The sequence below is a fragment of the Myodes glareolus genome, chromosome 7, assembly GCF_982192425.1.
Source record: "Myodes glareolus chromosome 7, mMyoGla1.1, whole genome shotgun sequence".
NCBI lineage: Eukaryota > Metazoa > Chordata > Mammalia > Rodentia > Cricetidae > Myodes > Myodes glareolus.
This window is the reverse complement of record NC_142032.1, coordinates 61,397,502-61,467,699: the sequence shown is the minus strand read 5'-3', so window position 1 is coordinate 61,467,699 and position 70,198 is coordinate 61,397,502. Positions and strand designations below refer to the sequence as shown.

The 70,198-nt window shown below is 48.7% G+C and overlaps 2 protein-coding genes and 1 long non-coding RNA gene across 6 annotated transcripts; 1 reads left to right on the top strand and 2 right to left on the bottom strand.

Annotated features, from left to right (window-relative positions):
* Nucleotides 1-14,139: 14,139 nt before the first annotated feature.
* On the bottom strand, nt 14,140-28,645 carry Igf2 (insulin like growth factor 2). Of its 4 annotated transcripts, none has more exons than XM_085693384.2 (4): nt 28,528-28,645; nt 17,478-17,640; nt 16,048-16,196; nt 14,140-15,789 (listed from the first exon to the last, which is right to left on the bottom strand). In XM_085693384.2, the coding sequence occupies exons 2-4, from the start codon at nt 17,632-17,634 to the stop codon at nt 15,553-15,555; spliced, it is 543 nt and encodes a 180-aa protein (XP_085549510.1). In that variant the 5' UTR covers nt 17,635-17,640; nt 28,528-28,645; the 3' UTR covers nt 14,140-15,552. The 4 variants fall into 4 exon arrangements, with proteins under 4 accessions (XP_085549510.1, XP_087764394.1, XP_048314360.1 ...); XM_087908268.1 differs by lacking the exon at nt 28,528-28,645 and adding an exon at nt 20,235-20,940; XM_048458403.3 differs by lacking the exon at nt 28,528-28,645 and adding an exon at nt 19,275-19,406 and having other exon boundaries at nt 14,140-15,803.
* Nucleotides 27,334-31,445, top strand: LOC148121431 (uncharacterized). Its single transcript, XR_015738404.1, has 3 exons — nt 27,334-27,393; nt 27,943-28,197; nt 28,949-31,445. It is a non-coding gene; the product is annotated as an uncharacterized LOC148121431 (long non-coding RNA).
* Nucleotides 31,446-41,159: 9,714 nt separating this feature from the next.
* Ins (insulin) lies at nt 41,160-42,248 on the bottom strand. Its single transcript, XM_048458372.2, has 3 exons — nt 42,159-42,248; nt 41,837-42,037; nt 41,160-41,374 (listed from the first exon to the last, which is right to left on the bottom strand). Exons 2-3 carry the CDS (start codon nt 42,021-42,023, stop codon nt 41,229-41,231), a joined length of 333 nt encoding a protein of 110 aa, XP_048314329.1. The 5' UTR covers nt 42,024-42,037; nt 42,159-42,248; the 3' UTR covers nt 41,160-41,228.
* Nucleotides 42,249-70,198: the final 27,950 nt, after the last annotated feature.

The following is a 70,198-nucleotide window of genomic DNA, read 5'->3' as shown; positions in this document are numbered from 1 at the left end:
AGAGGTGTTTATTGGCCACATCCTCAAGCTTGAGCTCTCCCATTGGAGCTGCAGTCTCCCCAGTTGGGGGATGAGGCTAGTGAATACCTCTGGGGATGTCAGAAGCATTTCCCAGTGGATATGGAGCACTTTCGGCCCACGAGGACTTGGGGGAATGTGACATACGAGTTAGAGGGGAGGAACTTGGCAATGAAAGCTGGTCACCTCTGTGTCCACAGTGAGGAAATTGCTGAAAATGGAGCATGAGAATATACCCACACCACGAAAGTCCTTGGGCCTTCCCTGAGATGCCAGAGAACCCTGAGGCAGCTTTGAGATGGCACATGAATCTATGCCAACCCTAGAATTTACCCAGGAGCCGTCCCATAGAGTAATTGTCTAAGGGGATGAAGTAGAATGCATTCCCAGCCATGGAAGTCATTTGAATGATCTGCCCCACTCCACCTCAACCTTCAGAGCCTGTGTCTGATGGGGTTCGAGAAAGGGGTTGTGCCTGAGAGCCAAAGTTGAGTACAGACTAGATGAGAGGTCCTCAAATATCTCTGGCCTTGGACTTCAGCGGCAAGAGAAGCTGAGTACCACCCAGGTGTAGGAGGGTTCAGACCCAGAGGCATCATTGTTCTCCACAGCCCATAATTATTCTATCAGCTCATTAAAGTCCTTATTAGCTGTCACCACCCACCTCCAGATGGCGAGTTTGCAGGGACAGGTCTCATGTAGCATTCCTGTCCTTCCTTGACTCTTCCGTGGTGATGTTCAGCCCAGTACCTAGCCTGGGCCACTCCAGAACTAGGAAGTGATTGACTGACTTTCTTTACATGGTTCAGTCAACAAATAGGGAGAATAAGCTATACTTTGAGGATGGAGTAACAGATAAATGAGCAGCAAGTATCATCAAGTGGCCCTTGGTCCCTGAAAACTTGTGGGTGAAGATGGGAAGGCTAGAGAGTCAATGGGTCCTTTGCCTGAGGTGAAGGGCAAGAGAGAAGGAGTGATGTGAACAAATTCACTCTAGTTAGGACAAAACCAGCAGATCAAGGGAAGCATTAATTCCACCCAAATACAGCTGTGTGAACAAGTGGGTTTAGCTGGGGGGTTGCTTACATGGGTGAGGGGTGGCCAAATAGCTGCATCACCAAAACCTCACCCCCTTGATTTGGATGGAATACTTCCCAAGATCACGTCAGTGGGATTACATACTGCTAAGAAGTGGGGAACAGGGGTGGGAGAGTGGCTGGAACCTCAGGAGAGTGTCTGATGACAGGCCTTCCCCCTCCTATGAATGAATGTTCACAGGCCCAATCTCATAAGGATCTCATGAGTACCAATGATAGCAGTGGTAGAGTCATGCCCAAATGACAATATTCTACCACAGGATCCTGGCTCAGGCAACTGTATGACTAGGGTGGGTAGTTCTGAGAATGCTACCCTGGCAGATGAAATGAGCAAGTTTGGGAACCTGAACTCAAAGCCAGGACCATGAAACAAGAGACCCACACCCCAAGATGTAAATCTGAGAAAGTCAGAAAAAAGGGAAAGGGTAGAACTAGGTACATGGCCTTTAATGAAAGGGGGACCAAAAATTGAATCAAGGTGAACAGGTGTCCTAGTTTCATTCGCTGATAAAAACACTTTACCAAAAGCAGCTTAGAGAAGGAAAGGGTATATTTGGTTTACACTTCCAGTCATAGTCTATCATCGAAGGAAATCAGGGTTAGGAACTCAGGGCAGGTGCCATGGAGGAATGCCACTTGCTGACTTGTTCACAGGATTGTGCTTAGTTAGCATTCTTATATAGTACAGGATCACCTGTCTGGGGCATGGTGCCACCCACAGTGGCTGGGCCATCCTACGTCAATGAACAATCAAGACAATATCCCACAGACACACCCACAGTCCCCCAAAGACACACCCACAGGTCAGTCTGATCTGGGCAATCGCTCTATTGGCACTCCCTTCTCAGGTGAGTCTGGGCTGGGTCAGGTTGGCAGCTACAGCTAAGAAGGAAGCCAGGCAAACTGGACAGAAGAGGCAAGGCATGAGCTAATGGAAGCAGGTTCAAGGCGCTGATCACTGTGCTCCTGCTGTTTTCTGACCGCCGTGTTTCCTGAGGAGCTGTCTTCCATCCTCTGACTCGGCCTCCTGTTCGGCACCATGCCATTTTCTTTGCTTGAGATTTTCTTTTGTGTTTTCACTTTTATCGACTTGACTTTGGTGAGTTCAGACACAATTTTCTTTCAGCTGATCCTATTTTTTATGAACTATTTGAAATGGTAAGTGTAGGCTTTTAGCTAGTGTGGAGGTTCCTGGTGATAGCCCTCTGACTGTAGTTATACAGTCACACAGTCCCATCGTCCTATGGCACACACCACCTCCTGCTCTCTCCTTATTTGGAGCTCCAGTTAGTCAACCAAGGATTAAAACTTCTCACACCATCCATTTGTCCTTCAGTCTTCATATTACTATTTTCAAATTTTAAATATTTATTTTATGTGTATTTGGGCTTTTTTTTGCTTGCATGTATGTATATGCACCACATGCGTACCTGATGCCCAAGGAGGTCAGAAGAAGGCATTGGGTCCCTAAAGCTGCCGGTTGTGAGCCTCCATGTGGGTGCTAGAAACCAAACCCACGTCCTCTGCAAGAGCAACCAGTGCTCTTGACTTCTGGGCCATCTCTCCAGTCTTCATCTTAGTGTTTGTTGCCTCTTCTGTCATACTCACATTGGATGTATTGTCTTGCTCTGTCTCTTCACATTCATGGCTTTTCCTGTCTCCCCCTGCCTGTGCCTAACCCCTTCCAATAATTTTTTTTTACATTACAGAAACTGTACTTTCCATATATATTCCAAAACATATATTTAGACACTTTAAATAATTTTTGCCTGCTGAGACACCCTACCTTCTTATTCACGGTTATCCAGCTTCCTTTACAGACCACTAGAGACATTGTAATGTCTGTCTAACCATCCTAAGGTCAGGGCTTCCCTCACAGTTGCCTTTTCCCCTGAGAAGAAGACACAGGTTTGTCCCTTATGTGTGTCATGTGATTTGAAATGGTGCTCTGCATTTTAACATTACCCATAGAGATTTTTGCACTGCTCTGGAGGATACTGAGGTGTCTGTAGTAACAGGTGATTGACATGACCAGCACCACCTGTAATTGTCTCGTCTCAGCTCTCGGCCCTCCTCAACCTGGTCCCAGCAGAACGTGAGTGGAGTTGATGCCTTGTCTTAGATGTGAAATAGTCTCCATAGGTCCACGTGTTTGAATGCTTGGTCTCCAGCTGTGCTGCTGTTTGGGGAAGGTGGGGTGGGGTATGAGTCTTCGGGAGGCAATGCCTAGATAGGGGAAATGTGTCACTTTGGGACAAGACTTTCTGTTTATAGTTCATCTTTGTTCCCAAACTCCTGTCTGCTTCCTGACCCATCCAGATGTGAGCAAGCTTCCACCAACGCCGCCATGAATTGCTCTCGCTACCATGGCTGCTCCACCATGATTGACTACATTCCCTTAAACTGTTAGCCAAAATAAACCTTTTTTTTCCTCTGAGTTGCTTCTTGTTGGGTATTGGTGACAGCAAAGACAAAAGTAACTAGTACACTTCCTTCTGACCACTTTTGAAGATCCCTTTCTCATTCTTTAATAACTTCCCATCACTGTAGGAATGTTCTCCAATCAGAAAGCCTGCTGACTTGCTGCTGTTCGGATTTTGATAACCACATTGTGCCCTCACTCTCCTTTCAGGATCTTTCTGCTTTTGTTCATTATCTGGAGACCCCAGGTCGTTTCTGTTTGCTGCAGCTCAGGGCTTAGAGTTTCCCTCTGCGGCAGTGCTGTTTGGTTAGGATTTTGATAGTGCAGGAGGTAGGACTCAGATAATTTCAGGACGAGTGGGAGTTTAGCAGCCACAAGTGCAGCTGAGCTGGCAACCATTACATTTGGCTGTAAGAAACTGGAGGTGTGCTGGAGAGATGACGCGGAGGTTACAAACACTGGCTGCTTTTCCAGAGGACCCTGGTTTGATACCTGTAGCCCCATGACAGCTTTCTTCTGTGGCTACCTTGTCCGCTACTGGCTGCCATGCCTGCACTCCGTGATGGACTCTTACCCTCTGGAGCTATAATAAACTTCCCTCCATAAGCTGCTTTTGTTCATGGTGTTTATCACAGCAACAGAAAGGGACTAAGACATGGGTGGTGGGTGATGTATTATAACTGGGAATACTGGGAATGCACTTTGGATTTTATCAAATATGTTTCTGAGCTATCTCAGTATTAAACAGTTGGTCTTCCTTTGGCCTATCAAGTGGGTTTTTCAGGGACGAGTTACCCTTGCCTTCCTGGAAGCTGATGTTACTTGCTCATATCGTATTATTACTTTAAGCACAGTGCCAGATTCAATTTGCTAATTCCTTGATGGGCAATTTTTCTTTCTTTCTTCACCTGTCACTTTAAACTGTGGATTTTCCTTTTTATTTATTTATTTATTTTTGTGCTACCAAGATTGGGTTTGGTATCAGGGTTTTCTGCTGGTCATCTTCTGTGCTTTGTGTGGCATAGTGATGTTGTTAGAGTTTAAAGACCTGCCCATGAAGCTACCATTTTTTTTATAACTTCCAGGTAGAAGCCTGGTTGTTGATGTGTTCAGATTTTCTAGATCCTCCAGAAAAATTTAGATATTTACCTTACATTTTATTTAGTAAATATTTCTAAACTCCTATGCTTGGGCAGACTATAGAAAGAGGACATGGTACAACCAGAATGAGCATCTACACACACTATGGGAGCAGGTACTCCATAAACTGCATCTTCTTTACTCTCCTCACTCACTCTTCATTGAGAACTCAGGTGGATGCTTGGGGCTGTACAGTTGACACACCCATCTACCTTCCCATTCATCTTCCCTTCCATCTATCCTTCTATATAGTCATATATTCATATAGTTGCAACCATCACAGCCCCACAAACCTTCATGCATCTACCCATTCACCTTTCCAAACCTGTCAACTTATTCACACATTCATGAATCTATCCATTCAACCGTTCACACATCTATCCAACCTTCAACCTATCCTCTATGCATCCGTCTAACCACCTACGCTTCATGCATCTATCTATCCACTCACCCATCCATCGATCCACTTGACTGATGCACTTTCATGCATCTATCCCTCCCACTCTTCCATCTGCCAGTCATCTACATATTCATGCATATACCCATCCATCCATCCTTGTGTCTATTCATCAGTGCATCCATGAGTCAGTCCATCTACATATTTGTCCGTCAAACAATCACTCCATCCTGGTTCTAGGGGCTCCTCCGAGGTCTAATAGGAACGTTGGCTTACAGGGAAAGGAAAGGAAAGAAAGAAGGTAAGAAGGAAGAAAGGGAGGGAGGGAGGGAGGGAAGAAGGGAGGGTATCTCATCTAGGAAGCAGTAAGTTCTCCGTCCCAGATGTCACAGAGGATCCCTGTGTTGAGCTGGATCTGAGGTTGTAGAACCACTGAGGGGATAGTGTAGCCATGGCAGCAGCTGCCTGTAGCTGTAGGAGTTCTGCTCTACATTTCTTCACCTGTACCGGGCTATGAACCCAGGGAATAGGGAGGCTCCCCCAGCCTTAGCCCACTCCCACTTTCTGGGCTCTGGCATACCTTCTGTCATCCCGGTGTGGGTCAGAAAGAAGCTTCTGGAGCTGGTCCAAGGACCTGTCTGGGGGTGTCATAGACACAGGAAGATGGGGAAGGTGGGCATCTTTTTCTCTCTCCTCCTCCTTGCCTTTCAAGACCAACTCGGTAGAGAACCAATTTGCCTTATCAGAAAGTCCGGCAAGCGGCTGGCTAACCAAATAACTAGAATTCCTGCTCCAAGGCACATCTGGTCCTGATCGAGGGGAGGCCAGGGATGACAGGCAGGGGAGGGGGAAGTAGAGGTACTGGCCAGACCTTCCCAAAGCAATGCTCCAGGCCAGTCAGGAAGCCTGCCAGCCTGGCCAAGGGCAGCCCCCAATGGCCTTCAGGGCAGTACTCTCTGCTTGCCCTCAACCCCACCAGCAGATGAGCCCAGACCTGCCCTCGATGGAACTGGGAGGGCTGGGAAGAACACCCCACCCTAGTTTGTCCATACTGTGCTCCTCCCAGCTGGAGCACCGCCCTGTTCCCAACCCCATCCTGCCCCTCTGGTTGCCACCATCACAGCCCCACAAACCTTCCCTAGCTACAGTGCACCTCATACTCTACAGCATCTTTCCTGAACTTGCATCTGGGTGCCTTGGCCTCTTCCTAAAATCTCTCTGTTGCCACCAGAGCTCCTGACAGGGTGAGCTGAGGTTTGGAGTCAGGACTCAATGCTGGGCTGCTTTGAGTTCCTGGTTGTTCCTGCTAAAAAGAGACTCTTCCAGCCCTCCATGTCTAGGACTTCCTGTTCTGCCCTCTTTGGATGCAAGGGAGGAAGATTTCTCATGGGGATGAGAGGTCCTTTTCAGGTCCAGATGCCATCCTTCTGACCCCTCTGGGGTGTAAGTGGCACTTATCTCAGGGTTCCCTTGACTCAGAAAAAGACCCTTCTATGATGCAGACTGATGCGAACAGGAGAATGAAAATGAGTAAAGACCAGGATTGCCCGGGAAAAGTGAGTTGGTATAGGAACTGGGGCCTGTGGTAAGGCTCAAACTAAAGACAGGCTTGCTTAACTTTCCTGACCCCCTAAAGAGCAAGAGCAAGCAAGGACCCTGTCCTTCCTTCTGTACGGCCAGGGCCCTGACCACTGGACTTCCACAGTGCCCAAGCCATCAGTTCCAACCAGTTCCCCAGGGGTAGCTCATACTTTCACAACAGCAGCCACAAAACACCTGGCTGTTCATCTGTTGACCCACTGATCCAGGTCACAAAGACAGAGGACATCCCTGCTCTGTGGGTTTCAGGGCATCATGGGCCTTGAGGGATGAGGAGATGCAGGAAGGAGGCCAGTAGACAGGTGGGGCCCATTGGTCTAAGAGCCAGTCCTGTGAAATGGAGGTAGGTGCTTGGTACTTCAGGGCAGACCTGGGGAACATCCAGACAGTATTTTTGCTCTGTCCGGGATGGATCCAATCTGACCAAATCCTAATACAGCTAGTCTCCAGATCCATCCTTCTGTTGCCCCAGGGGAGACAGAGCCTCCTCCGGTTCCTTCAGTTTTCCCACTATTTCACCAGGCCTGCAATCCCTTCCTGGGGGCTCCCAGTACCCAGGATGAGGGCACAGCCAAAGCAGAGGCCAGTGGGGGTGCATAGCAGCCAGTGTAAACAGATCAGTTCGGGCTGCCTGGGGGGAGGGTGGGGGCAGGGAGGGAGTTGTCTTGGGCTTTGTTATGTTCTGAAAAAAAAAAAGGCAAAAAATTTGGGTCACAAACCACAAACTGTTTTGCTTTCGGCATAACTGGCATAAACAGGCATTTTCTTCTTGGTTTCTGGCCGGCAGAGGCCTGGGTTGGCTGGGGCTGGGAGCGGGAGAGGCTGCAGGCTGCGCTAATGAGGCCTGAGGCCTCATCCCAACGGCCAGAAGGGGGCTGGGCAGGGGCAGAGCTCAGCAAAGCAGGTAGAGAGGCCAGAGTTGGGGGTCCTGTCAGCATGGGACCACCCCCAACCCCAGCCTGCTTCTACCTAGCGAAGAGCTACTGCCGGGAGCCAGGCCTCAGGACCTGAGGACCCTGGGAGCCAGGGCACCAGGACAGGTGGAAACAAGTGCTTAAAGAGGAATCTGATGACCTGGTCCACAGCACTGGTCCAAGAGTAAGAGGCCACCAAAGAGGAGGACTCACCCCTGAAGAAGATGGAAATGGAGAAGCTTGGCTGCCCTGGGGTCCCCAGATGCACCACCTTTCTTGCCGGCTCTGCAATAAGGCTCCAGAGAACTCCAGACAAGCTCTGGGAGGATCTGACAGTAGGCATCTTATGCTGTGGTCACTGCATTTCTGCGAGACGGGCAGGGGCCTGACTGCTATCTAAAGAAGACCAAATATTTGGGGGGTTCAGAACAGAACTACCCAGGATAGCAGAAGGCATGCCAAAGTCACCAGGATAATGACAGATACCGAAGGGTCTGGGAGAGAGGGCAGTGTAAGAGGACTGGGTGTGGGGACACTGGGTGAGAGGACCCAGGGGATGAAGGCAGGGTGTGTCACAACTGAGATATGGGGGAGAGGTCATGTGCTGAGGTCAAAGCCTGTGTCCATGTGAGCCACAGAGGATTCTAGGTAGAGAGTGGAAAGCTCTGGATCCATCATTCCGGTTTCATGAGGAATATGTCTAGAAGGGGTTGAGAATCTGTCTTGTGGTTTGTGAGCACAGAGAAGATGAGTAGCAGAGTCTTTAGGTTGTAGTCCTGGGGAACAAATGAGCCCAGGAGTTACCATTTGAAAGCCTGTTCTCTTCATTCCTGGAGCCTGCCTTTGCGAGGGGCACATGTATATGGAGTACCATTGTGTACAGGGTCCTCAGGGGGTGCTCAGGGTAGGCCTTGTGGAGGATGGCCTGGTCAAGAAAGGTTACCTGGGTCAGGTCTCTCAGAGGAATTGATCCAGGCAGGGCAGCCCTTGCAAAGGCTCAGAGGTCCCCAGATGTCAGGCTCTAGTGGCTGACTGGGTGTGTCAGGGTGGCTTCATGTCACCCAGAGTTGGTTGACTTATGTAGAACCTGCTGGCATGTTTTAAGCAGAAGTGGGATGGTGTCTGGTCTTGTTACCACTACCTTGATGCTGCAAGCAGGTGAGTGGAGCAGGTGAGGAAATGGACAGGGCTCAGACCACCAAATAGAAGTTCCTATTGAAACTGCTTGATGTGGGGCCTTCTGTATCCAGAACTGGGCTGTAACAGAGTGAGGGCACTCCAGTGCAATTCCTTTCCTAAACAACCCCAAACTGGGAGCTTCTACAATAGGAACACGTTCTTTTAGAGATCAGGAGCCTAGCATCAACTATCAAGGTGGGCCAAGGTCACACTTCTTCCCAGTAATCCAGATGGTGGTTCTTCCTGCCTCTTCCAACCTCCAGGGCCCTCAGGCATACCCCAGCTTGTGACTACATCACTCCAGCCCCTGCCTCTGTCTTTGTATAATCTTATTCCTTCTGTTACATTTTCTGTCTTTGTGTCTTCTGAGGACATCTGTCATCTGAGTTAGGTCTATCGTAAACTAAAAACAATACCATGGCAAAATTCTTATATGTTTTTCAAAGATTCTTCCTTTCTCTAAATAAGGTCACATCTATAGATCTCTAGGTCAGGAGGTAAATATGTATTTCTGGAGGACACTATTTACACCATTGAAGAGATATCCATACGTATTTGTCGAGTGAACAGCAATGGCCAATATGGCCCATGTGATTGATCTTGTTCCAGCTCTGGCCTCACCTCTTATAGTTGTACCTCCTCCTGCTGCAACCCTACCACATTCAAAGTGATGTTTGATACTCCAGGTCCAGTCATGTGCATCCCTACCTTTATATGTTCTTCTCTACACTTGCCACATTCTCTGTGTCATCTTCTTGGTGAGACCTATTCAGCACTTCTACCACACTCATCCAGCTCCTGCCAAGGCACCCTGAACATTGTAGCTTCCCACACACATGTGTGGATGGGGTAAGTGGTAGATGGATGGATGGTTAGTGGGTAATGGATAGATAGATGGTTGGTTGGTGGGTGATCAGGTAAATAAACAGGTGTCTTAATGAGTTGGCAAATGAATAGATGGATGAGTCATGGTGGGTGGGAGGTAGGTAGAGGGATAGATTGGTGGATGAGTGGATGGGTGAATGAATAAATGGCTGTATGTGCATGGATGAATTGGTAGATAGATGAGTGAACAAATGGGTGAGTAGGTGGATGAATGGATAGACGAGTGGATTAGTGTATGGGTGGGTAGAATGGTGAGTGGATGGGTAGATATATGGATTGATGGATGAGAGATTATGCGGATGAATAGGTGAGTATGTTATTGTGGGATGTGTGAATGGGTAGATGGGTGAGTGGATAGATGATGGTTAAGTAGATGGATGGGTAAATTGACAGGTAGACGGGTGGGTGGATGGGTGGTCATGTGAATGAGTAAACGGGTAGACGGGTAGGTGGGTGTGGGAGCGAATGGGCAGACAGATGGCTGGACGAATGAGTGGATGGGTGAATGAATGGCATAATGAATATATGCATGGATGCTGTGGATGGATGGGTAGGTATATAATGAATGTATGGATGCTATGGATGGGTGAATGAATGAATGGTAGATGAGTGTGTGCATCAGTGGATAGGAGATAGATGAGTGAATAGATGAATGGGTGCATGGGTGAAGGGTGGGTAAATGGGAAAGGATAGGTGGGTGGATGTATGGATATAGGTAGATTAGTGGGTGGGTAGGTAGGGAGATGGATGGTGGATGACTAGGTGGGCTTGGGGGATAAGTGGACAAATGGGTGGGTGGATATGTATCAGTGTGTGAATCATTAGGTGGAAGGATGAGTCGGTGGATGGATAAATGGATGGGTATGTAAAGGGATGGAGGGATGAATGGTTAAATGTATGAGTTAAATGTTTAAATGGTAAACATCCAGATAGGTGGATGTTTGGGTAGACATATGGATATATGGATGAAATAGATGAGTGGGAGGGTAGACTGATGGATGATTGGTTGGAGGATGGATAAGCAAGAGGATGAATGGGAGTTAGAAAGTTGGGCAGACAGACAGACAGACAGACAGACAGGTAACTGGATATATGGAGGGAAGAGTTTCTTTGGCAAACAGAATTGGCCAAGCAGGAAAAGGATAGAAAAGAGAGCCCGAGACTGTCCTGAGACACCTGAGGGAGCTTTGAGGGAGTTTCTGAGAGGTAAGAACTAATCCAAAAGGTCTGGGCAAAGTGGCTGATTATACCCAGGACTTCAGGGAGGTCAAAGGATGCCATGCAGGCACTAGGGAAGGCAGCTGTCCCCTACTGTGAGAGTGGAGGACAATTTCAGTGGAGTATGAAGCCACCCTGGGAGCTCCAGGGGTGAAGAAAGGGACAAGGGGAGATGGCAGGAGGTGCCAAGAACTCCAGGTTTAGGTGAACTTGGCTAGCAAGTCAGGAAGGGACCAGCCTGGGAAAAGGGGTGAGAGTCTGGAGCCTGGACACCCCAATTCCTGCTCCACAGGGGCCTAGGTCACTGTGGAGTTGACAGAGAGTGGACAGGCCCACAGTAGGCTTTCAGGAGTTACTGGGTGGGAACACACTGCACCGTCCTCAGGGGAGTGGCCAGCTCTGGGCTGATGGCTTTCAGAAGACTCACTGACTGGGAAGGTGGTCTGCCCATAGTGTTGAGTTCATATCAGGCCCCATTCTGGCCTTAACTGTTAAGCCAGGGTGGTCTCATGAGCCCAATCCCCTTTATTTCCACCTTACTGCTGTCCAGTTTTCCTCTTTAAGGATAAGCTTGCTTCTTCCAAGCAATCCCCCATGACCACTGCACACCCTGAGTTTGGAAGTAGCCCTTGGATAGGTATGCTGCCTGGAGACCTCCAGAGGTCACACCCCACAGCATGGCCAGCAGAGACCCTCGAGTGAACACAAAATAAAAAACGTGTCTCACACCTGTCATTTCAGCACTTGAGGGGCTGAGGCAGGAGGATTGGGATTTCATTGAATTCTAGACCAGCATGGACATCCATACACAGTTCCAGGCTTGTCTGGGGTAGAGTGTGAGACCCTATTTCAAAAACTAGCCACATACAATAAAAAGAAATGTTGGTGCAAAGGAATGGTTGGGAAAAGGGCAGGGTCTCAGGCACAGGGCCTCATCTGCGGCCCTTGCTTGGGCTCCTCCCACATGGGTGAAGGGCAGATGCCTACCTGCCCTGGGAGAAGTTGGGGAGAGGGTAGGGAAGAATGACGAAGTGGAAAGAAGATATCCAAGCCAGGCTCCAAGCATCTAGGGGCAGGCCTCACTTTTCTCCCAGGGTCAGGGACCCTGAAGGCCATTGTCACTGGACAGGTTGATCTACTAACTACTGGGGACAGGCTCCAGCATAGCCTTCAGAGAGGGGACAGCAGCAGTGACTACATGTGCAGGGAACATGCACTACATGTGCATCCCAGGTGTTTGTCACCCTGAGTTGGACATGGGCTGTCCAACACTAACTAGACATTTCCAGAAGACCCTCCTCCCCACCCCCCAAAGCTAAAGGCAATGTTCCCCTGGTTGGGTATTCATGGCACATGATTCATTGAAAAAACATCATGGGATCCCTCTATCCACAAAGCACCCCATTTTTTGAGAAGTCCTCAAGTTGTCCCCAACCCTCTGGGATCCTCAGAGAGTGCCTCATTGAGCCCATTTCTTGTGGTAGGCCCTGAGGGATGCATCCTCCAGAGACTTTCCTCCTCACCCGCTGCCTCCCAGGCAGGCACCCTTCTTTCCTCCCGTCCCACCCAACTTTCCCTCCTTCTCACCCCCAAATACAATAATAAAGAACTCAGAAAATAGTATTTTAAATGCTTTATTAGGTTTGCAAGCGTTAACAGGTTAAAAACAAAACCCAAGCCTTTGGGTTTTGCCAGAAATAGCATGTTAAAGGGACTGAGTTGAGGCAAACACCTGGGGCCACTGATAGCTGACACAGACAGTGGCACAGGTGACATATGGCGTTCGACGCGTGGGGGTCTTCAGGTGATGACAAAGGGAGGGACCCAAGAGGGGATCCCGCTGAAGACAGCATGGAAGAGACAAGATGGAGGGCCACACTAGGCACGGGAGGTCAGGGAGGGGCCTGCATCAGGGTGATCTCTGATTGGGGAGAACTGCAAATTTGGGGACACAGAGGGTAGTTGGCAAATGCCCCTGAGAGCACCCATCCCGGCGAGGCAAATTAACACTGGGTGGGTGGGTGTCCAGTCGAATGGGCAGGTAATTTCGGGTGCCTCGAGATCTTTTGGGTATCAGGCCAATTCACATTCTCCAATTATAATAATTTACTCTTTTAAGTTTCTGTCCAATGTTCCGAATGGCCCATTCTTCAGGCACTTGCCAAGGAACCCTCTGTGCCACGGTCGGGCTGACACACACCGCCCCCAGGGTGATGCCAGTCCTGTCACCTGGGCCCAGAAGCCTCGGGCCTCTAGACTGCTAGTGGACTGTTGGGCAGGGGGACTGCACTGGAGGCAGAAGTGGGGGTGAGGTAAACCTCCAGCCGCCCTGGTCCCTGCCACAGTCTTAGGCACCATAGAGTGGCTGCTATGGCTTGCCAGACCCTCGGGCCTCGGGGTCCAGGTGACCCCATGTGAACAGCTCTCCTGGCTCTGCAGGCTTTAAGCCTCCTAGCTTCCCCAGCTCCAGGCCTCACCCCACCCTGGCCCCAGGAGGTCTGTAGAGCTCCAGACCTCCTGGGGACAAGGTGGGGTGCTGAGGAATGGGCAAGATGACACTGAGGGACGGGGGGATGACTCCCCAAGTGCTCAGAAAGCAGCCACTTGCTCCCGCCTGATGGAACCTATCTACTCTCACATCTACATCCCCTTCCCCCCCAGCTGGCAGTAACCAGATGGGGGCCCCATCTTTGTGGCCTCCGAGCACCTTCCTAACACTTGAGGGGACACTGTCCCACGCCCCCTCCACTACTCAGAACTCCCAAGGACCAGCCAGCCACTGTCCTCAGAAGTCAGGCCAGACAGCGGCCTTCTCAATTCCTTTTGTTTCTCTGTGGGTGCGTGGCCAGCACCCCACAGAGACTCCACTCCCAACTCAGGCCAAGCGACAGAGATAGATAAAAAACAAAAATCAATTAAAGGCGATAAATGGCGGAGAGCAGGACATGGTGGTAGTTGATGATGACGGCTCAGCGCATTCATTACTTCATCACTGCTCCCCTGTTACTTAGGGAGTGGGTACAATTTGATTATGAGCGCATAAAAAGCTAAGGAGGGACCAAAAAAAAAAAAAAAAAAAGGAAAGATGCCCCAAGAAACAAAAAGAGGGGAATAGATCAATTGGCGTAAAATTTGGGCTCCCAATTCTTCTGTAATTCTGCAAGTTGACCTGTGCCTCCTCCTGATTCTTCCATCCAAAACCTCTCTGGGACCACTTCCTACCCACAGCTCCCCCCACCCAGCCCCCACTGCCCCCCACCCACCCCTCCAACCGCCAGACTTCCCACACTCCCCACCATCAGTGTGAGTCTCCTGGGGAGCCCCTAAAAAGTGGGGGCTCCCCAGGAGACTGACAGAGATGGCCCATAGGTGTGTTCAGGGCAGGGGATGTCCCCTAGATCTTTCCTCCTGGAACACACCCAGGGTTCAGGCTACTCGGGTAGCATGTCTTACTTGGCAGTGCCATCTCCTTATCAGGCCAAACTTATTCTACACTGGAGGAGGCCAACACAGGATGTGGATAGGCATTGGCCCACACGAGGAGGGGGGCTGGGGAGCACTGGGCTCATGCTGTGGGGGTCCCTGGGGACAGGCATCCAGATGGAAGTGAGCCTCCCCGGGAAAGATAGAACTTACAGCCTGGTTATACACAGGGCCCACAAGCAGCAGCAGAAACTAGATGGACTGGGAGGGGAGCTCAAACAATGCAAACTGCTCAGGGAATTGGGAATGAATCTTGGTTTGGGCAATGTGGTCTGAATAGGAGCTATTCAGCCATTTCAATGTTCTCACCTAATTGTGAGGGAGTGTGTGTAACTATGTAAGTGAGTGTGCTTATGTGCGTGCAAATATGGCGCATACGTGTGTTTGTGTGTGCGTGCGTGTCTGCAGGGATAAGTAGAAACATACATTTTAGGTAGGTACAGAAAAATAAGATTTTGGTATTCGGGGACTCATGCCAATTAAGTTTTGTTTTCAGTTTTCATGCTCTGTTCCTCTTCTTGTGTTCCTTCTTTTCACCCAGCCCTATGGTGATGTGGTGACATTTATGATGGAATGGCCAGTGAAGAACGTTTGGGTGGCTGTTGTTGTTCTCAGTCAGCTTGCGCTAAGGCACTCTATCTGCACAGTGACAAGGAGATAGCACGGAAGTAGTGACATGCCACCTGGAAAACTTTGGGTCCCCTTCCTTTCTTCTTGGGTTCTGAGATCCAAGTCTAAGCCAATTTGACTAAAGATCCAAATGGGAAGAAGAGGAAGGGGGGGGCGCCAAATTATCTTATTTTGCCAATTGTTTCTAAGCCAATTAATTTTTAGTATGTTTTTAGCCAATTGATTTTTTTAGTTATTAAATTTTTAGGTTAACAGTTCTGGTGTTTCTGAAAAGCCAATTTGTTTTTAAAGGGACTGTATGTTTTAAAGTTTTTCTTTTAGAACAATTTTGGGGGGGGTTACTTGGGTTGTTTAGAGCCAATCAATTTAGTTTCGAAGAGTTGCCCGGTGGTATGGGGCCAAGGGAGCAGCCTGATGTGGGGAGGCGGGGCATGGGGGGTAGGTGGGGAGAAGCCTAGGGGAGGAAGTGGTGCAGAGAGATCTTAGTGTGAGACGTGATGGAACTGTCCCTGCTCAAGAGGAGGTCACAGAATGATGGTGCTACATTGCAGAATTACCCAACAATTTGGTTCACTGATGATTGCTGGACATCTCCGAAGAGGCTCCCCCGTGGGCGGGATCTTTGGGTGGTAAGGCGATCAGGGGACGGTGACGGTTGGCCTCTCTGAACGCTTGGAGTTCTCTGGCGAGCATGCGACCCCGGCGGGCACGCAGGAGGGCAGGCAGGCCTCTGCGCAGGCGTTGGGCGGACTTTCTCCAGGTGTCGTATTGGAAAAACTTGCCCACGGGGTATCTGGGGAAGTCGTCCTGAAGAGGAGGCGCTGGTCAGCGGGCATCAGGGTATTACGTTAGCCTGAGTACCCAGTCAGGTTATCTGTCCCCATCCCCACTAGAGTCACACCAGCTGGTGGCAACTCCCCACAAATATCTATGTTCATGGGCAGAGGCCAACAATGATATGTGAGTGGACTCCATGATACCCCAAATCGGGAAGCTTTGTCCCACCCCCACCACTCCCCCAACCCCACCCCACCACCTAAAAATCTGCCCTCTCCCAAGCCTCACCGGAAGAATGGTCTGAAGAGTTGACACATCCCTCTCGGACTTGGCGGGGGTGGCACAGTATGTCTCCAGGAGGTTCAGGTCGCAGCGGCGGAAGCAGCACTCTTCCACGATGCCACGGCTGCGACGGTTGGCACGGCTTGAAGGCCTGCCTGGAAGTTCCACAGGACAGAGCTTTAATCAGCACCAGCTGGGGTCAGTACCCATTGGGACAGCCTCCCCAGCCCCACAGGGAAGGCTGCAGAAGAACGGAACTACCCCAGCCCTCCCACTAGGTCCTGCCCTGACACTAGGTCGCTCTGCGCTCTGCAGGGGATGAGGTAGAAGTGTGAGTCAGGTGGGCCAAGATGCCCAGAAAGGAGAAGTGAAGGTGCACGCTGCAGGACCAGCCCCTGGCCTCTGGTGCCTCTGTGCAACTAACATGGCACAGCCTCTCTGTCCCACAAACTCCATGGAGACCAGAGGCCACACTGGAGTGGTTTGGAAAACAGGGAGGAGGAGAGGGTGAGCCCCACAAGGGAGCTACGGTGGACACAGGTGTGGTCCCTGAACTTGGGGCCCTGGCCTGGTGCCACCTTGAGCCTGAGGGGCCCACCCCCAACCCCCAGCACTGAGCTGAGACAGGGAAGATAGGGTAGGAGAGAACAAGACGGGAGGGGAGGAGTGAGGCACCCAAAACCAACTCCCTTCTCTTCTCCCGTCTTCCCCCTCTCCCCCACGCACTCAGGTCCGAGGCTGGGCTGGGGGTAGAGCCATTGAAGGCTTCACCTTGGACCCTCTATTCTGGAAGCCCCTCTGTGCAGGAGTGGCTCCTGGAGCAAGGGCTGGCCCTGCAGTGCCAGAGGGCGCAGAGAAGCTTCAGAGTGCCCAAGGGCAGGAGTGGTTTCCAGAGGTTTGAAGCGGGAGCACACTCAGAGCAGTTCACAGGCAGGTAGGTAGAGGTGCAGAAGAGGAGGCCGCGAGTCCAGGACCAGGTGAGGAAGACAGAATGGCCCATGCCAGCAAGGAGAGTCATCCATTCTGGTGCCCCTGCCCTCCCAGGCATGCCCCACCTGGGTGTTCCCCATCACTGTCTTCTGTAAGCAGGGAGCACAAGCCTCAGTCCCCGCCCCCAGGCTGAGAAATCAAGAGAAGTATGAGGAATAATGAAAGCAGATAAGCATCCCGTGTTGTAGCTCTGGGAACCCCCGAACTTGGATGGTCAAGCTCTCCCCTTGGACTCCCAGCAATCACATTTTGCTTTATTTTTATTAACTTTTAAAGCGATCAGACTTTTGAGTGTGAGACCATAGCCCTGCCCAAGGGGGAGAGGAAGCAAAAGCCCAAGGCCAAACCAGTGTACCTTAACTGTCACCCTACTCAGGGAGGCCTGACCTTCCCCACCCCCCCCCCCCCGCTCCCGCCCCGCTCCCCATTTCTCTGGAGTTACTTACTGAAGTAAAAGCCGCGGTCCGAACAGACAAACTGAAGCGTGTCAACAAGCTCCCCACCGCACAGGGTCTCGCTGGGGCGGTAAGCAGCAATGCAGCACAAGGCGAAGGCCAAAGAGATGAGAAGCACCAACATCGACTTCCCCACTGGGATCCCCATTGGTAACTGAAAAAAAGAGATGCAGGCTTTGAGTTAGAGGTCCCAAGCCACACCCCTGGTCCCAAGATGCTCCCCTGCACCGAAGATACCTATCGCCTCTTAACTGAAAACGCAATTGAAATTTGAAAGGCAGCTTTCTCACTATTTATTTGACCTGCGAAAACAGGAGCACTTGAATTGCTGAGGTCAAAAACCATTTGAGTGTGGAGAAACTCAGTGGAGCTCAGGAAGGCACCCCGTGGTGGCTTTGAACTGTAAGAAACCCTCTAGGACCACCCACCCATAGGCACAACTGCAGCTTGACCACACCCACAGCAGCAGGGGCCAGCGCTGGACACTGGACTTGGTTTCCATGTTATGACATCATGGGGGTGGGGCCAGCCCAAGAGCACATCACCATTGCCACTCCTACTCTGGCCTCCAAGCACTGGCCAAGATGGCAGATAGCTCTACCCCACCCACCGTGGAGCATGTGCATCCAAAGGGACCAGTCGCCAACCTCCCTGCCCCCCAGCTGGCCACCCCTCCCTAAGCAGCAGAGCCAGCTCCACCCATCCAACCCCCACTCTCAGGCCATGCTGAACAGGGCCCAGGTCAAGAATCCAATGGTTAGCGCAATAGGACTGCTGGCACTCCTGTGAGCCTTGCTCTCCAGGGTCACCCAGTCCTCCAAGTCCAGACTTCCCTGGGCACCTCAGAGCGCAAGAGAATGCCTAAAGTCCCGTTCCAGGTCTCATCCCTTACTATCCAGGGTCAGGGACCCTAGAGAATTCCTCTATGGCCCATAGAATCTTCTTTCTGATTGGATCTAAATTCTACCCAGGGTACTAGAGACAGCAGTTCTGGTCCCTGGGAGGTTGAACTCCACAGTCTGGAGTGACACACCCCCTCCACAGGTCACAGATTGCGTGGCCACAGGCTGGGACAATGGCTATTTAGTTTCTTTAGGGATAAGAGGCCACAGTGGCCCACAGTAAGCCACCCTTGACCCTGCAGAAAGTAGAGCCCTCCAGACCGTAGCCCCAGCCTCTGCTCCACAGTCCCCGAGGATTTCCTGCTGCAAAGAAAACACGTGAGAGACTAATACGGAATAGTCAAGAAACAAACTTGTTTGAGCTCCCCAGGGTAACTAAAAGTTACCTTTGCCCATCTCCTCTACAAGACCCGGCCCACCGCCCAATACCCTTTATGCTACCACGGCCGCCACCGCTGCGGCTTGCAATCAGCTGACCATAGCTGTAGCCGTTAGTGCTGGGTGGGTGGGTGGATGGGGGTAGACGGAGCTGACCTCGAAGTCCCTTCCCAAAGCCAGATCACGCTGGCTCCAGGTCCAGCTCAGGTGGCCAACAGAAGCAAGCAGGAGACTGACCAAGAGGTAAGGGATAGGTGAGGGCCCAGGGAAGGCCCAAATTTGCTTCAAGGGGCAGGCAGAGGAGAAGGGAAAGGAGAGAAGGGATCAGGTGAGGAAGCTTGGGGCTAGGGGGAGCACAGGACAGAGGCCGAGGGAGGACGAAGGCTTGTGAGAGGCAGCAGGCCCGGCTGCAAGGGCAGAGGCCCCAGGCTAACCGGTGCCCTGACCACCCCACGGGGCAGGCCGGAGCAGGATGGCAGCAGGGTCCTGGCTCCACGGCCCTGGTTACCTGAAGTTGGATAAGGAGGCCGCTGGGGCTGGAAGAGGAGGAAGACAGGAAAAGGCTGGAAGGCTCTCACAGGAGAAGCTAATGTCCAGTTTGCGAGCTGGTCAGTGCCTCGGCTTTTATGTCTGAGTCGGCTCCTCCCAGTCCCGGCTCCACCCTACCCAACCCCCCTCCCTACTGACCACTCCCCCCTCCGCCCCCTTTGCACCCGCCCCCTCCCTCCTTCCAGCCAGTCCCTTCTCTCCTGCACCCCCAGCAGCTAGCCTTGGACCATTCCTTAGCAAAGCACCACCAGTGGGAGGGGGGCCTCATCGTGCACCCCCAGCCCTCTCTGCACAGACTAATGGGGGCGGGGAGGGGGCGCCTTCTACGTCCTCCTATGGAAAGTTCCACCCAGTAAAAGGCAGGGGCAGTTATTCTTTAGACTGTAACATTTCTGCCCTTCTGAGCCCGAAACTGGCCCCTCTCCCCAAGTTGGGAATGTTGGGGACAGAGTTGGGGTGTGCATGTGGGGGGGGGGGGAGAGCGAACTGCGACGTCTGGCCTGATTCCTTTGCCAATTTGGGGGGCGCTCTTGCCCCGCCCACCCACTTTTCCCCTCTCAGTCTCATTGGCACCAAGTCAACATACCAGGGTGGGCTTCAGAGACACTGCCCCCCCATCACTCAGCACCCTGGGGGGACAGTGCCTGCACAACACGAGTCATACATTTTAAAGCAGCTTACTTCCCCTCCCCAACACGCACCAAAGGACCAGAGTCTCCAGTGAGTTCAACTTACACACCCCCCTCCCCACCAGTTCCCATACCCATGCCCCCTCCCCCACCCTACAGCGCAAGGGGGGAGCGCGAGTTTGCAGAGGGAGTGGGCCCCCAGCCCCCACCCCCTACTACACCAGTCCCGCCAAACCCAGGCCGGGCCCTACGCACCCGCACCCGCCTGGGCCGCCCCCCAGAGCCCTTACCTGGAAGCCGGCGACGCTGCCGCCCACCTCCCTGCTGCGGGTTTGCAAACCGAACAGCGGGCGAAGGCCCTTCTGCCGGGCACTCCTCTGCCAGCGCCGCTCTGACCGAGTCGCGGGGGCCGAATGTGCGACGGGACAGAACGGAGGGATGGCTTTTTTGGTGGGGGGGGACGACGTCTCTTCTGCTTCTTTAGGGAGGACGGGCTGTCTTAGGGCTGGGGCGGGCCAGATATTGTACTTTCGGGGGGGAAAAGGTATCGGGAAATGAGGTCAGCTGTTGTATCAAGGATAGTGGGGGGCAGAGATAGTGTGAGAGATAGAGTGAACGTAAAACGGGGGGGACCACAGAGAGGGAGAGAGGAAGAGAGGACAGCGAGAGGCGGGTAGGTTCACAGCGGGAGAGGACAGCTTGGAGAGAAACAGAAAGCGTATAATTAATCCACTTGGGTAGGCGAAGGCAGAGGGAGGACGTGAGGGGGGAGGGAGTCTGAGGCAAGGAGGAGCGGGGAGGGGGTAGGAGGGGAGCCTAGGAAAGGTGGCGGGTAAGTGCGTGCGCAGGGGGCGCACCGCGAGCAGAGGAAAGGACGCAACTTCGAAGGGTCGAGGACGGTGCTGAGGGGGGAGGAATGGAGGCGTCACCCCGGCCACGGGCACCCAGCTCGGTTAGGGCCGACGGAGCCCTCGGCCGTCGTAAGCCCGGGCCTCTGGGGGGGGACAGGCGTGGCGGCGCCGCGGCCACTCGGGACTGCAGCGAATAGAGGGGAGCGGCCGGGCCGCGCGCCGGGGAGGGCTGGGAGGGGGAGCGCGGGGGATGACAACGCCGGCGACCTGCAAGCCGGACTGCCTGCGGTGGGGACCGCCTCCTCTGGCGAAGCAGGAATGGGGTGTTGAGGTAGATAGAGGAGGAGGCGGCGGGGAGATCCGCAGGCCCGACGGAGCGCGGCCCCGCCGACGGCGCCCTGCGCGGGAGTTAGCAGCGAGGCGGCGGACGGCGTCGACGCGGGGCCGCCAGCCCGGATGGAGGCGCTGGCGGGCCGAGCGCGGGCGGGCGTGGGCCAAGAGGCGGGGGCGGCCGGAAGGGGGGCCGGGGGCCGGCCTGGCCTCACGCAGCTCCGCCGGAGAGCAGGCGAACTCCGGGCGCCAACGCCCGGCTCTTATAGCCGCGCCACCCCGCGCTGGGCGCCCGCTCGGGCCCCGCTGGCCGTTCGCCCGCGCCAATGGGCGCCTGCAGGGCCCTCGCCCCGCCCCGGGACCGCCCCCGCAACTCGAGCCACGGGGGGGGGACGGGGGGGCGAGGGCCGGGGGCCCTGGGCACGGGGGTGTGCCGTGGGGGTGCGTGGTCCCGAAGTTGGGGTGGGGGGCTGGGAGCCCCAGCAGGCCCACGAAATACCGGGTACACGTTCAAAAAAAAAAATCGAGGCCCTATGTCATGTTTCCGGGGTGCCCTGTGCTTGTGCGACAGGAGCGCATGGTGTGAACCAACGTGCGTGGCACCCAAGGCCTCAGTTGTAGTGAGGGAACCTGTGCTCAGTTAGGGGGTTACAAAGTAGGCGCAAACTGGAGGGCAAAGTTCAGGCGCAGGTAGCTGGATGCTGGGTCGAGGGTCCTCACAGGGACCTACCTGCCAGACAGTGGACGGTTCCCAAGCTCGGTTAGGGCGGAGCGCTCAGCCACCACCTGCCTGAGCAAGCCGGGCGGGCTGCAAGGCACCTTGAGTAGCAGCCAAATCCCGAGCGCCCCCCGGTGCTTTGCACAGGGTACCTGAGCAGCCTGGGGGGCCATCAGGTGCGCCACTAAGGGAAGGCTGATTTGGGTATGCCAGAGTTGGGCCCTGCTTGGGGCCCAGCTCAATGTCGACATTCTTACGTTGATAAAGAAACAGGACGGGAAACAGCTCAAAACCATACCTGTAAGCTAGAACTCACTGGAGTGCGACTAAGCAGCGCGCCTTTGGGACCCACCCAGAATATCCGGAAAACAGTTCCCCCGTCCTCTGTGTGTTGAACTTTCGTAGACACGGGTTCGGCCCCAGGGGCCACCACGATAATTTGGGGGTCTGAGGAAACCATTTCCTGGAGGATTCGGACGATGTAAAAAGGCACTGTGATTTTAACAAAGTCAAAACCACTCATAAACCGGTGCACCCTGCTTCCCACCACCCTGCGCCGCGCACCTCTAGGAGTGGAAGGGGCCACCACCAGCGGAAACCCGCGCGCCCGGGGCTAACCTCCGGGCCGGGCCATCAATCACTTAGTCCGCGCTCTGCGCACGCCATCCTAAGCCTTCGACCCGCAGGGCTGGAGGCTCCAAGCCGCTGGAGAGCTCATCGTCTCTCCCTGACTTGCTTCGCCCAACTTTCTGCCCTTCCCGCTTCCTGGCCGCCAGGCGCTTTCCTTACAATCTAGTTGTTTGCAGAGTGCATGCAAAGTGGCGCGTGTTTGGGGGAAAGCAGCCGCCGAGGAAGAAGCCATCAGCCTGCTCCCGCGTTACTCGGCAGCAGGCCTGGGGACTAGCTGCGAAGTAGCCGGGTGCCCGCAGCCTCAGAGCTGGGGCACGGGGAGCGCGCCATGGGGAGCTCACCGCAAGGCCGAAGGTCGCGTCGGGAGGCACAGGAGGATCCGAGGAGAAGGGCCGGAGAGGCTCTGTGGAACGCAGTGGACGCTGCTGAAGGTGAGCGAGACCCCGAAGGCAATCCCCAGTGTCCCGGGGCAACGCCCAGTCCGTTGGAAGACCCGGGGACAATGCCCAAATTTGGGGGAAACTGGGGGCAATGCCCAGTCGTTTTCCTGGACGAGGGAGCAGCACTGCCCACGTCCTGGCCGTCGGCAGTGTCCTGAGCGTGTTTTGGGCACACAGACTTTTCCAAAATCTGAGCCGCCGCCCGGACACCGTAAGAAAATGAAGAGGCCAAAACCAATGTTATGCGCAGGACAGGGGAAGCTGCCGAGAGTGGCCAGCCGAAACAATGCTCAAATTTCAGGGATCCCAAGTCAGACCCTTGTTTGATTTGCAGCCCTGTGAATGAGTGTCCCCGAAGTAGGGGAACTCGGGGGAGACTCCACAAATGGGGAAAGTGGCTAAATGACAAATTTGAGATTCCAGAAAAATTAGAATCCAAGTTGGGAAATTATTCCATGCAAAAATAGGGAACATTGTAATTCAGGCCTAACTTGGGGAACCCAACATCCTGGTTAGCAAGCTTGGGAAACCCACATAATCCTAGACTAGTTTGTAGAAGTTAGGGGGTTTATTGTTGCTGCTGAGTTTAAGAAAATTCCCCACATGAAATTTGGGGAAACTTCATTTTAATTGCTTAAAATGGGGAGTAGGGATTTTAGGGATCTAGGTCAATTCTTTTTGCGGGGCGGGAGTGGAGGCTAAGGTTTACCCTTAAGGTCAGTAGATCTTGTAGCACCCGGGAAAAATCACCTCTATAATTTCCGTGGCCTCAAAGAAGTCCTTCAGAGAATGGGGAAATGCTGTTTAAATGTGGGCGAGTTGGGAGTGCAAGCAGTCCATTTGAGGACGACAGAAAATCAATGTCTTTTGATATTTTAATTTCTTAGAAAGATTTCAATTGGTCTCTTTGTTGAACAAGGGGGAAGTTTGTATGTTTTCTTGGACAATGTTTGCGTTTGGAGAAATGTACTCCGAGTTTTAGGGATCAATAAAAATTACCCAATGGATGTTGAAATCTGAATTGTGGGGAGCAGAATTAGTAGCTAGGAAAGTTGTAAGATACAGACCTTTAAAACCTAGGATTTGGGGGATCTGGAACGTTTTTCACCGTGCTTTTGGGGGACCATAAAACATTGTCCCAAATTTAGGGAGACTTTGGCAGGAGTCATAAATTCAACAAGGTTCATTAAAGTTTAATAAAAAAAAACCCAACTCTTTGGAAGAAAAAATATCTCATTTTGTTTTGGAGTACCTGAATTTGGCCCCAGGGGGAAAAAAAATCTGAATCTAAAGTTTCTCACTATCCTGGAACACTTTAGGGCCAACTCCTACATTTTAAGGAATAGAGATTATGAGTTCCTAAATCACAGGACCTGAGAATCAGTATCCCAGATTTGTAACTTACAGAGACTGTGCAGGGTGACTGAAAAAAAAAAAGTTGAAATGTAAGAGGCTGTGTGGGTGCATGGCTGGCACTGCAGAGGGAGACAGCAGAACCTTTCCGTGACCCAAAGCTAACTAAAGGTGTTTGGGGGCCTGGAAAACATTGCCTAATGTTTGAGGCTCAGCGTGGGCCAACATGGGGAGTGAGGAAAAGGGTCCAGGATGGTGCTGGACTTTGCAACTGGTGTTTGAATTTAAAAAGAAAAAAAAATTTAAATTGTTAAGCTGAAAGGACCCAGGAACTCTTAATACTTGGTGCAGAGAAAATGCTCAGAGTGTTTAAGATTGGGAACATTCCACATTCTAGTATAAAGAAAAAGGCTTTGGCCAAGGGTTAATTTTGTACCTTGTGTGACCCAGAGAGACATGTATGACTTGGGAGAGCATGGAAAGCTCTTGCCACATGTGAGCACACGCCTTAGATCATTGCTTAGCCTACTTTAGGGGCTTGAAGAGCGGCTGTATTTTAAAGAACTTTAACTGTGGCCAGAAAGCTTCCAAGAGCCCTAGAAAACCCCAACCTTGACCCGTGTGTGTGTGTGTGTGTGTGTGTGTGTGTGTGTGTGTGTGTAGGGGGTGGGAGGCTAGGGTTCTTGTTGAGTAAGTTTTAGGGGTAATTGCTAAAAACACTTCCTCGATTTTCTGGAATCCGGGAAATGAGAGTGTAGACTGCTTGAGTTGCCTACATTTAGGGAAGGCTAGAGCTTTGAGGGTCCAGGAAAACTGTTAAGGAGGTCTGGGTGGGTTTCAACTTGTAAAATTGAAAAAATGGGCTTGGGGGAACAAACTACAGAATCTAGTGTATTATGTTCCATGTTAATAAAACTGGAGGGCGGGTGGCAGAGAAAGAGACTTAGCGGGATCAGTGCTGCAGATATAAAATGATAGGGACACGGGAAAATACCACCCCCCACCGCCCCGTGGGTACAGCGCCTAAATGCTGTGAAACTGTCCACTCTCCTGAGTAAGAAAAATTTGTCAGAAGGACTAAGGACCCGGACTTACATTTAAATTTTAGGGAACTGATATAGGAGCTTGCATATGAAACTTAAGAGACAGGAGCAAAGTTGGGGGCCCAGGCCACATAATCTAATTTTGGGGAGCCAGCGGAGGCGGAATTCCCGCCTTTTGAAATGTTTGGAAATCAAGTGTCAAAAAAAAAAAAAAAAAAAAAAAAAAAAGGTTTCACTTGTGAGAAGAACAAACTGAATGATTTTGGAGGGGCCCCGGAAAGCAATGCTTAAATTTTGAGGATCCCAAGGAAACAACGCCTGAGGTGCAGAGAAGCCGGCAAGTTGCTCTGGCTGCTCTTACACCACAGAGAATTAGAGCTGCGTTTGAGAAACTGAACTCCCAGGCGACGAAGGACGGGGCGCCAGGATCCGCGGTGCCAGGGAACTCACACGGAGCAGGGGCGCCCTCACAGGGGAACCCGGGCGCGGGAAAGGGGCGCAAGCAGAGCAGACTAGGAGCACCCGCGCCGCGGAGCGCGCGCCCGAGCCAGCTGCATTTTTCGTTCTTTTGCCTTATAGTTACCCAGAGGGCTTGGGTGGCGGAGGCAAAGCCGGACGGGCGTGGGCGAGGGAGGGGAACGTCGAGCAAGCAGCCGCGCGCTGCTCCCCGAGACTTCCCTGGACTCCCGGCGCCCCGTTCGACTCCCCGCCGCCCCTGCGCCCCACGCGCTCAGGCGCCGCGAGCCTAGGCGAAGCCGCGGCCAGGCGGCCGCCGGGGGCAGGCTCGTCCCTGGCTCGGTTTGGGGACCCGGAGCACCCCCAGTGGCCACCTCTGCCCGTCCCGTGTCCCGAACGCGCCGATCAGGCCTTGCCCGCTCCCTAACAATTAACAACGGAGGAATCAGTTTTGTTTGGGCAGTATGGAAAGAGGGTAAAACATGGGGGAGCAGAGAAGAAAGTGGGGGGGCGGGGTGAAAGGGGCGCAGAATGACACAGTGATAGCAGTGGCCGGGTGCCAGGGCCCTCATTTCGTTTTCTCAGAAAATTTCGGCGACTAGCCTCTCAGTTCTGGCCGGGGAAAGTCCAGCTTCTTAAAGGCAAATATTAAACCCACACACAGGCTCACCGTGCTGTTGTTGGGAACAAGGTCACCCCCTCAAAGTTGGGCAATGCTGGAGGTGAAGGGCCACGATTCTAGCGGGACCTGGGGGTTGGGGTGGGGTGTTAGATTGGGGAGGTCCTGGGGAGTAGCAGAGTAGGGGGGAAAGCCTGGGACCATATCTGTAAGCATTACTTGTCTCTATAGTCACCCGTAGAGAGACCCATAGTATGGAGAGAGGATTCTCAAAGCCTGACACTGGGGAGGCAGGAGTTAATGTCCTTGGACAGGTGCGGGGACCCAGGCTGGGTGAGGCATTGCCTTCATATTAGCTTGGCAAGATTGAGAGAGCCCCCCACACCCATTTTCCACCCGGAGCATGAGGCACGTGGGGAATGTTCCCCTTTCAAATTCCAGTCCGCATCAATCACCCCCGTGTCCTATTCCAAGAACATCTGGTCTGTCCCCCCCATCCCATGCTGCCCCCCTCCTACCAGCCTCTATCCCTGGCTTTTCTGGCCTGCCTGTCTGTGTGCCTATAGACTTGAGGAAGCTTCCAGCTAGAAAGACTGGGGTATGATGATGCTCTCCATTCTGGAGGAGTCTTGTAAATTTGGGGGGAGTGAGGAACATTAAAAAAAAAAGAGGTGTCTGTGAACACCCAGTCCTCTTGAAGTTAGAACAGGATACAAGCCCTCTCCTGAGGGCTTTCTTTAGGAAGAAACAGCAGACTGGCTCCCAAGGGCCAGCTGGGGGCTCTCTACCTTTCCCCCACGAAGTGTCACAGGTTGGGGATGACCAAGATACTGGGAGCAGAGCCCCATTTCTGGAGCCCTGCTTTATTGCTCCTAAGGGTCATCTGAGAAGGCGGCAACCACACCAGTGGCCTGTTTCATGGCCTAATCTCCGCTTTCTGCCCTGCAGAGGTGCCTTGGAGAAAGCCACGGGAACACCCCCCCGGAGACGCACTCCTGGATTTTGCCAGGTAGGAAGACTCTACACCTTGAGATGCCCACTGAAGAGCCACCAGGGCATGCAGGCGGGGTAGGGAGGGGGCCAGGACATGCATGGTCTCTTTCTTCTATGTGGCTGTCCACAGAGCCTTCACCTGGCCTTATTTAGTCAAAGTGTGGCTCAAGGGACAGGGAAGAGGCTTGTAGAACGCACAACCCCACCCTTAGCCAGGATCAAGGACAGGATTCTTCCTCCAAGGCCCTTTCCTCTCCCCTATTCCCCCATTCCCCCTACCTCTTTGAGGTAGGAAGGAACTTACAACAGCCTTAGGATATTATGGATAGGGGGCTGTGGTTTCCTCTAGGCAGGACTTGAACCACTAGACATCAACCCTAAGGGCACCTCAATCCCCTCTCTGCCCCACCACCATGACAGTCCAAGTGTTTCTGGGCTTAAAATTCTGAAGAAACTAAATACCCTTTAAGATTCAGATTTGCCCCTTAAGCCTGGCGGCACCCTTAGCCAGGGGCTCTGTCTATCCCCCTTCAGGCCTTCCTTATTTTCTCTGTCTTTTCCCCAGCTCTGCTGTTGCCCAAACTTGGAAACAAGTCCAGCATTTTGCACACCCATCTTCTCTCTGAGGGTCCCTAGTATGCTCTCCCTCATGCCCTGCTGGAGGGAACAACTGCTGTAGAGACCACCACACAGAGACTCCACACCAGGAAGACATAGGCTGTGCTCTGTGTTATCCTGCAAGCCTGGGAAGCCACCCCTGGAACCACCAACATGAGGATTGCACTACCATGCTGGCTGATCAACACACCCAAAACCAAAAGTAAGTAAGAGTTACTGTGAGGGCTTTGGAAAGGGGGCAGCAGAGAAGGTCAGTGTGCTGTGGTGGGGATGGACAGAGGCCAGGTCATGTTAATTACTTTAGTGTCTGAACCATCCTTTAAAAGAAGATTTATGGCTTCCTTTCGGCTGGGCACGACAGCCTGGAGATGGGATAGGAGTTCACCTGCTGGGCCCTACCTTGCCTTGCCGACTCTGGGAGTCCTATGCCCTTGAGGCTAAAGCACAAGGACACAGAGGCACACGTTGCCCCCTCCCCCAACCCCCGACACTCAGCCAGATACAGAGCCTTTGCCTTCCTGATCCCCAGTACCTGAGCCGTGAACTGCAGGGTCACCAAGCCGCAGAGCTTACTCCAGCAGAGTCCACAGTGCTTCTGGCCCCAGGCCCTTTCTAGCTACCTCCCATCCCTATTCACGCACAGGAAGCCCAGGGCCTCCAGAACACAATGGAATCAGGACACGAGATCTCCCAAGGCCCTTCACAGGTTTCAGAATGTCTCTTTGGTCATTACTTCATTTTCTGTTCACAGTTCAGTCAGGAGGCCTGAGACTGTCACACACTTTGACAAATGGGGATAGACACAGAAAGGTCAAGCCACTGGTGCAGAGGCACCGCAGCAGCAACTGCGCGGGCCGGGGAAGTGGGGGGGGGGGCAGGGCCCCCTACGCCAAGCTTTCCACAGTCTTCCAATTCTTTCTAACTAATGGTGTATTTTCTTTTTCTTTCCCCAGATTCTTTCCTGATCTGGAACCTTTGCCTTTCCCTCTTGGGCTGTCTGACCCTCAGCCCTTGCCCCCTTTGCCCCTACACTTCTGGGAGCACAGCTTCAAGCACCTGCAGGCTATCAGACTGTTGGATGCCTGCTCTGCCTACACCTCGAGTTCCCAAGGAGAGGCGCCTGGAGCTCACCTGAATTCCAGATACCAGCTGTGTGACTGAATAGACTTCCTAGCCTCTGCTGGCCCCTTGACTGCAAGGGACTTGGCTGAGCCCTGTATCTGCAGAAGTTTGGATATGACTCTTGTGCTAGAGATACCTCTGTCCTGCCGGATGCCCTATGGACACTCACCTCTGGGGAAGGACTGGGGCTGATGGGCGGCACCATTCAGTTCTGGGAGCGTGGGGATCTCCTGGACCAAAGGCCACAGCAGCTGGCCTCGGGGCTGGGATCACGATCGCGGGCTGCTCTGGCCGGTGGCTGCTCGGGCTCCGGCTCGGCCTCAGGCTTCTGCTCAGGCCTTGGCTCAGGATTCGGCTCAGGCCGAGGTGCAGGCCGAGGTGCAGGCCTTGGCGCAGTCAGGGCAAGAGCTCTAACCTTAGCAGTTGCAGCACCCCGGAATCGCCTGGGGTCCTCCTCGTGCACAATGAGCTGGAGCTCGGTGGTGACTACTCGGCCCCTAGGAGAAGCAAAAGTCCCTGAGATTATATCAAGAACAAGTCTTCTCCAGCTGAGGCTGGCCCCCTTCCCCTCTTGCGGCTGGATGGAGAAGCCAGTGGGTCAACTTGTCAGGGTTGCCTCCCCCCCCCCTTCAGCTGCCTGCCTTTCCCCTTTCTAAGCAGAAGGGAGAAAGCAGTTGGTGAGAAGTCACTTTGCCAAGTTTGACAACTGCTCAGGGAGAGGCAGGAGACCCTCCTTTGGGAAGGACAAGCTGGCCCCTTTCTAATTAGGGGTGGGCTTCTGCCTTGGCATGGGTAAGGGTGCTGCATACAAAAGGCTTTCTTTGAAGGGCTGCAGCTAAAACTATGAAATCCCTCCCACTCCTATCCTCACATTCCCACCTTGAATGGGAATAAAAATCAAGAGGGCACATGGCTCCGCTTTAGGAAGGGCAGCCTCTGGAAGGGATGGTAAGGTAAGGGTCTTCTCCAGGAAACAGCCCCGCTCCCCATGAATGCTATAATGGGTGGATTAAGGCATCTAGGATCCCAGTTGCAGGGAAGAAACACTTTATGCACAAACAAATTGCAGCCAGGAGTACTGTTACTGCCCCACATTTATATTTGCAGACAGGGAACGCTAGAGGGAGAGTGCATAAAAGGACTGGCATATCAACAGAGAAGCAGCTTTTGTTTTTTAAACCCTGCTAGGGAATAGCAAGGGATAGTATCCTCATGGTTTTTCTACTTAATCTCTTGGTGGCAGCAGATATAGGATATAGAGAGGGAAGCTTTGCTTTTTAAATTATATATATATATATCATATATGTGCATATTATGCATGTATATAATGCATACACCCCACACTGCCCCAGAATTTCTGTCCGTCTGCACAGTTGGGGTGGGGGGGACGTGGAGAAGAGTGTGCATCAAGGGGAAATTTTTCATAGAGAAAAACTCCTTCCACATTTGTGAAAACAGCTGTGTACTCCTGCTGGGAAGAGCAAGAGACCTGCCTCTCCCCTTTTGCATGGTAGATTAGTGAAGGAATGGTTGCTTTCCTTGTAGCTTTGTGAAGTCCTCTAAGTCCCCGGCCCGATTATCTTTCCTGTCCCTTCAGAAGCCGAAGTTACTCTTAGATCCGTCCAGTCCAGCGGTTGTTTTTTCCACTTCAGAGATCAAGATCTTAATTGCCCCAAGTCCCCAGTCCACTTGCCCTTAAGAGAATATTTAAACTATAGTTTCACCCATACATAGAAGGAATGAAAAGCCAGTTACCTGTACTCTAGTCGCCTCGTAGTCCCCGAAGTTCCCGGACGGTGGATAAAGAGGACCGGGGACTCACTGGTGCCAAAGATTCTCTTCCGAAATTGCTTGGGCGATGATCTGCTGGCTGGGCCAGTATCAGCAGCCTCCGCCAAAGCAGGGGGTGCTCCGGTTGTGGTGTCCAGACACTCCACCCGGGTCGACGTTGAGGAGGAGGTGGAAGGGGACGAGGCTGAGGCTGAAGAGACAGTTAAAGGAACTTTTAGAGTGTGCATGATAACAGAGTCTCTAAAAGTGGGTCCTGCTCTCCACCACGGAGCAAGGCACCTGCTCAAATGATAACTGACACTATATCTATGCCCCTCACCTCCTCGTCCCCTCCACGCCCAGCCCCCGGCCCCTCCAAATTTGGGAAATGGTGTGCTTGCACAGTGCAGCAAAGACTTCTGGGGCAGCTGACTATGGCACTTTCCCACACTAGGGCATAGGGGCATTTAGGGGTGGGGCTTTGGCCTATGCCTGTCAAATGGAAAGACGCCTATGTGGGCGTGAACATAAGCTAGAAAGCACTTCCTGTTAGCTAGAGGGTGGAGACTATATGCAGGGGGTGGGGAATGGGTGGGACTCCACTAGAGTGACACTTGGCAGTCACTTGACACCCTGGAATGTCTGTGGGCGTGGCACAGGTAAAAAGGGGGCGTGGCCTATTTAAATTAGAAGCAGGGTTCAAAATAAATATTAAAATTACTTTTAAAATGCTTCCGGTGCATCTGTGTGCTACAGCGCCATCTTGTCGTTTCATGTTTCATGGCTACTCAACTTAGAATTCTTCTCTGTCATCAGTCATCTGACCTGGCCCCCTGCCCTCTATGAGTAGTGCCAAGCACTAAACATACTGATACAGATGGCATGTATAGTGACATTTGTTCACCCCTTTTGGGATGTTGATTGACTGGGTTCTCACTCCTTTTTAGCCTAGCTGCAACTCCGTTTAAGGCACAGACTGAGAACTGACAGCAGCTGGTATGGGACTCAGATACAAGCATTGCCTAAAGTTTCATTTGTACTCTGAAATGTTTGTCCCCCGGTTTTGAGGGAGAGCAGAAAGAACAAAGACTCAAAAAAAAGAATGAAAGAAAGAAAAAAACGTGTACTCCACTGAAACCCACTAGTCTCTACCCTTTGCACTTTTGCAGTCCAGCTAATCTGTTTATCTTACTCATCTTATCAGCCCAAGCTAAGATTTAATGATTTCCTTTCCCTTTGTTATCCAAGTCCTACCTGAACTTCTTTACTTAGTGGCAGAGATAGGCATGTTTGGGGAGAATGAGACTTTCCGTAGGGGAAGATAATCAAACTTTAGGGGAATTCATATCTGATGGGGGTGACTCAACGTGCTACAGACATTCTTTTTCATGGGAGAAGGGCAGATGGGATTTCTCACTATGCTTGTGGATGACCCCCAAGTCATATCTGTGGTCCCTAGCAGAGGGCACCTCACACTTCACAAAGGTGAGGCAGTCTTTTCCTCACGAAGATTCTAGCTCTGCTTTGGGGCTGGTGACCAGAAGTATGTGGCAAGTGCTGCCCTCTGTTGTCTGCTGCAGTGTTTCTGGATGCTATGAGGGCCTTCTGAGAACATTTGGCTGGGATTTACCAAGCCAGAGGTTGGCATGGGGAAGGCGAAGGCTTACTCCGAACCCCTGAAGCAATTCCTTGGAAGTTCCATAAGAGGAGGTACTCTTTGAGCAAGTAGAAGCCCAAGGGGCTGGAGGGAAAATTGGCTACATCCCATAGGTCACAGTCAGAGAAACAGTCTTACTTCTTCCAAATGAATCCAAGTTCTGTCCCCTGAATTCCTACCTCTGACTATTATATCCAGGGCTATTTTTATTCTGTTAGGGTCTTAGAACACAGAGTATTTAAGGAAGAAGAGAATGCAGATGAAGAATGCCCATGGAGCAAACAAACCATGGTGCCACCGAGGCAGAAATAAATGGGGCACTGGACATCAGTGAGTTACAGTTTGAGGGGCATGATCTTTCAGAATTATATTTTATAGGTGTTCCATGATTGAGGGACACAGTTTATGGGACACAGGAGGAAGGGACCATAAAAGAAGAACTAATATTGGGGTGCAATCATGAAGATATGGCCCAGAAACAATCTACTCACTTGATATTTCGGGAGAGGAGAGTAACTTAATTCAAGGGGTCTGTCTGAGCTCTCATTTATGGAAAATAGAGCTGAGGTACCCCTAGAAATCCTGAGCAGCTACTTGGCCTTGCTGGGTTGCTAAAGTGGCCTCATGCTGACATCTAGTGGCCATATCTGCAATTACAATTCACAGTCTAAAGTTCTTACTGCAGGAATTTGGGGGTACTCAGGGAGGCGAATTGGTGATAGGTGAAGCTATGACTCTTTCACCCTACAGAGAGACCTTCTGTAGCATCAAGGTACAAGTGAGTTCTTTAGCCTTGTACTTGGATTTTTTTTTTTTGGGGGGATCTCTACTCTATCAGGCATTTTTTTTCCTTTGCTTATCTTCCTGTCCTAGGACTTAGGAGCATCCCAAATTACATAAACTCCAAACAACTTGGATCATCCACTTAGTTCTATGAAAACTGTCATATTTATATTAGAAATAAAATTATTATGGACTCTTTCTGGGTATAATCCCCGGATCCCAGATAAGAGGTGGGGTCCCTGGGAAGAACTAGGGTGGGCTAAATTTTGTTCTTAATTTCTCTTGGCAGCCCCACCACCTTGTATCTGTAAAGGAAATTTGCAAACCTGGCTTAAGCTCGACATCTGGTGGCCATTTGAGAAATTACACTGAAGTTTCAGAAAACACCTCTCTTCCCACAATCATAATTACAGGGTGCTTTATGAAGCCTTGGGAATGGAGAGAAGAGGGCAGGTGTCGGGGCCGGGGGGGAGGGCATTCAGGGGTAGAGTATCTTGCAAGAAGGAGGCCATGATTCAATCCATAACACAGAAAAAAAATCTCCTCTTATTTTACCTACACATAACTGTCCTTAACCCTGCACATTGACTTCCTCCCCTTGGCGGACAGGCAGGAAGAGGACCACCTTCTCAAAAGGTACAAGGTCATAGCTGAGAACCCAGAAAACTTTGTGCTCGGGGATGAGGGGCACATTCTATATACCCATTGAGTATCACACAGGAATAGACTGGGCCCAAGGGACTGGTGACTGCCAAGGTTCAAATACCTACTCTACTCATTACTTTGAGCAATCTACCTTGAGCTTCCGTTTTCCCTCCTGACCTCACAGGTTGTTTCTGGAACCATGTGGAACTGTATCTGAAACAATCCAGAACCCATGCAGTGGGAAACCTGTTCATAACAGGTCTTCTACCTGTTCAGATAAAACTTTACTCGAGATGGGACTCTGGGATTTGAAGTAGAACACTGGCTAGAGCTGCCTTAAGAACTGAGTTGGGACTTCAAAGAACTGCAAAACCCTTCTTGTCCCAACATACACAGTGGACCTTAGGACCAGACCATCCCTTGTCTGCGGCATGGCCCTGCTGGTCAGGACCAGAGCATCCCTCGTCTGCAGCATGGCCCTGCTGGTCAGGACCAGAGCATCCCTCATCTACAGCATGGCCCTGCTGGTCAGGACCAGAGCATCCCTCATCTACAGCATGGCCCTGCTGGTCAGGACCAGAGAATCCCTCGACTACAGCATGGCCCTGCTAGTCAGGACCAGAGAATCCCTCGTCTACAGCATGGCCCTGCTGGTCAGGACCAGAGAATCCCTCGTCTACAGCATGGCCCTGCTAGTCAGGACCAGAGAATCCCTCGTCTACAGCATGGCCCTGCTGGTCAGGACCAGAGAATCCCTCATCTACAGCATGGCCCTGCTGATCAGAATCAGAGCATCCCTCGTCTACAGCATGGCCCTGCTGGTCAGGACCAGAGAATCCCTCGTCTACAGCATGGCCCTGCTGGTCAGGACCAGAGCATCCCTCGTCTGCGGCATGGTCCTGCTAGTCAGGACCAGAGCATCCCTCGTCTACAGCATGGCCCTGCTGGTCAGGATCAGAGCATCCCTCGTCTGCGGCATGGTCCTGCTAGTCAGGACCAGAGCATCCCTTGTCTGCAGCATGGCCCTGCTGATCAGGACCAGAGCATCCCTCGTCTACAGCATGGCCCTGCTGATCAGGACCAGAGCATCCCTCGTCTACAGCATGGCCCTGCTGATCAGGACCAGAGCATCCCTCGTCTACAGCATGGCCCTGCTGATCAGGACCAGAGCATCCCTCGTCTACAGCATGGCACTGCTTGTCAGGACCAGAGAATCCCTCGTTTACAGCATGGCCCTGCTGGTCAGGACCAGAGCATCCCTCATCTACAGCATGGCCCTGCTGGTCAGGACCAGAGCATCCCTTGTCTGCGGCATGGTCCTGCTGGTCAGGACCAGAGCATCCCTCGTCTACAGCATGGCCCTGCTGGTCAAGACCAGAGCATCCCTCGTCTACAGCATGGCCCTACTGGTCAGGACCAGAGCATCCCTCGTCTACAGCATGGCCCTACTGGTCAGGACCAGACCATCCCTCGTCTGCGGCATGGTCCTGCTGGTCAGGACCAGAGCATCCCTCGTCTACAGCATGGCCCTGCTGGTCAGGACCAGAGAATCCCTTGTCTACAGCATGGCCCTGCTGGTCAGGACCAGAGCATCCCTTATCTGCACCGTGACCTTACTGGTCAGGACCAGAGGACTCCTTCGTCTGCAGCATGGCACTGATGGTCAGGACCATAGCATCCCTTATCTGCACCGTGGCACTGTTGGCCTTTCCCAAGATCTTGCTCTTGGCTAAACCCTTTCTCCCTGATCTACTCTAAGATCCAACTTCCATCCCTCCTCCATCTAGGAGACAGGATCCTGTATAAGCTCCTAGTCATGTAACCATGGCTATGTGTGGAGCATATGCAGGAAGTACACCAGCTTCTTTTTCTCCACAAAACCCACATGGGAGCCAGGGTCATCTCCAGGAGATGAAAGCCAGAGACTCCCCGATCTGAGACATAATCTTCCATCTCTCTGATCCACTAACTCTCACGATTCAGCCCACTGGCCCAAGAAGGCTGAGGGTGAAAGGGGAGACAAGAATTTCTTCTTACACTTACAACACACACATTTTGTATAATTTGTAGCTATAACCACCCCTTGTTTATGTCATGGCCAGCCCATATGCTAGGTCTTAGGGAAGAGCATAAGTCCAATAACAACTTTTAGCTGTGCCACGCCAGGGGTTATGGGGAGGCCACAGTGGACCTGTCTCAAGGCTACGCAGCTGGAGCTGGGATATGGGGATCTACCCCTTGCTGACTCTTCTTCCAAATTCAGCCACCCTTCCCATCTCCTTTTCTATATCTGGGTCCAGGTGGAGACATTTCACCTACCAGGTCCCTAACTCTGCCAACTCAAGTTGTTCTTGGTCCTCAGAAGTCAGACCTGGAGAAGTAAATCAGCAGAGCACAGCTTTGAGCACCTCAGTGTCCCCCTGGCCCCTAGGCCCGTTCTCACTACTTCTGAGCTCCCAGATGTTGCTCACCCATGCTGAGGACCTGTGTCCCAGAGAAGCTACGAAGAATCTTCCAGGTCCCCAGCAGCCCAGGTCACACAGTGGGTCTTAGGGAAGGACAGGAGACCAGAGACCCAGCTGGAGTAGGACTCAGTTCTAAAGCCACAGTGGCCTTTGAAGAGCGGAGGGGGAGTGCCAGGGCCTCAGCATGGACAGCCACAAGCTGGCAGGGCTGAGAGCTCCCACTCTGTTGTCCACAAACACAGATGGGCTGGGAGAGTCAGAGGGAGGTCCTGGTGGAATGTGGGTCATTGTCAGCTGTAGGATTCTAAAGGCTCCTCAGGACTGCGGGGAATGAGTCCTAATGGAAACGCGAGGGGCTATGGACGTTCAGGTTTGGCAACTTTAAGACCCACTTCTGCCACTGGCAAAGTATAAGGTATGTCTGGGAAATAGTCCACAGATGGGAGTCACACATGGCCTTTGGGACTTGACTGGCCAGCCAACCCCAGTCAGTAACCTTGACCCTGAATCCGGATCTAGTCACTTTGAACACGCGGATGAAGCACTGGGTGGGTGTTACAACACTGTGACAGCTCTCAGGCTGAGGAGCCCTGGCTTAGGTCCTCCTTGGAGACAGAGGCTTGTTGGTAACCCCATTTCTCAGTCCAGGCCCAGATTCAAGGGTCAGCCTCAGGGGTCTGCAGCTCAGCGGCAGGGTTCTGGCTACCCACACCAGAAGGGTGGCAGGTGAATTATACCAAGGTGTGTGCATGTGTGTGTGTGTGGGGGGGAGATGGTGGGCTACCTGGGGGCCAGGCAGTGAGCCAATGACTCCAAGTGGACTGGCTCAACGCCACTAGGTGACTTGGCGCCAGCACAGCACGACTAGACAACACAGGGCCGCCTCCACAGCTTCACTTTCGAAGGAATCTGCCTCGCTGCTCTGTGGCCAGGCCAGAAACAATAGTGGGGGCGGGGGGAGAGAAACGACACTGTATCCAGGCTCTTCTTCAGCTCTCAGACCCCTGGCCACGCCACCCCCAGCATTCTTTTCAAAATTGACCTTCCCTTCCTCTCAGCACTGGGCGGAAGGTAGACATGGGAAAGGGGTGACCCTATCCCAGATGGGCTCTGCATGAGGCATCCTGCACCCTGGGGTCCCCGTACACCCAACTTCATGTGCAAAACAGGGTTTGGCCTTTCAGCCCGTGTGCCTAAGAAAACTCCAAGCAGAGCAAGGGGCAGACCACTGGCTCTTCTGGCACCCTATATCAGTGCCTACTAGGGCTTTGGAGACCTATCACCAAGGTCCTAGCCAGAAACAGAGTCTGCACCCCTGGCCTGTTTGCTTAGCCGTTGTATGAGAAGTTTACCCCTACACTCTCCTCTCGGCAGCTGTAATTCTAGGCAGGCAGTAGACAATTCTAATTTAAGACAGTCTAGGAATACTGCAGACACCTACCTGGGCATTTGTTCATCTGCTCCATGGGCATCTAGGAAGCCTAGACCCCAAAGGCCACACCCAGCATGATCAGACACCTTCTCTGCTTCTCAAGCCTCTTACCCTCCAGAGTTCAGAGCAGCCAGTCCCTTGGGAAACCCCTTTGTCCCTGTGAGTGCAGGGAGCAAAGGGAGAAACTCCAGTCACTAGAAGGGCTTAAGGTAGGGCCTTTGGACTTGGAGCGCCTCAAAAGCAAGGCTCTGGTGCCCTCTGTTGGACACTTCTATGACTAGCCATTTCTGGCTATATTGTCCAGAATTCACAAACGTCTACCTCAAAACACTGAGGGACACCCTATTTGAGTCTGTGGGAAGACTCCTCAGGGGTCTCCTCCACTCACAACTAGGCCAGAGATCCACAAGCCAGTGTTTGGGGATGCCTAGTGGCAACTTTTCTGGGCAGGCTGACTTAAGAGCAACCTGGTTCTGTGGTGTTTCCCAGCCCTTGGTTCAGATCCTTGCTGGGCATAACGACCTCAGAGGGAAAAAGTGGACCTCAGCAGCCCCCAACCCACATTTCATGTCACTCAGGGTCTCTTTTAGGCCTGGAGAACACGATCACAGTAAACATCTATTGATAACATAAGAAGGCAAAGACCGTCCCTGGAGCTGGGCTGAGCTGCCAGTTCATCTGTGCCAGGAAGCAAGGCGATCTTGTGGAGCTAACCCGAAGGCAGCATTGGCAGATCATTTTAGGTGCCTGGAGACCTGTACTGTGAGTGCACAGCAGAAGAGTGGCTGCCCTGGCTCCAGGCCTCAGTCACCCTGTGTGTAACATTGGTTTGAGTCTCTCCATCCCACATATATGGAGCCGAACCACCTCATTAGACCAGGCAAGAGTACAACATGGGTATAATGGCTGTCCTTGCTAATACCCTGAAAGATCCTGGACCCCCAGATGGTAGGCAGAGGTGATGAGGGGCCCCAGCAAGGTTGGGGTTGTTAGGGATCAGGTCCCCATACAGCTCCAGTTCCAACACCAAAGTGACAGGCAGAACTTGATGAAAATGTTTATCGTTGTGGGCCCCGTGGACAAGGCAAGTCCTGGTTCCAAGGGCAGGCAGCAGCCTCTGTGCTGCAGGGCTGTTGTGTGCCTGGAAGGGGCTGAGTGAGGCAAGGTCAGCAGGAGCATCTGAGGCAGGTCTATAACTGACCTACATGGGGCAACCCAGGGGCTTATGGGAACCTCTGAAGTCCTCCGCTGGCATCTCTGGGGTTGGCACTCAGTGTGGTGCTGATCAAAGACCGAGTCTGACTCAATCTCTGCTCCCTGGGCACTGGGCCACTTTGGGTGACTGCTTCTTGTCTCCTGGAGGGATTGAGAGGCAACACACACCTGTCTCTAGTATTCTGCCTCCTCTCCTCTTCAAGGCCAAGAAGGAGAGCCCCAAACCAAAGTTTCAGGAGGCCCCAGGAAACCAGGAAGGTGGGGATGTGCCTCTGCCTGGGCAGGTTAAGGGTTCTGGGGGCAACCTGCCTCTCCCTTGAGGCCTGATCAAAGGCCCCAGGAATGAAGCCAAAGACAGAATTTCTGATATCTGGACCATACTTCTGAACTCCCAGAACCCATAGCAAGAGTCTACTGCATATTCGGCAAAGTTGGGCTTGCCCCACAGGCCCAAGGACCCTAAGATTCTTGTTCCCGTCGTCCCTGACTCATATGCTCTAGAGAGTTTGTAACCTGAATGGTGGTGTGCCACATCTGCCCATCCATCCATGGCCCAGGCAGCCATGGCCAATGGCTTTCTGGATGCTCAACAGATTCCCCCTCCAAACCAGTCTACTTCCTAGTTTCTGCTTCTGCTCTTGCTCTGCAGACTCACATACCTCCACTCCAGCAGGGTGCTCATCTCAGACTGTGCTAACTGACCACTGGGGCCTTCTCCTAGAAGAATCACAGCCACCTCCCTCTCTCCTCTTCCATGCTCAGTGTCCAGCCATCCACCCTCCCGTTCAGTTCTGGCCTCTTTTTCAGGGGCAGGGCTTGCAAGGGCCTATGACATTTCTCTAGGTAGGGGTGTGGTATTGTCACAGAGAGGAGGTGACTGGGTAGGTGTCTTCAGGGCTGCTCTAAGTGGCTTTCCAGCCACCAAGTTTGAGCAAGAAGCTTCCATGTCTAGCTCAGAGCCCTGTCACCCTGGCCCTGGGTTTAGCTCTCAGGGAGACACAGATTGGTTTGGCTAGGGTAGCTGGTAGGTCAGCCAGCCCTTGGGGTGACCAGGGTCACTAAGCTCTCATCTGCCTGACAGTTGCCACCCAAACTGTGTTCAGTGGGTTTTGAGAGAGAGAGAGAGAGAGAGAGAGAGAGAGAGAGAGAGAGAGAGAGAGAGGAGAGATGCTCTGTGTTGAGATTTCCCCAAAGACCTAGATGTTATGTGGCCTTTCCTTAGGATCACGGATTTTCCTAGAGGCCTAGAGGGATTGCTAAGCAGTCAGGTTCAAGGAATCTGGTGAGAGACCCTACTTAGTTGGAAGGAGAGGCTCAGAAGTGATAGGAGATCTCAGGCCTAGGCCTTGTATCATCTGGCTCCCTCATGGCCCACATTGCCTAGGACTCACCTCTGGGTCACTCCTGAGCCCTGGGGTTCTGAGGCTCCTGCCCAGTGCTGAGGGAATCCTTCTGTATGTCATTTCATCCATGTGGAATACCTCTCCTGTCCAGAGCACTAAGGGTGGCTTGGAGTGTCTGAGACGGGTTGGGGATGTTCTCAAAGAACCAAGTACCCCATAACCTTAGGTTCCCAAGCCCAGTTTCTGGTCCTTCGGGGACTCCATCTAAAATAGCCCTGAAAACAGAACTCAGGAAAGCTAGGTAGAAGCTTTTGTTAGAATATTCTGGTCCTCTTTCTTTTAAAAGTTTTCTGGGGCCCTTGAAGTTCCAGGGCTACGAGGCAATGAAGCACAGTTCTGAGCTGCTATCCGCGCTGTCTAAAGATGCCTAGATTTTCTCTATTCAGCCAGGACAATGCAGAATAAGGGCTATAGGTTACCTGAAAGTGTTGACCACTTTGGGGAGGGAATTGTCTATGTTCCAGTGGACACCTGTGGTTGCCCAGGGAGCCAAGAGGGAACTGGGAGTGCAGAGAGTCCAGAAGAGAGAGTCTTGGGGAGATCCTTTAGGAGCCATCATGGCCAGGCAGGTGAGGCTGGGGTCACTCCAGACATCCCCGCTCACATCCTATACACACATACACAGACATACAAACACACACACACACACACACACACACACACACACACAACTTGTAATGCTCCTTCAGAGATTTTATTCATTGCAGGAAAGTGAGGACAAGGGCTGGGTGGCGGCGGGGCCTAGTTGCAGTAGTTCTCCAGCTGGTAGAGCGAGCAGATGCTGGTGCAGCACTGATCCACAATGCCGCGTTTCTGCTGGGCGACCTCCAGCGCCAAGGTCTGGAGGTCATCTGCTCCGGGGCCTCCACCCAGCTCCAGTTGTGCCACTGCCAGGGAGGCAGTGTCAGAGCAGGCCGGAGCATCAGCAGCACAAAAGCAAAGACACACAGGACAGTCCAGTTAGGAGCAGAAGAACAGCACCCTGCCTACCCCAGGCTTTCTCTCACCTTGCCCCCTGCTAAGTCAGTGTAGGTGTCAGGGACTGCATGTATGTGGGACAAGTCACTGAGCATGGACGCAAGGAGCTCCACACACCCTGCCACCATCCCCCAATCAGTGCAGTGCTGTATGGGGGCCCAAAATAGGCGCCTATCCTGGGGCCTACTCAAATGTCTCCAGAACCTAAGAGCCTGAAGGCAGGATTCTCATTCTTTCCTGGCAGCTGTCATATTTATCTATGTCCAACTGCCAAGGAAGTGTGCACCCACCTTCCCCCCAGTTACCCTGAGACCCTGTGAGGTCTTGAGGGTGAAGAAAACCAGGGGACAGAATTTTGGGGCAGAGCTTACCTTGTGGGTCCTCTACTCCACGTCGTGACTTGGGTGTGTAGAAGAAGCCACGCTCCCCACATACCAAGTAGAGCGCCTCCACAAGGTGGGAACCACAAAGGTGCTGGTTGACAAAAGCCTGGGCAGGGTTGGGTTCCCAGAGGACCAGCAGGGCCAGCAGGGGCAGAAGGCGCATCCACAGGGCCATGATGGGACAATGACCTGGAAGATAGGCAGGGTTGAGACTAACAAATGGCGCATCGAAGAGAGGAGCCCAGCACATCTTCCCTTAAGTACCGGGAGTCTTGGGCGTGGAGTCAGGCCAAACAAGGTGAGTACATACCTGCTTGCTGATGGCCTCTGATTGTAGCTGGTCAAGTAGGACTGGGGGCTACTGGGTCCCCACTAGTTTTATAGTTGAAAGCCCCTCCCCTCTGCCCCCTGGACTCTGGTGTTCAGCCCATTAAGGTCTCCCTGGGGTGGCTCGGCAGATGGCCAGAGGGGCTGAAGCTGCAGTTTCTGAACACTTTCCCCATGCTGGGTCTGCAGAAAGTTCTCTTTGGGCGTCAACACCTCTACTTAGCCCTAGGGTAATTAGAGTCTTAACAAGGGACAGGGTGGCCTAATGATCTAGTTCACAGCAGGGGGTATTGCCGCAGCTAGATTTAGGCCTTGACTGAGCAATTTCCACATCATTTCCAACAGCTCCATCTGTTGGGGGCCTGGTATCTCTTTCCCTAGGGGTTCACAGTCCCCATTGGTAGCCAAGTCCTTAGCTCAGCTGAGAACCCCTGCTCACCCACAGAGGGAGGAAGAAAGCAGAATTCAGGCAGCAAGATGCTTGTTGGTCCCTTCCCCTTTGTCTCTCCTTTCACAAGCCCATAGATCACTCAGGGGTTAGCTGGATTGGTGCCCTATGGTACACCCTCCTATCCTAATACCCCAAGACAAGCACCTGAAGGCCAGCAGGTCCCCACCAGTGAACATGCTTCAGAACTCAGAGTCTTTATCTTGATCTCTTAGTGCAGGCTCTACCCCAACTACAAAACCCTTCTCAGATTCCACTTGGAGTGGTTGGGGGTTCCTTGACCCCTCCAGTCCCTGATTTGGGACTGTCCTGTTTCCCGGCCAACCAGCAAAAAACCTTGGTGTAGCTGCATGAACTAGACCTCTACCTTACGCAGGGCTTTATAGCCACTAGACTAGAACTGGGGGCCCCTTACTCCCTGCTCCCTGCCCCCCAAGAAGTGCTGTAGCCATTAATACTCTGGGTATCTGGGACACTCCAGTGCACCCACTGGAGCAGGGGATATGTGGGTACCCCAAGAGGAGTGCAGGCAAGGACAGGGCTGGGGCAGTGGGGGAGGGGTGTCCTCAGGACCATAGAGAGGCTAGAGAGCCTTGTTGAGGGTCTCACTGGGGCTCCAACTTCCCAAGGAGTATTTTTTTTCCCAAGGAGTATTTTCTTTTGACAAGCTAGGCTTGTCGTAAACTCAAAACCTTCTTGTCTCATCCTCCCAAGTTCTGATACTCAGATATGTATCACTTCTTCTGGCTCTCCTTGGAACTTTAAAAAGGCTTGGTTTTTCTGTGGCATTTAAACGCTTTCTGGGGGTTCGGTGACATACAAGGATAACCCTGAGCATGCTTGCAGGGCTTTAAGCCTTCCACAGGCCCATCATAGGTGCTCAAACCTCTCCAGGGTTTCCATGGGGATCACATCTGACTTGAGTCTCAAAGGAGCTCATGAACATGCCAACACTGCAATGGGCTTACCCCACCCCAAGGTTGCAGCAGGGTTCACAGCCTAGTTCAGGGCTTCCCTGTGACGTAACGCCTTCCTTAGAGCCTCACATGGTTCAGCATCCACTCCCTGTGAAGGTGTCAGCGTGGCTCTGGGCCTTCCCTAGAGTATCAACAGAACAAATGCCTTCCCCAAGTCTCTGTGAGATTATCGAGCTTTCTTAAGGACAATGACACACAGAGACAGCTCCAGTTTCTCAGTGGTGCTGAGACCTTCTCTAGACATTTTTGAAGCTCACAGCCTTCCTCAGAGTCTTAATAAGCACCATGGTCCTACATTATCGTGGCTATTTCAAATCCTCACAGCCTTCCCCAGGGTACTAAAGGGACTTAGGTTTTCTCCAGGTGTTAGCGAAGCCTGGTCTGCTTGGGGACTCAATGGTGCTCATATTGTCTCCCTGGCTCTCATTCAAACTCAGGATATTCCTGAAGGCGTAAGGCCTTCTTCCCTAAGGTCTCATTGGGCTTCATTGACTTCCCAACATCTGAAAAGGATCTAATTCATTGGCTTCCTGTATTAGTTCCTTTCATATCCCTGTGAATGAATCCCCCAAAGAAGCAACTTTGGGAAGGAGGGGTTATTTCAGCTCAGGGTTTGAGGGGACATGGCCCATCATGGAACAGAAGGCATGGTGGCTGGAGTTGGTCTGATTGTGGCAGCAGGAGCTTGCAGAGGCACTGGTCACGAGGCGAGGTTAGACTGGATGCCAGCCTGGCCTGTGACCCTAAGGCTCACTCTTATGACCCTGTGTCTATCAGCTAGGCCCCGTGTTTCACAATCTTCATGAACAGTCCCACATGCTGGAGACCAAATGTTCAAACACGTGAGTGAGTGTGTGTGTGTGTGTGTGTGTGTGTGTGTAGAAGCTTCACACTCAAGCCATCACAAAAGGAACTCAGTGGGTCCCAAGACCTACTCCATGGCTGCAGTGGGACCCACAGCTTCTCCTAAGGTCTCAGAGGAATAGAGAACCCGCCAGGAATCTCAGTGGGGTGCATTGCTTCCTGGAGGGTCTCAACAGGTTCCAGGTTCTAAATGGTCTTATTCTCTACCCCGGGGTCCCAGATTCTTAATGAAGATTCTGCCTCCTACACTCAGTAGGGTTCATGGCTCTCTCCAAATTCCCGCTAACATGTTGTGAGTCATACTTTCCCAGGGCCCAGAAGGAACTAAAGCCTTGGAACCTCAGTGGGACTAAAGACTTCCCTAGGAGCTCGCGAAAGGCAGTCTTCCTTGGGATCACAAGGGATTGAAGGCCTTGCTTAAGATTTAACATTGTTCCATGCTCTTCTACAGGTCTCAATGGGGTTCACAGACTTTTCAAGAATGTCTGAGGTCTGAGGCCCTTCTACAGTGTCCTAAAGGTGCTTTCCTTTCTCCTCAGGGTCTCAGTAGCCTAGCAACATTTTCTAAGGCCTCAGTGGAACATGAGAATTTTCCCGAGTCTCAGCAGTACTCAAACATCACTCAGGTGTCTCAGTAGGGGAGAAGGCTTTCTCCAGAGTATCTGTGGGCTAGAAGCCTTTACCAGGGTCTCACTAGATTTCATGGCCCAAGGTCCCATGGCCTCAGGAAAACTCAGACTTCTGAAGTCTCAGCTCTTCTTTTACCTCTATGTTTTAACTAATTAATCAGCTTGTTTGTTTACTTCCAAATGTGGACGCCAAATGGCAATCCACAGGGCACGAGTCCCTCTTTCCACAAAATGAGTCCTGGGATAAGCGTAGGCCCTCAGGCTTAGTAGCAGACACCTTTACAAGCCGAGCCATCTTGTTAAGCTCAGATATCAGTACTTGTTAAGGGCCTAAAGCCTTTCCAAGGGTATCACTTAGGCCTAAAACCTATGGATAGACTTACCAGGGCTTAAGTTTTGTCCAGTGGCTCAATGGGAGCCCAAGAGCTTCTTCGTGTCTCAGAAAAACCTAAGGCCTTTCACAGAGACTCATCGGAACCAGGCTTTACCAGGGTCTCAATGGGGCCTAAGATTTTTCTCTACGCTCTTTTCTTAGGGCCTTACTGTAGCCAAAAACTTACCCCAGGGTCTCACTGTGCCTAAATATCATCACCAGGGTCTAAATGGGGTCTAATAACTTAGCAGGGTCTCACTAAATCCAAAGGCTCCCCTAGGGTCTCTGTGGCATAAGGTTTTCCCAGTGTCTCTCTGGGGCACAGTCCTTACCCAAGTTCTCCCAGGAGCTTACAGTCCTACAAGGGCCATAATGGGGACAGAGAACTTCTCCAGGGTGTAAGACCCCAGACTCTAAACTATCATTGAGGACTTAAGTCTTACATCAGGTGACCTTAGATGTTCTCAGGACTTTCCAGGTTGTCACTAGGTTCTAAGGCCATGTTCTCATTGGGTCTTAAGGCCTTGCCCAGGTTCTCACTGGTACTAAAACATTATCCAGGGTGTCGCCGGACCTAATTTTTCTCCCTCGTTCTCACAGGGTCTTTAAAGTATTTCACAGACTTTCACTATGTAGTAGTTTGAATAAAAATGGCCGCCATAGGCTCACACACTTGAATGCTTGGTCACCATGAAGTGCCACTTTATTGAAAGGATTAGGAGGTGTGGTCGTGTTAGTGTAGGAGTAGCCTTGCTGGAGGATGTGTCACTGAGGGTGGGCTTTGAGATCTTCAAAAGTCCAAGCCAGACTCAGTGGCTTTCTCTTCCTTCTGTCCACAGGTCTGAATATAGAACTGTCAGTTATCCTATCTGCCTGTGTGCATCATGTTTCCTGTCACAAGGATAATGGACTAAGTCTCTGAACCTGTAAGCAAGTTCCAGTTAAAACTTTTATAAGAGTTGCCATGGTCATGGCCATGGAGTCTCTTCACAGCACTAGGACACTAAGACACACCGGGGCTGAAGACCTCCCCATGTTCTCACCGTGGCATGAAATCTTCTGCAGCTTCTCACTGGGACTTAAGGCCTTTTATAGGTTATCACTGGAATCTAAGGCTTTCCTCAAATTCTCATTGAGAAACAAAGCCTTCCCTATGTTCCCACTTGGGCATAAAACCTTCTATGGGTTCTGGCTGAAGTTTAAGGCATTCCTCAGTGTCTCAATGGGACCTTAAGATTTTCCCTATAGTCTCATAGTATCTTAAAGCTTCAAGTTCTTACCAGGGTCTAAGGCCTTCTCCAAGTTATCATTAGGGCCTAAGGCCTTCCCAGGTTCTCATTCCAGGGCTGAAGGCATTACCCAGGATCTCACTGGACCCCACAATTTTCCCCCAGTTTTCAGAGGGTCTCTAAGGCCTTTGACAGATTTTCACTGGGTCTGAAGACTTTCCCTATGTTCTCATTGTGGGTTTTAATCTTCTGTTTAATTTTCACTGGGGTTTAATTTTTCTAGAGGTTCTAATGGGATCAAAGCCCTTCTCCAAAGTCTCACTGAGTCTTTGGCCTTCTCCAGGTTCTCAGTGGAGACTAAAACCTACTATAGGTTCTAACGGGAGCCTTCTGTCTTCTGAAGGTTGTCACTGTGGTCTAAAGCCTTCCCCATGTTCTTATTGAGATCTAACATGTTATGCAAATTCCCACTGGATCTTAAAGCCTTGCTCAGGTTCTCACTGGAGCTTAAGGCAATACCCAAGGTCTTACTGATACATAAAAAAATTCCCAAGTTCTCACAAGTTTTATAAGGCCATCAACAGATTTTCCCTTGGTTCTCATTGGGGCCTAAAACCTCTTGCAAGTTATCACTGTGGTTTAAAGTTGAAACTGATGTCTAAGGCCTTCCCCATGTTATCACTGGGTCTGAAAACCTTGCCCAGGTTCTTTTGGTGCCCGAGACACTACCTGGGGCCTCAAAAGTGCTTACATTTTTTTTCCATGTTATCACAGGGTCTAGAAGACTTTGACATATTTTCCCTCAATCTGAAGACTTTCCCTTTTTCTCATTGTGGCCTAACCTTCTACAGGTTCTCACTGATGCTTAAGGCATTCTCTAGTTTCTCAGTGTGAGCTTTTCCATAGTCTCACTGAGGCCGATAGACTTCCCCAGATTCTCAATGGTGCCTAAACCTTCTACAGGTTCTTACTGAGGCCCAAGGCCTTCCCAGGTTTTAACTGGTATCTATGTCCTTCCTTACATTCTCATTGTACTTTTTAAAAAAGATTTATTTATTTATTATAAACTCTGCCTGCATGTATTCCTGCAGGCCAGAAGAGGGCGCCAAATCTCATTACAGATGGTTGTGAGCATATGTGGTTGCTAGAGATTGAACTCAGGACCTTTAGAAGAACAGACAAAGCTCTTAACCACTGAGCCATCTCTCCAGCCTGCTCAGGTTTCACTGGAGAAAAAGGCACTATGAAGTGTCTCACAGGAACCTAAAGGTTTCCCCATGTTTTCACGAGATTTATAAGCTTTCAACATGTGTTCGCTATGTCTGACGGCCTTTCCCATGTGCTCACCATGGCCTGAAACCTTCTATATTCCCTCACTGGAGCTTAAGGCATCCTTCAGGTACTCAATGGGGCCTAAAATCTTTCTCATGTTCTCACTGGATCTTAAACCTTTCTCACAGGGGCCTAAAACTTTTCTCTAGTTATCAGTGATATCCTAAGGCCTTCCTAGGTTGCCATTTGGGTATAGGGCCTTCCTGTTTCTCACTGGTGTCTTTCACAGGTTCTCACTGAGCCCAAGGCCTTCTCAGGTTATCACTAGAACCTAAGGCCATCCCAATATTTTCAGAATGTCTTAAACCTTGCCCACATTCTCACTGAAGAAAAAGGCATTACCAAGTGTCCCACTGGTGCCCAACATTTTTTGCTACATCTTCCAGAGTCTTTAAAAAGACCCTTCAGCTAGCTTTCACTGCATCTAAAGACCTTCTCATTCTCACTTTGGCATAAAACCTTTCCCAGGTTCTCATACGTATCTGAGGCCTTTCCCAAAGTCTCACTGAGGCCTTAGGTCTTCTCCAGGTATTCACTGATGCCTAAAACTTTCTCCTGGTACTCACTGGGGTCTAAGTCCTTTCCATGTTCCCAGTGTGTCTCAGCTATGCCCAGGTTTTCACAGGAGCCTACGGTATTACCCAGGATCTCACTGGGGCCTAAAATTTTCTCAATTTCACACTATTTTATAAAAGCTTCAATATGCCTTCACTATGTCTGAAGGCCTTCTCCAGAGTCTCACTGGTACTTAAGGCCTTCCTTAGGTCCTCACTAGTATCCAAGGTCCTTAACAAAATCTTATTGAGGCCTTAGGTTTTCCCTAGGTATTCACTGCAACCTGGGGGACCTTCTAAAGATTCTCTCTGGGGCCTAAAGACTTGTTAGGATTTAACTGATATATAAGGCCTTCTTCCTACACTCACTGAGTCAAAAATCTTTCCCCAGGTTCTCACAGGATCATAAGACATTCCTCAGGGCCTCAATAGTCCCTAAGCTCTTTCCTTTGTTCTCACTGGTTCCTAAAGCTTTTTCAGTTTCTCACTGGGGCCTAATATCTTTCCTAGGTTGTCAGTGGGCCTTAAGGTCTTCTCCAGGTTCTGAATGGGTCTTAAAGCCTTGCCCAGCTTCTCACAGAAGCCTAAAGTATTACCCAGAGTCTCACTGAGGCCTAAAATTTTTCTCAAGTTCACTCTGGTTCTATAAGACCTTCAACATGTTTTTACTCATGTTCTCACTATGTCCAAAAATCTACAGGTTTTAACTTGGTCTAAAGGCCTTTCCCAGGTTCTCACTATGATCACATAGGCCTTCCCTAAAGTCTCATTGAGACCTAACACTTTCTCCAGGTTCTTACTGGGGTTTAAAGAATTCAACAGGTTCTTATGGTGGCTCAGGGTCTTTCTAGGTTGTCACTGGGGTCCGTGTTCTTCCCCGTGTTGTCAATGAGTCTTCAAACCTTTCCCACGTTCTCACTGAAGCCTCAGGCTTTCCCCAGTGTTTCACTACTACCTAAAAACTTTTCCAAGTTCTCACAGAGTCTGTAAGGCCTTTATGTTTTCTCTGGGTCTAAAGATTTTTCACAAGTTCTCACTGAAGCTTAAACCTTTGCTCTGGTTCTCACTGGTACTAAGACATTACCCAGGGTCTCACTGGTGCCTAATATTTTCCAAAGTTCTCACAGGGTCTCTAAGGTTTTTGACAGTCTCTCACTGTGGTTTACCACCTTTTATAGCTTTCTGCTGGGGCTAACGACATTCTCCAGGTTCTCACTGGGTTCTAAGGCCTCCTCTAGGCTTCTTTGAGGTCTTAGGACTTTCTCAGGATCTCACTAAATCTTAACCTTCTACAGGTTCTCACTGAGAATTAAGTTCTCCAGTTTTTCACTATGAAATAAGGCTTTCCCTAAATTTTCATTAAGACCTTCCTTAAATTCTCACTGAGGCCTACCTAGGTTCTCACTATGGCCTAAAACCTATAGATTCTCACTGGAGTTTAAGGTATTCATTAGGTTATAAATGTGGCCTAAGGTCTTGCTCACATTCTTAGTGGTTCTTAAGTCTGCTCCAGTTACTCAGCATAACTTAAGGCCTTTGTGAGATTATCACTGGGTACTAAGGCCTTCACAGGTTGTTACTAAGGCCTAAAGTCTTCCCAGATGCTCACATTTTTGAAGTCGTTTTGCAGGTGCTTACTGTGGCCTAAGGCCTTTCCAGGTTGTCATGGGGGACTAAGACCTTCCCAGATTCTCCGAAGAACCTAAAACCTTCTATAGTACTCACTGAGGTCCAAGGCATTCCCTAGGTTGTCAATGGTGTTAAATCCCTGCCCAGGTTCTCACTGGAGCCTAAGGCATTTCCCAGGATTTCAGGATAGCCAACGTTTTTCTAAGATCATACAGGCTCTATAAGATATGTGAAAACTTCCCTCTGGGTCTGAAGGCCTTCGCATGATCTCACTGTAGCCTAGAATTTCCACCACATTCTCGTTTTGGCTTAAGGCTGCTCTACATTCTCAGTGATCGCTAAGCATTTCTTCTCAGTGTCATTGAGGCCTCACACATTTCCCATCTCTCTTACTGGGGCCTAAAGCCTTCTATATATACTCACTGGGGACTAAGGGCTTCTCACTTTGAAACTGGGGATTAAGGCCTTATCTATGTTCTTAGTGGGTTTTAAAGCCTTGCCCAGTTTCTCAGTGAAGGCTAAAGCATTATCCAAGGACTCGCTTGGGAAATAAAAATTTTCTCAGGTTCTCACAGGGTGTATGAGGACTGTGACAGTTTTTCACTGGACCTGAAGGCCTTCTGTGTGTTCTCATTGTTGTCTAAAACATTCTAGTGATAACCTGTGAAGTTACTTAGATCCAAGTGAGAATCTCAAGAAAGCCATTGGCCTCCTTGAGGGTTTCAGTAAGACCTTACAGCACAAAGAGGAACTGGAAAAAGCCCTGAGCCCCAGAGAGAATCAATAGAAGGTTTCAGGTTCCGGTGTGCACCTAAGGGAAGGCAGACAGAATGGCTTCAGTGAGACTTTTGTTTATTTGTTTTTTGAGACAGGGTTTCTCAGTAGCTATGGAGTCAGTCCTGGAACTCACTCTGTAGACCAGGCTGGCCTCAAACTCACAGAGATTCACCTTCCTCTGCCTCCCAAGTGCTGGGATTAAAGGCGTGTGCCACCACTGCTCAGCTGTCTGTGAGACTTCTGGGGAGGCCTTTAGCCCCATTATTCTAAGGATTGTTGGAGGACACAGGGAGAATAGGTTTAAAGTCTGCAAACACAGGTAAACCTGGTGAAGGCCTTTTGATCCTGTCATAATGTGGGAAAAACATTAGGCCCAAGGGCAGCTTTGCTCTCAGTATCCAGGGACTACCCGGGCAAGGCTTTAAGACCCAGAAACAACCTGAGAAGGCATTAGGCCCTGGTGATAAATGCCAAGATTCTGGTGCAATTATTGTTACATGCGCACCTGTGTCTACCAGATCATCAATGACAATGTCATTTATTCATATTTTTAGTTTTGGTCTTTGTTCGTTTAAAGAAGTTTGCCAAAATACTTGCTTTATGTTTTTTTCTTCCCTGAATTTTTTTTCTCTCTTCTATAGCTGTCCTATCATCCAGAGCAGTATGGCTTCTTGAAATAGGCATTAGGTTCTTTAATTGCTCTGAGAAAGAGTTTCCGCCTCTATGATGACAGGAAGTGACTGAACTAGATTTGGCATAGGGGCCTCAGAGAGGTCCCTCAAGGAGTTTCCCCGCTGGCAAAACATTACCTTAATGTCCTTTGTTGATCTATACTCATTAGTCCAATGTTTGCCTTTGGCGCACCTTCTGCATAATCCAGAAGGGAGGGGTATTCTGTGTGGAGAATGGTTAGAAAAACCATCGTCTCTAGGACCGCCCTGCTTACAGTCCTTTGAAAGGTGACCTTGTTTGCCACAATTGAAACACTTGATATTTTGATTTTTCTTCAAACCTCTAGAAATCACCTTTCCTATCTAAGTATCATTGTGGTCATGAGATTCAGTATTGATTGTATCTCAGATCCATTCCTCCAAGGGTGCTGATCTTGCCTTTAAAGGCCTAATTATCCGTTTACATTGAGAATTGGCATTTTCAAATGTCAGAGATTCAATTATTATTTGTCTACCTTCTGAATTTGGTATCATTCTATTTACTGTTGATGTCAATTTTTGTAAGATATCAGTGAAGGCTTCTTTCAGGCCCTGTATGTCTTTCATAAATGATTCAATCTTCATTCCTACTTCTTCAGTTCTGTCCCAAACATTCACAGCTGTTGCAAGGCATAAAGCCAGGATGTGGTCATCATATAGGCATTGCCTTTTTATAGTAGCATAATCTCCTTCTCTAAGAATTTGACTCTTGGAGATTTCCATACCTATAACCTTTACTCCATTGTACAATGGTCTTAGTCTTTTCTTTCAACCAGGCCCTCCATTGTAATTGTCGATCAGGCTCCGAGACTGCTGTAACCAAGTCTCTCCAGTCTTTGGGGCTAATTTTATTACAAGTTGGGTACAAGTTTAATATCTGCTTCACAAATGATGAATGCATGCCATATTACTATCACTTTCTTGAATCTCCTTAAATCTAACATTGCCATAGGAGTCCATTCATCTCTTACAGAGCCTCTATAATTTGGCAATTCCTGTAAGGTTACTGGATATATTAATGTTGGTTGTTTGAAAGCCTTAGGCTGTTCCTTTCTATTCTTATAATGCAACACTGAAATTGGTTCTTCATTAAATTCCTCTGCCTGGATTTGAACTATCTCTATGATCTGTTGTTTTTAGTTTTTCTAAGGCCTGTACCTTGACATTCATATCAAACAGCTTTTTAAGAGATAAACCAACAGGGTTTATCAAAATGATAATTAACATTATGTCAATCCTGGTTAAGTTGATTATCCCTTCATTTAATTCTTCCATTTTTAAATTATGCATTGCATAATCATATAGAGATGTAACTTTGTCGTAATTGTGTTTCCCATTTTTTAATGTGGGAAAAAGCTCTCTCTTTTAACTATTTCTCCCTTTAAGAATTCCCAGTTTTCTCAACAAATCTGCCAACAATGATGATGAAGATGTGAGACTGACTTCTGCTGCATAGAGCAGTAAAAGCCTGACCAGATTTCAAGGCAGATACCTAGTTTGACAGCAGCCTGAGAAGGGGTTCCAAAGCCTACAGGAGAGAAGAAAAGAAATCCTAGCCATTAGGGTGGTGACTTCAATTGTGTGTAGCTCTAGCCTATGCTGGTGGCTGTAAAGCCATAGGAAAATGGCTTTTTTTTTTGGTGAATTTGTACCCCAAAAGTTGGGTACCAGATATAACACTAATTCTAGTTGTTCTTAGTAATAGAAACCCAGAGTCAGATATAGGGGTTAATGCTGGCTATCAGAGAAGCAGAGAGGCCACTAGAGAGTCATTTCACCTCTGCCATGCTCAAACCAAATGGGTGATCCTGTCCTCAGATCGCATCTCCAGACTCCATCTGTCCCCACCAAACCTCAGACTGCAACTGTCTCCACAAACCTGACTCCACTGAGCTCCTGTCTCCTTCTGCCTTATATTCCTCTCTCCACCCAGCCATACCACTCCAGTCTCCACCTTTCTAGTGCTGAGATTAAATGTGTGTGATCACTTTGTGAGCTCTGTTTCTTTTTTTAGACAAAGTCAATCTTGTATAACTCAGGGTGGCCTTGAACTCACAGAGATCCCTCAGTCTCTGTCTCCCAAACCCTGGGATTAAAGGTGTGTGCTGCCACCACTCCCTGGCCTCTACTGGCTTAGCTCTGCACTCTGATATTCACGCAAGCTTTATTTGTTAAAACAAAATATCACCAAAAAGAGGTTGTGCTTTTGTTTCTACAGAAAACAAAAGACTGTGGATTCATTCCAGACTAAGGAAGATCAGGTCTGATTGGGAGAGACCCCTAACAATGCCGGCTACAGACATTAACCTAGAAAAACTACAGGACAGGTGATGGGTATTTTACCTGCTCAAACATAGACCAAATCATCTTTGGCTGGCCTGTGTACAAAGCACTGTCTGTTCTTATAGTAATGCAGATATGTATGTTACTGTTAAAATTATGTTATGTTGTGTGTTTTCAGAGCGACAGGGCCAATGAAAATGGTGGCCCAGGTGATCCAGTCTCTCAGAATGCCTCTGTTGCAATTTCCTCAAAGTTCTATATCCAGAACATCGTCAAGGCCTTGGCTGAGATGGTCCAGCCTCACAGGCTACTCCAGCCAGGACTTCAGTTAAGCCTTGCACTATTTTATCGCACAAAGACTGGACAACAAATGACACAGGGAACCTACCTAGGACTTGACCATTATCCCAAATTCCCCAGGGTCTCCTAAAGATGCCACCAGACAACAGGAAGCAGTCTAAAGAACACAATGCCCACATTCCCAGGAATTGGGGAGATGGTTTTTGGTCATTTGATGGGTTATAGATGTTTGTGATCATATGGGGGGTTATTTACAAGTTGTTATTGATCATGGCCAGGAAAAAAGCTAAACAAAAGAGTTGTATTTAAGGATTTCTTCCTGAAGGAGAAAAGGAAATAAAGTATAGAAATGATGAGACAAAGGGTAGATTGTTGAGTCTACTTTTTTACATTTTCTAATTTTGAGATAGAGTTATTTTTTAAGATTTATTTATTTATTTATTATGTATACAGTGTTCTACCTGCAGGCCAGAAAAGAGCACCAGCTCTCATTACAGATGGTTGTGAGCCATCATGTGGTTGCTGAGAATTGAACTCAGGGCCTCTGGAAGAATAACCAGGGCTCTTAACCTTTGAGCCATCTCTCCAGCTCCTGTTGAGTCTATTTTTAAACAACCACTAGTCTCAAATAATTTACATTGGTGTGAATTTTTGTATATTGATACAAATTTAAGATCATTTTGCTATACTGTATTTATATGTTTCTGTTTTTATTTAAGATATTGTACTTATGTAGCTAATTTAAAAATAATATTTATGTTAGGTATGTTTTCAAAGTCATTCAAAGTTATATTTTAGATAGGTGATCTTCAAATACTTGAAAAATCTAAAGAATATGGCATCTAAGATGCTTAATAGTTTTAGGCTGTTCATGAAAGCGAGACATGTCTGCTTCTAGAAGCACCAGTTTAGTTCAAAAAAGGATGATGGACATTGAAGAAATTACATATAGAGTTTGTTTTCTTTGTGGCAAAAGATAGCCATTTGTACAAGAAACTACCATTGCCTCAGCTGCTGATAGTATGCTGTCCAAATGGAACAATCAGGACACAGGAAAAGACAAGAGTTGAACTTTGCCAAGACAGAGTAGAGCAGTCCTTCAAAAATTTCTACTTCACAGAAAACTCTGTAGGCTAAGGATGGATGCCTCAGCATTGCAAAGAAACTGTGGGTGATTGTCCAAGTAGATAGATATCTCTGTCATTTTAGAAAGTTTTGCACTGTGCTTCCTGTTTACTCAGGAAATATTACATCCTTCTGAAGTCTTTGATGGAGTTGAAGACTAGATAGCTATACTTTTCCTTAGTTATGATAGAAGGTAAATTAGGTGCAAAACTGTGGACTCACCAAAAAAGGATAAATAATGGAAAATTTTCTATAAATTTGCCCAATACAAATGGACTAGACATTATAAATGTAGTTCTTACCTGATAATTGCTTTTATTTTCAATATTTTTATTATGTTAGAGTTAAAACCTTTCCTTTTATTTAGACAAAAAGAGGGAAATGTTGTGGAATGATCTTTATGCACTCTGTGAAGATTTGTCACTCAGATCGGTTTAATAAAAACATGAATGTCAAATAGCTAGGCAGGATTTTCAGGGCAGAGAGGATGCTGGGAAGAGTAGAGTCCTGAAGAAATGCGATGAGAATGAGAGCAAGAAGGTAGGCAATGCATAGATGAGAAAAAGGAGTCTTGGGGCAACACAAAGATGAATAGAAATGAGTTAATTTAATTTACAAGAACAATTTAAAAACAAACCTAAGCTATTGGTCCAGATATCTTAATTTTATAAACAGTCTGCCTGTGGGTATTTGGAAGCTTGCAAGAGGGCGAGAAATACTGGCTACAGAAGTTGATAAACTGGGAAATGATTTAGGCCTCAGTGACTTTCTGGGGAAGCTGAAAGGCACAGTGAGAGCAAGGGTAAAACCTGAGGTCCTACTGAGTTCCTGCCGGATGTCTTAGGATCTAGGGAGAACCATGAGAAGTTCTTCGTCCACAGTGAGCATCTCTGGTAGGGTTAAGAGGTTGATGGGACAGGTTGGGGCCTTAGATTCAAGGCAAACACAGAGAAGGCCTTTAGATATAGAGCGTTTATCAAGGAATTAGGTCCAGTAACATGAGCAAGGCCTTAGATACCACTGAGAATCTGGCTACAGTGACAATCTGGGAAGGCCTCACACCCGAAGTGATTACCTAGGGCAGCCTTAGGCTTCACTGAAACTTTGGGGATATCTTTAGTAGGCATTTGAATCTGGAGAAAACCTGAAGATCCAGTGAGAATCTAGTGAAAGTTTTAGGCTCCTGTCAGTACCTGGGGATGATGGAAAACCCAGAAAACATTGATAAAGACCTCAGACCCAAGTGAAAACCTACAGAAGGCCTTGGGCCCTAGGGAGAATCTACAGAAAGTATGAGAACAAGGAGAAATTCTTCAGCTACCATGAAATCCTGGAGAAGGCTTTATAGAACCTGTGAGGACTTGGGGATGTGTTTAGGCCACAGTGAATCTTTGGGTCATGCCTCAGACTGCAATGAGAATCTGGACAAAGTTTTAAGACTGGGTCATGAACTTGGTCCAAATGAGAACATGCATAAGACCTTAGACACCAGTAATGATCTGGGAAATCCAAATGCCCAGTGATATTCTGGGAGAGTCCTCAGTTTTCAATGAATCTTTAGGGAAAAGACTTTCATTGCAGAGAGTACTTGGAGAAGGCTTTATGGCTAAGTGAGAACATGAACAGAGCTTTGTAAACATTAAGAACACGGGGAAGATCTTAAGAACCATTGAAAGCCTATGGAAGGCCTTGTGCCAGTGAGAACTTGGGGAAATTTTAGGCCTAGTGATACCCTTGGGAATGCTTTAAGATCCAGTGAGAAACTAGACAGGGCATCTGCCCTGTGAGAATATGTGGAAAGACTTACACCCCAGAGATGGCTTGAGAAAGCCTTAGACACCAATAGTAATTTGGGAGGGCCTTAGGTACCATTTAAAACCTGGGAAGACATAGGCCCCAGTTATAACCTTGGGAAGGACATAGGCCCAAGAGAGAAACTCAGGGAGAACATGGAAAAGGTCATAGTTCCCATGGAGATCCTGAAGTATGTCTGAAGCTCAAGGGAAAACCTGGACAAGATTATAGGCCACAGTCACAAGCTGCACTGGGCCTAAGTTCTTCATGTGACATTGTACATGGCTTTTAATCCAGTGTGGACTTAGAAAAACGTTGAGGCCTGTTGAAAACTGTAGGATATCTGAAGCCTAAAGGAGAGGCTGATAAATGTTTTAGGCAAGAAGAGACACTCTGGAAGGTTTTAGCCCCAGTGAGAACCTGAGAAAGGGCTTAGGCTTCTGTGTGAACCTGGGCATATTTGTAGATTCACCTTTGTGTATCTTGAAAGGCCTGAGATACTTCTGACATCCAGGGAAGGTCTTAGGAATGAGTGAAGCCATGCCTAAAGCTTCAGCTATCAGTTCAATCTGGGAAGTTATCAACTCTCGGGAATATCCTGAAGTCTTTAGGCTCCAGAGACAACCTGTGAAGTTCCTTAGACCCTCAGTGAGAACCTGGTACCTCTGACCTCCTTGAGGATTTGGGAAAGGCCTTAGTCAACAGTGAGAAACTGTTAAGAGCCAGAGCTCCAGTAAGAATGTGTAGGTTTTAGGTTCCAGTGTGAACCTGGGGAGAGCAGGCAGAATACCCTCAGTGAGAATTTGAAGACCTGTACCCCCTGAGAACCTGTAGAGGGTTGGCAGGCAGAGTGAGAACACGGGAGACATTTGCAGGCCAAGTGAAACCCTGCTACAGGTATTTTTGACAGTGGGAAACCATGGCAAAATTATCGGCCCAGCTGAAGGTGTGGGATTAGGATCCAGGGAGAACTTGGACAAATTTTTAAGACCTAGGGACAAGCAGGAAAGGCCTTACGCCCCGGTGAAAACTGCAACCTGTGTAAATCTCTAAGCCACAATGATTCTTTGGCCAAGGCCTTGGACAGCAGTGAGGAGCTGGAGAAGTCCCTGAGACTCAGTGGGAACCTATAGAAATGTTTTTGCTCTAATGAGAATGCAAGGTAACCCTAGGTCTCAGTGAGGCACTGGAGAAGGCCTTTGATCACAGTAAGAACCCAGAGACTGTCTTATGTGCCAGGAAACCCTGAAGTCAGTTTGAGGTCTTAATGAGAATATGTGGATGGCCTTTAGACCCCCTTAAATCCAATGGAAGATCTCATAGATCTTTTGGGGACTGGGGTACATCTTCAGGTTCTACTGAGACCCTGGGTGATGCTTTAGCTGCCAGTAAGAAGTGAAGACTCAGAACACAGAGAAGGCCGTAGACACCAGTAACTACCTGGAAAAGTCTTTCTCTCCTAGGAGAACTTTCAGAAGGCCTCTGATGCCATCCGGGAGGACCTCACATCAGAGTGAAATCCTTGGAAGTCCTCAGGAGCAGTGAATAACCTGGGAAAGTTACATCCTGCGGAAGCTGTAAGGCATAGTAAGAACGTGGGGGCTTGAGGCCTCACTAAGTTTCTGGGGGATGCCTTGAGCTCTGGGTAGAATCACTAGAAGTCCTTAGGCCATAGTGAGCATCTCTGGTAGGCCTAAGATGTTGATGGGACTAGTCAGGGCCTTAGAATCAAGTGAAAACACAGAGAAGGCCTTTTAGACACATAGAGTACTTGTTGAGAATTGAGTCCTAGTGAGAATCTGAGCAAGGCCTGAGACATCTGTGAGCATTTGGGAAGGTCTTAGGCTACAGTGAGAACCTGGGAAGGTCTTAGGCCCTATTGACAACATGGAGATGCCTTCAGGCCCCACTGATTACCTAGGGAAGCCTTAGGCTTCACTGAGACTTTGGGGATATCTTTAGTTGGCATATGAATATGGAGAAGACATGAAGATCCAGTGAGAATCTAGTGAAAGTTTTAGGCTCCTGTCAGTACCTGGGGATGATGGAAAGCCCAGGAAACCCAAGTGAAAACCCGCAGAAGGCCTTAGGCCCTAGGAAGAATCTGTAGAAAATATTAGGCCATAGTGAGAACAAGGAGAAATTCTTCAGCTACCGTGAAATCCTGGAGAAGGCTTTATAGAACCTGTAAGGACTTGGGGATGTGTTTAGGCTGCGGGAAATCTTTGGGTCATGCCTTAGGCTACAGTGCAAACTTGGACAAAGTTTTAATTCTCAGCGACGAACTGGGAAGGTCTTAGGTTCAAGTTAGAATATGCACAAGACCTTAGACACCAGAAATGATCTAGAAAATGCAAAGGGCCCAGTTAAAATTTGGGAATAGCCTCAGTTTCTCAATGAGACTTTGAGAGGAAAGACTTTGGTTGCAGAGGGTACTTAGAGAAGGCCTTGGGTTCACTGAGAACATGGAGAATGTTTTGTAAACACTAAGAAGATAGGGAAGGCCTTATGATCCAATGAAAATCTATGGAGGGCCTTGTAGAGCCAGTGAGAACGTGAAAAACATTTTAGGCCCAAGAGACTTTTGGGAGTGCTTTAGGATCCACTGAGAAGCTGAACAGGGCATCAGACCCTTTGAGAATATATGTCAAGACTTCTACCCTAGAGATGATCTGAGAAGGCATTAGACACCAGTAGCAATCTGGGAGGGCCTTAGGTATGATTGAAATCCTGGGAAGACTTAGGGCTCAGTTACAACCTTGGGTAGGACATAGGACCAAAGGCAACTCAGAAAGCCTTGGGACCCAGAGAGAGCATGGAAAAGACCATAGGCCCTATGTAGACCCTGAAGTTCAGGTGAAAACCTGGACAAGATTATAGGCCAGAGTCACAGCCTGCAGAAGGCCTAAATCTGCAATGTGACATTGTAGATGGTTTTTGATCCAAGTGTGAACTTAGGAAAACTAAGTCCCACTGAGAACCCGAAGGATAATAGAGGCCCAAGGGAGAAGCAGAGGAATGTTTTAGGCAATGTTTTAGCCCCAGTGAGAACCTGAGCATATTTGTTGACTCATGCCTAGTATGGGGAAGGCCCAAGACACCTTTGACATCCTGGGAAGGCCTTAAGCATGAGTGAAGTCATGCATAAAGCCTCAGCCACTTGTGAGAATCTGGGGATGTCTTAGGCTCCAGGGAATATCCTGGAAATCTTTAGGCTCCAGAGATAACCTGTGAAGTCCCTTTGACACCCTCAGAATCCCCTGAGTATTCGGAAAGGGCCTTTATTTACAGTTGAGAGCCAGGACTCCAGGGAGAATTTGTTGAAGGTTTTAGATCCCAGTGTGAACTTGGGAAACACAGGCAGAACAGTCTTAATGAGAAGCTGAAGAAGTTTTGTATCCCTTTGAGAACCAGTAGAAAGTTGGTGGGGTCAGTAATAACAGGATGAAAGTTTTCAGGCCAAGTGAAACTCTGGTAGAGGTATTTTGATGGTGTGAAAACTTGGCAAGATTTGAGGCCTAGCCTGATAGTCTTGTCTTAGGATCGAGGTAGAACCTAGACAAGGCTTTAAGACCCAAAGACAAACAAACAATGGCTTATTGTTTATTAATTATTAGTGATAATTGCGACCTGTTGAATTCTCTAGTACACAATGCTCTTTGAGCTAAGGCCTTAGACAGCAGTGAGAACCTGGAGAAATTCCTGAGTCCTAGTGGGAACCTGTAGATATTTTGGATTCCTGTGAGAACCCAAGGAAGCCCCAAGGCCCCAGTGAGATACTAGAGAAGGCCTTAGATCAAGGTGGGGACCTGGGAAAGGTCTTAAGCTCCAGTGAGACCCTGCAGAAAGGTTTAGGTCACATGAGAACATGGGAGTGGCCTTAAGACAAAGTCAAAACCTGTGGAAGGCCTTAAGGAGTTTGTGAGAACTTGGAAAATATTGACGACCCAATGAGACCTCGACGATGATTTCATCTCTGGTGATATCTAAGGGTAGAGTGAGGATATGGAGAAAATCTCATACACCAGTGACCACCTTGGACTGCCTTTCTCTTCAGTGAGAGCCTTCACAAGTCCTCAGATACCAGTAAGAACCAGGGAGGACTTCACGTCAAAGTGAAAGCCTTGGAAGGCCTTAGGACCAGTTAAAAATAACCCGGGAAAGAACTTAGGCCCCAGGGACATCCTGGAGAAACGGTAAGGTACAGAGAGAACTTGGGGGAAACTCAAGGCCCCACTGAGTTCCTGAGGGATGCTTTAAACTCCAGTGAATAAGAAGGTTTTATGCCACAGTGAGCATCTCTGGTTAGCCTAAGACCTCGATGAGACATTCTAAGGCCTTAGGTCCAAGTGAGAATGTGGAGAAGGCCTTTAGGTTACAGAGAAAACACGTGGAAGGTTAAGCCCCAATGAGAAACTGGGGTCCCATTTTTAAGACAGAGAGAATACGGGCAATGCCTTAGACTCTCTGAAAACTGGGAAGGCCTTCGGATCAAGACAAAAGAACACTGACCAGAGGAGCATTGCGGGTTGCAGAATTCCACAGGTTGTAGTTATCCCTGGGGGCTAAGGCCTTGCTTGCTTGTCACAGCCTTGTTCACATTCTCTTGGATCCTAAGCCAAGGGTTTCACTTGGATCTAAAATTTTTTCATGTTTTCTCACCTCAAAAATTCCCTCAAGAGGTTTAAACTTGGCCTGGAGACTTCCCCGCTGTAAGTTCTCAAAGGGCTAAAGGCAGTCTTCACATTCTCACTAAAGCCATTCTACATGATTTTTCCAGGTTCACACTGGAACCTAAAACCTAAAAATTCACACTGGAGCTCTGGCTTCGAATAGTTCCTCACTGTTAACTAAGGCCTTATGGAAACACTCAAGGTGGTCTGAGGCATTCACCAGGTTCTCACTGAAGGTCAAAGGAACTTCAGGGGTTCTCTCTGGAGCCCAAAGACTTCCAGGATATTCCCTGGAGCCTAAGATCTTTCCAGATTCTCACTGGTATCTAAGGCCTTTTACAGGTTCTCACTGAGGCAAAAACATCATGTGGCTTCTCTCTGTTGACTAAAATATTCTTCAGCTTCTCCCTTCAAATATACTAGAGGTTCTCAGTGGGCCTAAAAGTTTTTCTAGGCTCACACTTGGATTAAAAGCCATCTACAATATCACATTACAGACTTAGGACCTTTGCAGGTTGTGGCTGTGGCCTAGGTTTTCACTTGAGTTTCAGGCACACTTCAGGGTTTCCATCGGGCCTGTGATCTTTTCCATGTTCTCTTGGGGGTATAAAAGTTTTCTGAGCTTTTTCCTTGGGCCCATGACCTACCCAATATTTTAACTGGGTCCTACATCTTCCCAGGATTTCAATGGTACCTAAGTCCCTCCCAGATTATTACTAGGGTATAAGTCCTTCTTGGGTCATCTCTGGAGTGTAAATCTTTCCACATAATCTCACAGGGTCTGATACCCTATACAACTTCTTACTCAGTTCTAAAGCATTCCTAATGGTTTCACTGGATCTAAAAAGTTTCCTAAATTCTAATTGGCTATACAAGTCCTTCCACAGGTTTTCATTGGTACTTAAGGCCTTCTCAAATTCTCAATATTTACAAAACTTCCTCCAGGTTCTCACTGGGCCATAAGGCCTTCTCCAATACCCTCTGCAATCCAAGGCTTTCCCCAAAGTCTCAGTGAGAACTGAGGCCTTTCCAAGCATCTCACTGGCCCTTTGAATTTCCCAGGTCACTACCGGAGTCTAAGGTCTTGTGCATGTTCTCATTTGGGCCTAAGACCTTCCCAGTTTGTTGCTGGGTCTTAAAACCTTGCCTGGATTCTCACTGCAGCCTAAGCATAATGCAAAGCTTTACTGTGGCCTAAACACATCCCTAAGTCCTTACAGGTTCTATAAATCCAAGGTCAAGATTTCACCATAGCTGAAGAATTTCTCAATTTCTCTTTGTTCTCACTGTGGCCTAAAACTTTCTCCAGATTTTCCATGGGGCCCAAGGGCTTCTGCAGGTTTTCACTTGGGTCTGAGACCATCGTCAATGTTTCCTTGGGGTTTTCATCAACCCCAGGTTCTTAAAGGATTCTAAAATTTTCAACAGATTCTCACTGGATCCTAGGCATTTTTTCTAGACTCATGCAGCTTAAGGACATCTCCTTAAGTGAGACCTACAGTTTCTCCCAGCTAGTCACTCAGGCCTAATGGCTTCTCATGTAATCAATTGGGCCTAAGGCCTTCCCTGATTGTTACTGGAGCCTAAGACCTCTCAGATTCTCATTGGTGCCTAAGGCCTTGCTCAGGTTCCCACTAGAATTTACCCTTGACAAGTACTGTTTGTGTCTAAAGGCCTTCTCTGTGTTTTCACTTGGATCTAAGGCCTTAGTCAGGCCCATCATCTCGTTGGCATATCTGAGATGCTCACCATGACTTAAAACCTTCTAATGGTTTACAGCTTAAGGAATTTCTCAGTTCAGCGAGGCTTCAGCTTTCCCCATGTTCTCATTGTACCCTGAAACTTTCTGCAGGTTCCTACTGTGGTGTGAGTACTTCTCCATGTCCTCACTGACATCAGAGTCCTTCTCTATGTCTCCCAAAGTCCCTAGGTCTTTCCTTGTCCTCACTGGAGCTGTGGACTTTCTCACACTTCTCCCTGACACTTGAGGCCTTCTCTAGGTACTCACTGCCATTTAAGACTTTCCTCAACGGTTCCTTGATGCCTGAGGCCTTTCCCAGATTCTCCCTGACTTTTAGGCATTCCTAGCTCATTACTGGTGTCTAAGGTCTTCTGCAGGCTCTCACTGGGGCCTAAGGTCTTCCCAATTTGTTGATTGTTCTTAACACCTTTCCCCATTCTCTCTGTATCCCTAAGGCATGGTCCACAGAATCACTGTGGCTTCAAACTATCCCCAAGTCTTCATGAATTCAATAAAAACCATTGCTAGATTTTCATTGTATCTGTATTGTTTCCACTCTTGCTTAGAATTTTCTGCAGTGCAAATGGAAAGAACTAGAAAAAGCATCTTGAGTGAGGTAACCCAGACCCAGAAAGAGGAACATGGTATGTACTCACTCACAAGTGGGTACTAGCTGTAAAGCAAAGGATGTTGAGCCTATAGCCCATGATCCTAGAGAATCTCAGTAACAAGGTTAGCCCTAAGAAAAGCATACATAGATCCATTTGGAAAGGGGAAACAGATAAAATTTCCTGACAAAATTGGAAGCATGGGGGTAGAGGGGGTAGAAAGAGTGGAAGGGGAAGAGGAGGGGAAAAACGGAGTGGGGAGGAGAACTTGAGGGAACAGGATAGTCGAGATGGAGGAAGGACAGAGATGAGAGCAAGGAAAGAGATATTTTTGGTTGAGGGAACCATTATGGGGCTGGCAAGAAATCTGGCACTAGATAAATTCCCAGAAATCCACAAGGATGACCCCAGCTAAGACCCTAAGCAATAGAGGAAAGGGTGCCCAAAATGGCCTTGCCCTGTAGTCACACTGATGAATATCTTAAATATCAGCATAGAATCTTCATCCAGCAACTGATGGAAACACAAGCAGAGACCTGCATCGGACCACTGGACTGAGCTTCCAAAGTCTAGCTGAAGAGTAGGAGGAATGAGAATATGAGCAAAGAGGTCAAGACCACTGAAACAGTTTACCTGAGCTAATGGAAGCTCACCACCTCCAGCCAGAGAGGGAAGGGAACAGCATGGGTCCAGACTAGTCCCCCTGAATGTGGGTAACAGTTGTATGGCTGTGGAGCTACTGGCAGTGGTACCAGGATTTATCCTTACTGCTTACACTGACTTTTTTGGAACCCATTCTCTTTGGATGGATACCTTGCTCATCCTAGATATAGTAGGGAGGGCCTTGGACCTTCCCCAAAGCAATGTGCCTTTCTCTCTCTGAGGAGTGGATGGGAGATGGGGTAGGAGGAGTAGGTGGAGGGAAGGGGAGGAGGGGAGGGAGTGTAACCTGGGATTGGTATGTAAAAAGAAAAAAGTTTTTTTTTTAAATAAAAAAACTTTCTGCAGATTCTCACCTGTTCCCAAGGCCTTCTCCAAGTCCTCACTGGGATCTAAGGCCTCCTGAAAGGTTTGTATATTCCCCATGAGTTTCCTGGAGCCCAAGATCTTTGACAGATTTTCACTGGAACTTAAGGTTTTCTCCAGGTTCTAATCGTGACCTAAGGTCTTCTCCCCAGCTCTCAGTGAAGCCTAAGGCTTTCCCCAGGTTTTCCCTGGAGCCAAGACCTGCTCCATGTTATCACTTGGTCCCAAGACCTTCCCAGGTTGTTCACTGGAGCTGCACAGGGTCCCCAAGGGTCTCACAGATGTCTAAGGCATTTCAGCTCTTCACTGGGTCCTAAAGCCTTCCCAGGTTTTCGAAGGTGTCTGGGGTCTTCCCATTTTCTCTCTAGGTCTTAAAACTTGACCCAACTTCTCACTAGAGCCTAAGGCCTTTCCCAGTCTCTCACTGGGGCTTAAGAGGAGCAGGAGTTGCCAGAGTATTGCAGTTTGCTTTTATTCAGAGTGTTAGCACGTGGGCTTTGATCTGACTTTTGTGATTGATAGCTTTTGTGTTCACTATCCTCTGTTTGAAGTGTGTAATTCTGATACGAGTGCTGCGAGATATTTGATCACTGTGTTAAAATATGATCCTGGTTTACCTTGCCTGCCTAGGCACCTTCTGATTGGTTTATTAAAGAGCTGAATGGTCAGGAGAGGATAGGTGGAACTTCTGGAGAGAGGAGGGAACTCTGGAAGTAATCGGAGTTGAGGGAAATTCACTAGGCAGATGCGGAGGGGATCGGACATCCTGTGCTGTGGAGAGGTAATGAGCCACATGACAGAACATAGATTAATATAAATGGGTTAATTTCTAAGAGCTAGTTGGGAACAAGCCTAAACTAAGGTCAAGCTTTCATAATTAATTAGAATCCACTGTGTCGTTATATGGGAGCTGACAGTCCAAAGAAAGTCAAACAACATCCGAGTTCTTCCTAAAAGGTTCAGAATCTGTACAGAGCCTGATTGAGATGTCCTCTGACTGAGCATTGCTTTGTCGTCTGTTTCCTTGGTGAGCTTTAGGTAATAGGTGTTGGTGTGCAGAAACTGACTTGCGGAGGTATGAATTTTATAATAATAGAAAAGCCTTTTGAGAAGCAACAGTCAGTTCACCAGAAATTGGTTCCCCTGCCGCTGCAAAGCCAAAATTTACCCTGCAGTGACTCTATTTCTTCCACGGACCTATGTGAAACCAAACACTAGGACTTAGTGCGCATGCGCCGGGGCCTGGCGACTAAAGAGCTCCAGATGCTGCAGGACTGGAGGGAAACATGTGCTCTCAGAATAAGAGGGCTCCAGGATATGGCGGGGTCAGGGGGAATTTAAAAGCCCCATCTCAGGAGCAACCAATAAAATGACTCCTGAGACAAAAAATAAATCAAGGAAAATGCCCCTCCATGGTAGAAAAAAAAAAAAAAGGAATTGTTTAATATAAAAAAAAAATTCCAGGTAGCAGAAGGGAAAATGTTTAATCAAGGCCTAAAAATAAATAGGCTCCATAAATGAAAAATAAAGAAAAGAAAAAAAAAACTCTTCCAAGTAGGAACAGAGGAAGGAATAAGGCTCTTTCCAATAAAAGAAAGAAATTAGGTTAGCTGGAACTCAGGACTATGGCTGCACACTGTCTGTCAGCTCTTTCAGCCAAGGGCCCATCATCACAGAGCAGTGGCATCTGAGATGCAAACATGATAGGAGGGCCTCACTACTGAGGCCTGAGCTAACACGGCCTTACAAAAACTTAGATTTTCTTGTTTATTTGCTTGATTTTTGTTTAAATGTTTTTTTTTTTGTTTTCCCCTTGGAAAAGGAATAACTCAACATTAAAGGTCCCTTCACAGGAAATATTTGCTATTTTTCCTGAATAGTGGAAATAACTCATTATCAATGGTCCCTTCATAGAAGAAAGAAAAAATTAAAACAAGTCCAACTTCAAGAAAAAAAATCACAATCAGGCATATAAACAATAGATACTAAGCCAATGCTATTTAAATTTATGGGGGTTTTAGTCATTCATTGTATGGTGTATGCTATCTTCTCTTGTTTGTTTGATTAATGCTTAATTTTCATAGCAAATTAACTATAAGAGCAAAATTCATGATTTTAAACTATATTTTTGGGTATGCTCTTGTCTTTTTATCATTATTGAGGGTTCGGCTTTTCTCTTTAAGTTGGTTTCTGGAAGCTCTAGGTTAAATTCTATAAAATGTAACACTTGAAACAGAGGAGGTTGTCAGCCTATTTAATAATCTGGCTGCTAAGGCAAAAGTTCACAGAAATAATCTCTTCCTGATAAAGAACCTACAAAAGTTATTTTACTAATAAATAAAATACAGGTAAATTGTTTGCTCCACACTGTTAATAATTGGTAAGTCACATTAACATGTTACTTGGGAATCTACATAAAAGGATCCTCTTTTTAAGGTTTTATAAAAATACTCCAAGGGTATTGCCTGAAGTTACCTCTTAAAATTCTATGGAGATTGCTTTAATGCTTTTATAGTTGGCCTATGCAAAAAGACCTATGCAGATAGAAGCCAATGATAGAATTGCTCAACTCTTATTGCTCCCATATCTTAAAGGTAAGGCAACTCCAATATGTAGGACAGGAGGTTTAAGAAGTCCTGAAAAGAAAGTATTTTGGCAAACTGTGATTAATGATGAGAAGCCAAAGCGAAAATTTCAAGAAAATGACCTTGAGACTGAAGGTTTGATGGACGTTGGAGCTGGTGTATCTATAATTTCTCAAGAATCTTGGATTCCCAATTGGCCTTTTCAAGAACTCTCTACTTGGTTTTTTAGGCATTGGAACATTATCTCAGGTGAAATAGAGTGCATAATGGATTAAATGTATAGAACCTGAAGGATAAGTAGGGGTATTGAAGCATTCCACGACTAATACAGCCATGAATTTATGGGGGAGAGATTTGTTATGACAATGGGGGAGCTCCAATTGGTATTCCTACAATTTCAAAAACAGTTTATGAAAAAGATGTTAATATGGAATGCATTCCCTATTGGACTCATTATTAAAAAGGAAGATTGAGAAAGGTATTGGAGAGAATTATCAATGATAATCTCAGGCTATACAGGTTTTCCAACAGCAGGACAAAATAGAAAGTGGCTATTCAAATTTGGGATAGGGCCACTGCTGGTCACCCAACTGCTCTGCCTTTAAAAAGAATAACTAATAAGCCTATACAGGTGGGGGAGTGGCCCTTAACTAAAGATAATTACAGGCACTTGGAAAGCTAGTTTAAAAAAAACAGTTAGATTCTAAGCACATTGAGAAACCTACTAGTCCTTGGAATTCTTCTGTATTTGTAATAAAAAAGAAATCTAGAAAATGAAGTGTGTTAACTGATTTAAGAGCTGTAAATAAAGCAATTCAAGCTATGGGATCTTTACAGGCAGAATTCCTTTACCTTCTTTATTACCTAAAGATTGGCCTAGTATAGCTACTGATTTACAAGACTGTTTCTTCACTATACTTTTACAAGAAGAACAAGATAGAAAAATAAGTTGTTTTATAATGCTTACTTATAATAATGCCCAGCCTGTAAAGAGATAGCAATGGAAAACCCTTCCTTAAAGAATGTTAAAGAGTCTAACTACATGTCAGTATTTTGTGCATCAACCACTGGAAGTGATGTATAAACAATTTCCTCAATCAATTATTTACCATTATATGAATGATACTTAATTGGCTGCTTCTAATATAGATACCTAACAAAGAATGTTTAATGTACTACAAGAAATTTTACCCTGTTGGGGATTACAATTTTTTTTCTAAAAATACAAGAAGGAGATTCTCTTCATTATTTAGGATTTAAAATAACTGAACAGAGAGTCTAGGCACAAAAGGTACAGATTAGAAGAGACCAATTTCACACTCTTAATGATTTTAAAAACTTATTAGATGATATTAACTGCTTAGAGCCTACCATTGGACTGACTACTCAAGAAATCAGTAATTTGTTTCAATTTTTTAAGGTCACTCAGACTTAAACATTCCAAGATAATTAATAGCTGAATCAGAAAAGAAATTGGCCCAAGTAGGCAAAAATAGCAAAACACCTATGTAAATTGATTATATCTCACAACCGAATATATTTCAATTGTTTTACCTTCGACCCATTCCCCTATTGGACTAATTATGAAAAAGGAAGATAATATTTTAGAATGGATTTTCCTAGCTCACAAATAGAGTAAAAAGTTAAAAGCCTATATAGAAAAGGTTTCTAAATTAATTATAAAGGGAAGAATATGACGTCATCAGTTGTGAGGAATGGATCTAGCTGAGGTTGAAGTATCCTATACAAAACTGAAAGTATGCAATTGTGGGTGATTAATGATGATTGGCAAAGAGCTTGTAGCAATTTCTTCGGGGAAATTAAAAACAAATATCTGAAAAGTAAGTGCCTTCAATTGATAAAAACATTGAACGGACTCTTCCCTGCATAGCAAAAACAAACAAACAAAAAAAAAAAAACAAACAAAAAACCAAAAAAAAAAAACCCAAAAAAACCCCCACTCATTTCTGGGGCTTTTACATTTTTATACTGACACAAATAAATTATAAATGGCTGGTTATATAGTAAGAAACATAAGTAAAGTAATGCAAAGTCCAAATGCTTCTGTTAAAACACCAGAGTTAGTTATATGGCATTCTAATGGTTTCATTAGACCTTACTGAATCTCTTCATATAATCACTGATTCTCAATATACAAAAGGGGTTTATTGCATATAGAAACTGCTGAAGTTAATCCTGATAATTCAGAATTAACTTTGTTACTCATGCAACAACAACAAGCAATCCAGGACAGAAATTATTCATTATATACCACTCATATTGGGTCTCATACTGGACTGTCGAGGACATTAGCAAAAGGAAATGAAGAAACTGATCAGAAATGTGTTGGGAATTTCAGAATTTCA

Coding starts and splice junctions, on each gene's coding strand:
- Ins (XM_048458372.2), bottom strand. CDS start 42,023: ATGGCCCTGTGGATGCGCCTTCTGCCCCTGCTGGCCCTGCTGGTCCTC. Junction 41,375..41,836: donor TGGAGTAGAGGACCCACAAG/GTAAGCTCTGCC, acceptor CCTCCCTGGCAG/TGGCACAACTGGAGCTGGGT.
- Igf2 (XM_085693384.2), bottom strand. CDS start 17,634: ATGGGGATCCCAGTGGGGAAGTCGATGTTGGTGCTTCTCATCTCTTTG. Junction 16,197..17,477: donor GGACCGCGGCTTTTACTTCA/GTAAGTAACTCC, acceptor TGGAACTTCCAG/GCAGGCCTTCAAGCCGTGCC. Junction 15,790..16,047: donor CTCTTCAGACCATTCTTCCG/GTGAGGCTTGGG, acceptor CCTCCTCTTCAG/GACGACTTCCCCAGATACCC.